This window comes from Saimiri boliviensis, chromosome Y (assembly GCF_048565385.1).
Source record: "Saimiri boliviensis isolate mSaiBol1 chromosome Y, mSaiBol1.pri, whole genome shotgun sequence".
Lineage (NCBI taxonomy): Eukaryota > Metazoa > Chordata > Mammalia > Primates > Cebidae > Saimiri > Saimiri boliviensis.
This window is the reverse complement of record NC_133471.1, coordinates 12,744,205-12,816,293: the sequence shown is the minus strand read 5'-3', so window position 1 is coordinate 12,816,293 and position 72,089 is coordinate 12,744,205. Positions and strand designations below refer to the sequence as shown.

The following is a 72,089-nucleotide window of genomic DNA, read 5'->3' as shown; positions in this document are numbered from 1 at the left end:
TTTCTCCTAGGCTTTGGCCATTTAAAATACACTCAACTGTCACTTGAGGAGGGGCTGCTTTCTGAGAAATGTGTCATTAAGTGCTTTTATCATTGTGCAAACATTATGGAGTGTACTTGCACAAACCCGGATGGTGTAGCCTACACCTAGCCACACTTAGGCTATATGATATAGCCTGTTGCTCCTAGGGTACAAACCTGGGCAACATGGTACTGTACCAAATAATATATGCAGTTTTTACTACAATGGGAAGTATTTGTGTATTTATTTAAACATATAAAACAATGATTTGAGCCATGAGGTTATGACATGATGGCTAGGCAGAAATTTTTAAGCTCCATATAATCTCATAGGACCACCACCTAACGTATGTGATATGTGACCATAACATCATAATTAATTAAAAAGATCAGCTTACATTAAGCTATGAACTCAGATGGTCCTTGGGTCTTTTCCACTGGGAGATCTTTAAGCACTGTTCGAAGCTGTTCTATGCTAATATTCATAGTTTCCTTAATTTAGAGTCCATTTTGTTAATGTGTATTTTTATTAGGAAATCATCTGTTTCTTCTAGGTTTCCAGTTTGATACAGTTGATTTCTTATTTGACCTTTGATTTCTCCTCTCTTACTAGTTTTATACAGAATTCTTGATTCTATATACTTTTGCACTCTCTTTTTATGAGCAATAATTTTTTAAAATATTTTTTTAGCTTTTCTTAATGGAAGAATTGTCCTGTTTGATAATTTCTCATGACCCAATGATGATCTTAAATAATTGTTAATTAACTTCAGCTTAATAGGCTTTTTCAGGACCCAACTGTTAAAACTCTGTCACATGACATGTGTAGGTTATGTTTATAACCACAGAAAAGAAAGTGACATAGAGAAAACAGAAGTGGAATACACAGACAGCTCCATTGGTTACAGCCTGGATTTGTCTTTATGGAACCTAATTTGAACAGTTGGCAGCCTAACATCGGCTGACACTTGGAAGCTGTGATTGGTTTGGCCTCAGCTATTTGTTAAAAAGACAAGATTTCTAAGTCAGATTCTCAGTTTGTTTATATGCTAAGTTAGGTTGTAGTTCTTTACAAAACTCTTTGGAAGGCTTCATAAGCCCAAATTTAATTTAACAAATCCCCACTTTTGGTCAGCCTTTCAATTTTGAGAAACTGACCAAAACTTTGGGCATTGATACCATGAGACTATTCTCTGTCATCATTGTAAATGGATTTACTTGGTCTCAGTATAAAGTTCAGAAGTCCTTATTTGGTCTCAGTTCTCACTGTGCAATAGCAGAATAGTGAGTTTTGTAAGATGGGAAGAAGGAAACAGAACAATGGAAAATAACAGCTGATTGGCTATGTAAACCAAAAATAAAATTCTAAGGCCCCCAACCACCTTCTCTCAGCCAAGGGGTTTCCAGAGTTAACCTGAAAATGTAGTTCAGGTCATTATGAAAGAGGGGCTGGACATGCCTCCTTATACTCCTCCATCAGTAACATCAACACAGACCTAAGTCTGTTAAGAAAGGTTTATAATCTTTTTTTCTCTGAAGCCTGCTACTTCAAGGCCTCATCTGTATAATAAAACCTATGTCCCCACAACCCTTTATCCACCCAGACATTCCTTTCTACAGATGATTACTCTTTAATTGCCAATCCCAAAATTTTTAGATCTACCTGTGACCTGGAAGCTCCCACCCCTTGAGTTTTTCCACCTTTCCAGATCAAACCAGCATAAATCTTACATGTATTGATTGATGTATTATGTCTCCTTAAAATGTATAAAGCGAGCTGTACCCTGACCAACATGAGCAAATGTTATCAGGACCTCTCGAGGCTGTGTCATGGGTGTGTCCTTAACCTTACTAAAATAAGCTTTCTAATTTGACTGAGATCGGTCTCAGATATTTTGGGTTCACAGTTAATATCAGGTTACTTCAGGTTACTTTTTGCCTAAGAGTTAAAGCAGAGGAGACTTCCTTATGCTAACTCAGGTAGACTGGAATGTAGTCTTTTTCAAGAAAAAATGACTTTTTTAGAAATTTATCTGCTTCCTTAAAGCTTCAGTTTGGTTGCATGGCATTTAGCATCACTGACTCCATTCTGGTTTGGCCTGCTCTGTTGTGGCCTACTGCAGGAGCCCAGTCCAGAACAATGGCCTGCCATAATTTGTTTAATAATTCTCCCCTTTTGGTCAGGTTCTCACCTAGGTGAGAGTGTGACCCAAACACTGGACATTAATAGTATTCTCAGTTGCCATCATTTTGGTTTCTGGTCTCAACACATCATTTCAGTGAAGTCATTAAAACTTTCTTCGATCATTCTTGCCAGCGGCAGCTATCCGAGTTACCCTGAGTTACCAACGGTGAATCCATATGTATCTGCAGCAACTTCAGTTCTTGTATCCTCAGGAGAAAAAATTGCACTGAGGGACCTAAGGTGGAAGAAGAAGCCAAGGCGAGTTTTAAAGGAGGAGTGCAAATTTATTTTTAAAAGGCTTTAGAACAGGAAAGAAAGGAACATTCTCTTGGAAGAGACCCAAGAGGGCATCTGAAGGTCAAAGACAGCATTGAACCTTGATCCTAGGACTTTATAGGCTCACTTCTCTCCCATAACTCTTCCCTTTGTGTGGGCTGCCCACATTTGCAGTGAGCACTTACAGTCTGTTTAGGAAGTTGAAAGTATGCCCATTTAGACTCTTCTCTTTTCTGATGGAGTATCCCCAGAAGGTCATACTTCACCATTTTGTCTCTTAAGCATCCTCTGTAGTTCAACAGTGTGTAGCCATTCACTAATCAGTATTATTTCTGAAGCCAGTGAGAATTCCTGGCAAACAACTTTGTATCAACCGACTCCTTGTCCTTCTTTTTCCTTTAAAAACCTGCTTGTAACAGAAGTTGAATGGAGCTTATATCTACAGATATTTAGCTCTGTGTCTTCTGGGTGGGTGTTTTTATCTTGGCTCAAGTAAATTCTGAAATTCTGTTTTGTACCTCCTTCTTCCTTTAGGTCAACAATATGAATATACTTTAACATGGAACATTTATTCCTGATGAGCTACTTCTGTTGTACAATCAAATGTAAGGAAATGTCAATGAAGAGTCAGACTCTGTAAAATATTTGAAGAGATTTAATCTGAGCCAAATATGAGTGACCATGGCTCAGACATAGCCCTCAGGAGCTCCTGAGAACATCTACCCAAGGTGGTCAGGGTGCAACTTGGTATTACACATTTTAGGGAGACATGACACTTCAATCACATACATTTAAGAAATACGTTGGTTTGATCTAGAATGGCAGGACAACTTGAAGTGGGGTGGGGGTTTCCAGTTTATGGATAGATTTAACATTTTTCTGTCTAACAATTAGTGGAGTTTATCTAGAGACCTGGGATCAATAGAAAGCAATGTCTGGATTAAGATAAAGGATTGTAGACACCCAAATTCTTATTTGCAGAGGAAGTCTTGAGGCAGTAGGCTTCACAGAGAATATGTTTTAAAATGTTTCTTATCAGACCTTAAGTCTGTGTTGATGTTAATGTCAGAGAGGTATAATGAGGCATATCCGACCCTCACTTCCCATGATGGCCTGAAACAGTCTCTCAGATTAAATTTTAAACAGCCCTGGCTGAGGAGGAAGTCCATTTAGAAGGTTGGGGGAGGGTTTAGAATTTTATTTTTGGTTTACAGAAGTGTATTTTGCTTTTGATATTATCAACTGTATTTCTAGACTAACAAGTTTTCCTAGGAGCATTAAATACTCTTTTGGGATTTTATTACGCAAATAAGGCATAGATCCCATTTTATCATTACCTTCATTGCTAGATATATTGACATCATTTCAACTGAGTTTTGAAACCTTGCAGAGTTTTGTCATACTGGAGCAGGCACAGAAAGTCAACACTGAGACAAAAGTATGCCAAATTGCAGGGTGTTTATTGCCTGCAGCCATGGAGGACTCATGTCTCTCCAACCTGTGACCCCGAAAGGAGGGTGTCAAGACCCTTTATACCCGTAAAACCACCTTGGGAGTGAGGGTGAGAGGCAAGGTGGGGGTGAGGGGCTTCAGACATTCCGACCGACCGCCAGGGGACTTTGAATATTCCGATTGTTACTTAAGTGGTTTACAGAAGTCAAGATAAATGTTAGTTTACACACTGTCTGGGTGTGGTGGAAATTACAAACCTTAGTTACTTATTATAAGTCGCAGGGGCCAAGATGGCCTGGTTTTGGACTGCTTGCCTGCCACATTAGGGTTACAGAGAGCAGTTTTAACAGAAAGCCGAGGTATGGTCTAGGTATGCAGTTTTATGGGGCTTTTACCATGTCACAGTTTGAGCTTCTAATAATTATTTGTGATCCCCTAAAAGGTATATTACATTTTTCCTCAAGACATAGCAATATCTAAAATCACTCATAGAATGTCCTGCCACTTTTGTTTATGTAGTTTCATCAATTTCTCTAAAGCATCGTTGAGGAAATTGACTTTGAATATCCCTTTAAACTCTTCTCACTCATAGATGGGTGTTGAACAGAGAACACATGGACACAGGGAGGGGAGCTTCACACACTGGGGTCTGCTGGGGGGAAATAGGGGAGGGACTGTGGGGGGTGGGGAGTTGGGAAGAGATAGCATGGGGAAAAATGCCAGATACACGTGAAGCGGAGGAAGGCAGCACATCACACAACCATGTGTGTACCTATGCAACAATCTTGCATGTTCTTCACATATACCACAAAACATAAGATAAAATAAATTAAATTAAAAAAAAAACTCTTCTATTTTAGAAAACATCACAAGAAAACATTTAATTATGTTGGTCACAAAATCTGTTCACTCATTTCCTTTCTCTGAATATTTTTTGCAGTGACAAATATTTGTTTCTGTTGTATTACTGTTAAAATGAATGTTTGAAAACAAAATAAAGACAGAGATGTATTACAATAACTGATCCAGTAACAATAAATCAATTTGCCATTTGAACCTCTTCTTTCTTCAAGACAGAGTCTTGCTCTGTTGCCCAGGCTAGAGTGCAGTGGCACCATCTGGGCTCACTGAAACCTCTGCCTCTCAGGTTTCGGCAATTCTCCTGCCTCAGCCTCCTGAGTAACTGGGATTATAGGCACCTGCTACCACATCCAGCTAATTTTTGTATTTTTAGTAGAGATGAAGTTTCACCATGTTGGCCAGGCTAGTCTCGATCTCTTGACCTTGTGATCTGCCTGCCTAGGACTCCCAAAGTGCTGGGATTAAAGGCATGATCAACTGCACTCAGCTCCCACCAACACTCGCTTTTTTTTTAAGTTGTACTTTTGAAAATGTTCAGCCAAGAATTGAAATAGTCTCAAAAATGTGAATTTTTTCCTGATCTAAGCTGACCAGATTTCTAGGGAGTGAACCCAGGACAGAAACATAACACAAACACACACACACACACACACACACACACACACAATGATTAATAAGTGTACACAAATGTGTTCTTTTAACATTAAAATGCAAAAGAGGTATTTATTTAGAATTATATATTACTCCACATTATATACTTGACAGATTCATGAATGTTCTTATTTTTTAAATATAGGACTAGTTAGTGTCAGTTACTACTACGATTATTACTACAAATAATTAGTGAACTATAGAAATGATTTCTGAAAGTAGAGTCTAATTATTAGTACAAATGAACAGATGTTTGAAAAAATATTACAATGTTTTGAATAAAGTTATTATTTTAAAGTAGTTTTAGATTCACACGAAAATTAGGAAGAAAAATATATCAGATGTCTTGTTAACATCTAACATCACTTGTTACAATTAATGACCTGATATTGATATGTTATCATTAAATAAGCCCGCATTTTATTCAGTTTCTCTTATTTCTATCTTTTTCTATTCTGGGATCTCATGTAGGATTCCTACAGGACATTTAGTTGTCATGTCAGACTCTTCTTGCTTGTGACAGTTTCTCGAAGGATGTTCCTTCTGATAGCTTTGACAGTGTAAGAAAGATTGGTCAGGTATTGTGTACAATATCTCTCATTGTGGTTTACTTTGTGTTTTTCTCATAATCAGGCTGGGGTTATGGGTTTGGGGGAAGCAGATCAGATTTGTAGTGCTATTCTAGTCTCTTCATGCTCTTAAGATGCATTGTCACCATTATAGTTAATTTTCATCACCTGGCTGAGGTAGCGTTTTTAGGTTTCTTACTGTGAAGTTACTTTTTCCCCATGTCCATACTGTATGTATTCTTTTGGAGGAAATAAACCTGCAGAGCCCGCACTTAAGGAGTGGGGAGTTAGCTCTACCTCCTTGATGCCTGCGTGTCTACATCAAGTATTTGGAATTCATCTGTATAAGATATTTCTATTTGGCATATTTATGTATTTACTTAATCATTTATTTATACCAGTATGGACAACCAGATAGTTACTTCAATCAGTTGGTTAATATCCAATCGTACAGTATTTTGTTGCTTTGATTTCCTACCTGTGACCATTGGGAGCTTTTTCCATTGGCTTCTGTTTTCCTTTGAGGCAACTGAATGTTTTGTCTTGTTTTGTTTAACAATTTCTTTCTGACACTTCAAGAGTATCCTGGCTCATATATTTACTGTCTTGGCCCGAGTTTTAGCTATTTCTTCAAAAAGCACTGTTTTCCCTCATTAGAGAATAGTTTCAAGTACTTATATCTGGCAAGTAAATATGCTCATTGCATCTTCTCCCTCACAGCTGACAATGCAAGGAAATATATATGTGTGTGTTCTAACCTACATATACACCCCTAATTATAAAGATTTCTATGTGGATCCATCTGTGTATATATTAAGCTACATGTGAGTTTATACTGCTGTCTCTAATCAATGGACTCTGATCCATTATCGTAGGAATTATTCTAGCTTCCCCAGCCCTTCTTGTCTGTAAATTCTGACTCCAACAGCAAGAAGTGGCTTCCACCATCTGCCATTTATTTAATCCCTTGTTCTAGTATAAACATTGAATTTGTTGTTGTTCATCCAAATTATAGGCTGTGATTTAATAACAAATACATGTTTGGTCTCTATTTCCTGGTGCAGAGCTCTCAAAACCCTTACAATTTCTTGAGTGATAGGGATGCTAATGGCATATTTTATTCTCATATTTGATCTTTGATCCTGGGTTCTGACACAGAGTTTCTAAATGCCTTAAAAATATCTTGGGTAATAGGAAGCCTTTTGTTCTGCTAAGGACTCTTGGTGGGCACCTGGATGGCTTCAGGATGGGGCACAGTCACCAGAAATACCAAGCCATGATTAGAAGCTTGTAACTTTCAGCTTCATATCCTGACCTCTGAGAGGAAAGAGGGCTGCAGATTGAGTTAATAATCAATCTTCAGTGATAAAGCCTCCATATAAATCCCTGAAAGAGGTGGGAGGATCACTTGAGGCCAGGAGTTTATGGCCAGACTGAATGACACAGTAAGACTTCATCTCTACAGAAAATAAGAGAGTTGGGTGTGGTAGTGTACACACATAGTCCCAGCTGCTTAGGAATCTAAGGCAGAAGGATTCCTTGAGGCCAGGAGTTCAAGGCTGCAGTAAGCTATAATTGCACCCCTGCACTCCAGGCTGGGGGACAGAGCAAGGCTTTGAATCTTAAAAAATCCTAAAAGATGGGGTTTAAAGAGCTTCTAAATTGATAAATATATCCATGTGTGGGGGTCATGGAAACATCAACTCCATGAGGATAGTTTCGACACTTGAGACCCTTCCAAACCTTGTTTTGTGTACCCCTTATCTGGCTGTTCATGTGTTTTCTTTATCATATTCTTCATAATAAACTGTGGTCTTTCAGGTTGTGGTAACAAAATATTGTAGACTGGGTAACTTTTAAACAACATGAATTTGTTGGATATAATTCTGGAGCCTGGAAAAATCTAAGATCTAGTCACTGGAAGATTCCATATCTGGTGAGGGCTCATCCCTTAGAGAAAGTACCTTCTTGCCATGTCTTCATATGTCAGAATGGAGAAACAGGCTCCTTAAACACTGTTTTATAATGGCACTTGTCCCATTCATGAGGACAGAGTCTTGACGATGAATTACCTGTAAAAACCATCCTTTTAGGTGTCAGGTTTGAATTTTGGGAGGAGCAAATACTGAGATCATATTACCCAGTAAACATAAGTGTTTTCCTGAGTTTTATGAGCCATCATAGCAAATTATCAATCCTGAGGAGGAGGTGTAGGACTGTTCAGCTTGCAGCCAAGCCATGCAGAAGTGTGAGTGAACTGGGGATTTACTCCTTGTGATTGGCATGTGAAGTGGGGAATAACCCTTAAACTATTAGGTATGTAATAACTCCAATAAACTCGTATCATAATTGAATTATAGGACACCCAGCTGGTGTCCAGAAAATTGGAGAATTGGTCAGTATGGGAAAACATCTCATACATTTGTTGTCAGAAGTGAACTATTGAGAGTATAGATGAAAAACAGCATTTTTTTTTCTTTTTACAGGTATAGTGGTTTCAAAATTGACTATTAACCCTGTGGGAAAGAACTTTATAAAATAGAGTCCACTATTTATATGCAGTCTATTCTGCTTTTAGTCTATAGGTTCTACTCACTTCCAAAGTGACTTTGGTTAGCACCTCCTGCTCAACACCTGCAGTGAGCTTTTACATAAATTTGTAATACGGTGAGATTCTTGGTCTCATTCTATATTTTATCATTGGATACTCCTATACACTAAATAATTTGATTTAATTTGTATAGCTTGTGATTTATTTCTTGGGCTGTAAAATTCTATCCTTTTTATAAAATGCATAGTGTCAGGTAGCCACCATTAAAGTACCATACAGAATACTTCAAACTCCCACACTATGTAATCACTGATTTGTTTATATGTGTAATTTTGCCATTTCCAAAATATCATATAAAATGGGGTGAAATGGTGGGTAGCCTCTTCAGACTCACTTCCTTCACTTAGCAGTGTACATGCAAAATTTACCCACGTCTTTGCATGTGTAGATAGTTTATTCCTTTCTGTTTATGAATAGTACTCCATTGTATAGATGCACCCCAATTTCATTACGTATTCAGTTAATAAAGGAAATTCTGATTACATTTTTATCGTTATGAATAGAACTACTGTCCATAATTGCATGCTGGTATATGATTGAACATAATTTTCAAAGCAATTGTCTAAATACAGGCAATTAAGGGGTGCAATTGTTAGATTATAAGATGAGAGTTGTTCAGCTTTGGAAACAAATGCAAAAGTGTGTTCCAAAGTGACTGTACCATTATGCATTCTACCAGCAATAAATGACAGTATTGTTTCTTTTTAAGAGTTCATTTTGTATTATGATTATTTTTAGAGACAAAGTGTTGTTATATTGCTCAGGCCGATCTCAAACTCCTAAATTCAAGCGATCCTCTCACCTCAGCCTCCCGATTAACTAGGATTATAGGCATAAGCCCCCCAACCCAACTTCTTTTTGTATTTTTAATACAATTGTTTTCACTAGATTTGTATTTTGCAAATACTTTCTCTCAGTCTGTGTCTTGTCTTTGTTCTCTGAAAAGGCTCTTTCACAGAGCTGAAAATGTAGGTTTTTTTTTTTTCTTTTCTTTTTTTTTTTTTTTTTTTTTTTTTGAGACAGAGTTTTGCTCTTGTTACCCAGGCTGGAGTGCAATGGCGCGATCTTGGCTAACTGCAACCTCTGCTTCCTGGGTTCAGGCAATTCTCCTCCCTCAGCCTCCTGAGTAGCTGTGATTACAGGCATGTACCACCATGCTCAGCTAATTTTTTGTATTTTTAGTAGAGATAGGGTTTCACAATGTTGACCAGGATGGTCTTGATCTCTTGACCTTGTGATCCACCTGCCTCAGCCTCCCAAAGTGCTGGAATTACAGGCTTGAGCCACCACGCCCAGCGTGAAAACTTAGTTTTATAAAGTCTCGGTTATCATTATTTGTTCTTTTGTGCTTTGGCTTTTGGTATTATGGGTTAAACGTCAGCGCCAAATCCAAGGTCATGCAGGCTTTCTTTTAGAATGTTTATAGTTTTGCATTTCAAATTTCAGCCTATGGACACTTGCGAGTGAATTTTTGTGTAAATTTTAGTTTGTATGTATATTACTTTTATTCTGTATGTATTCCAAATAATTTTTCCATCACTACTTTTTGAAAAACACACAGGATAGTGAATTTCCAAAATGATGGCACTGTGTAAACGAATACTGAATGTAATTGATTTCTCAGGAGAGCCAGGAGGGGGCGCACATCCAACGATAAACTGTGAGCAAGAGCGGCCTCTGCTGAGTCCTGACTGCCACCAGATGGCAGGAGGCGGGAGACAAGAACTTCTTCCCTCAAGGCTCCAGGAGGGAGATTTTTTAAATTTATTTATTTATTTTTTATTTTTTAAGATGGGGTTTCACTATATTGATCAGGCTGGTCTTGAACTCCTGACCTCAGGTGATCCACACACCTCAGCCTCCCAAAGTACTGGGATTACAGGTGTGAGCCACCACGCCTGGCCAGGAGGGAGATCTTAACTTGGTGCTGTTCAGTGATTAATTAAAACCTTCCTGTTCACAACTTGGAGTATAGTGGAGACAGTCTTCAGAGTGTTCTGCAGAGGAAGGGTTCATGTAGAAATATAAAACCCTAAAATTCCACTGTTGCCATTGCACCCTGAGATCATTCTTAACATCCAATATATATTCACACAATGGACTGTAGTAGTCAATATCCACTAATTGGCCCCTATTACTGATGGATTCATGTCCACACATTGGTGGCTAATGAAATTCACACTTTTTTGAGGGTGATTGGTTTCACAGCTTTGGCTGAAATGGAGCCTCTATAATGAAGTTTGATGTCATCTCTACATTCCTGGGATGGTATTGCTATATATAATTTTTCATACAGTAATTTTATTTCCAGTAAATTTATACTTAGAGGAAACTTGTAATTACAGTACAAAATACCTTTCTCCAAATACCTATTCTCTCAGATTCCCCAGTGGTTATTCCTGTACCAGATTTGCAATTTCACACAAAATACTCTGCTGTATTTTACTCAAAGTTGGGACACTCTCCCAAGTAACCACCATATAACCCCCAAATCAGGAAACAACATGGTTTCTACCTGACAATCCAATCTGCCAACCCAGTTCACTTTACCGCCTCTACCAACTGTGAGAAAAATGTCTCCTTCCCTTTGGATCCAGTTTTCTTTTCCTGGAACTCTTCCCTGTGACTACCTCTCGGTTTCACAACCTTGGCAGATCTAAAGAAAAGAGATGAATCCAAACTGCTTCTGTTATAGTTTTGCCAATGAACCACAACATAAATGTTTCTCATTTCCTGAGGTAGTACCTGGAGTTTTTAGTCTCATGACCAAGAAACTTAAGGAATGCAGAAACCAAGGGTGAGGCTGGAGTGAAAGTTTAATAAGTGAAAGAAGAAAGCTCTCCGCTATGAAGAGAGGATCCAGAAAAGCATTGTGGATTTTACAGTTGAATGCAAAGGCTTTTATAAAAAACTGATGAGGACTGGGCATCTCATTTGCATAAGGTGTGAATATCTGGTGGCCACACCCCAACTTGCTAGTGCACCTGCTGGCCATTAGCCTGAGTTACTCCACATTGCTTTGTTCCCCTTACTGTGCATGTGTTGGGGGATGGAATTTTCCATTGCAGGGATGTCTAGCCAAGTCACCTGTGTAGGCTTTCTTATCTGTGTGGCTGTGTGCATGTCTTAGGCAAACCCCCTTGTGTACCTTCCCGTATCTGTGCCTGGAGGCTGTTCTTTTGTTTGAAAGGATTCGTACACCATGGAATATTATGCAGCCATCAAAAATGATGAGTTTGTGTCATATATCCAGGAACATGGATGAGCCTGGAAACCATCATTCTCAGCAAACTGACACCAGAGCAGACCATCAACCACTGCATGTTCTCACTCAAAGGTGGGTGTTGAACAATGAGAACACATGGACACAGTGAGGGGAGCACTACACACTGGGGTCTGTTGGGGGAAATAGGGGAGGGATGGGGGGGTGGGGATTTGGGAAGAGATAGCATGGGGAGAAATGCCAGATGTAGGTGAAGGGTAGGAAGACAGGAAATCATGCTGCAAGGTGCATACCTATGCAACAATCCTGCATGTTCTTCACATGTACCCCAAAACCTAAAATGTAATTTAAAATATGTATATACAATCATATAAATATCTTCAAGTTAGTGATTTTTGGTAGAACTTTGTAATAAATTCATCTTCTTAAAGTTAAAAAGAAAAAAAAAAAAAGGATTCATCTGAAGACCCACCCTAACTGCCTGCCTGCCAGAGTTTTTTTTTTTTTTTTCTTTCTCATTTCTCACTTCTGCCCCATTTCCTCCTGAGCAGTTGCAAACACTGCACTCCTCAGTGCAGCCCACCAGGAGGAACTCAGATCTACCCACTCAACACAGGTGATCTCAACTTGATAATGGCAAAATACTCATTTAGAAACAAAAATCTCATCTCATTACTCTCCTGATTTAATGTTGCCAATGGATTTCCACTGGCCTTAGAACAAGGTCCATATGGCTTTCCATGGTCTCCTGGCCCATGAGTGCTCCTCCCTGCTGCCGTCTCCCATTCAGTAAGCCCCAGTTACCTGCAGTCCAGTTTGCTTTCAACTACAGGGACACAGCAGGCTCATGGGTGTCTCAGGAATTTTATGCATGTTCTCGTCACCCATGCACCCAGTGCCCAATCTTATGAAAATTTTTAAGACTTGGTCCAGCTAATTCTGTAAAGTCACAGCAGTAGAAAAGTTGATCATGTGTTTTCTCTAAAAATAAAAAATTTCATTATTTGTTAGATCATCTGTGAGAAATATCCTTAATTTATAAATCAGGGAAATAGTTAAATGAAATCAAAGTCCATGTTAGGGGTGATTTATAAAGGAAAATAAAACTTCAGTGCTGAAGGGAACACCAATGGAACAACTGATTATTACAACTTTATAAGAATTTACAGGACAGACTATTACCTTGTATTCCCTAGCCCCGTGCTAGCAGTTGTAAGGGATTTCAGGTTGAAACACTTATGTTTTTGTAATCAATAGATACAGTTAACTGACAAAAGTCCTAGTCTGTGTCTCGAAAACCTATAGAAATATTTGCAAACATCTTTGTCTATACGATGGGTAATTAGTAAAGTGAGCTTAGATATTTAAGCAGATAAATTATTAATATTTAAATATTGAAATGCAATGAACTAGTGTAATTATGTCAGAGCTCATGTATGGGACTTGAGGCAAGCATATATTCATGTACCCCATGAACCCAATTGCTCCCTCCATCACTTCCTGCTGGATGGCAAATTCTTAACCAATGGAGACAGGAACAAACTGAGTCACTTTTATCCAAAACTCCAGTCTGGCAAGGAAACCCTCATATGAGAATATCATTTCTTAACAGGCATTTCCTTTTCTTATCCAAGGAAACCTGCTCCTCGGCAGTACTGTCAGCCTGGCCATACCTCAGGTGGAGTTAGACAGGAATAAGTGACTAGCTGAAACCCTTGGCAAATTAAATTTGTGTATTAAAAATGTTCAAACATATATGTACATGGGAATATATATAAATGTGAACTGAAATGTCAGCCTCACCTTGAAACTTGAATTCAAGAGTCCCTAATTCATGTTCTACAAATGTGATGGGAACTCAGCAGTATCTTAGTTCAGATCCCAGCTACTCCTGCAATCACTCTGTGCTCTTGGGTCATGGCCTCACCTAGTGTTATGTTATTTTTCTCTAACGCAGGGTAAACTGTCCAAGGGCCTTATGAATAAGTGAGATGAACTCTGCAAACCTGAAAATACAGAGGCTATAACATGCATGTATTTTTTTGAGGGAAGAGCATTAGGGACCAAAACCTATCGCACATCTGGTGATTATCTCTGAGGTGAAGTTCAAGGTTCCATTTTGTGCTTTTCTGTTGAAATGTGAAAGCCTCTGGTTTATAAGAAACAGCTATTTCTCTAATGACCTTGGGCTTTGGTCCCAGATATAAGTGGATTAACCAGGGCTCATGAAAGCTGCAATTTGGCTCCATGTTCTTTGAGGGACAAGTCCAAGGCACTGGGAATTTAAAAAACACAAGTTTGTTACTGAGGTAAATTTATTTGATAAAAAGTTATGATTATAACCATTTGTAAGTATATAATTCAGTGGGATTCAGTGTATTTGAAGTGTTGTGCAACCATCTAGCTAGCGCCAGAGCATTTTCATTACCTCAAAAGAAAACTCAGTTCCCATTAAGAAGGCACTCCACATTCCCCCATGCTTGGCAGTCACTCATTAACGTTCTGTGTCTATGGATTTGCCAGTTTGGGGTATTATAGATAAATCGAGTTATACAATATGTGATCTTTTGTGTCCAGCTTCTTTCCCTAAGCATGCTGTTTTCAAAGTCCACTCAAGGTGTAACATACATCAGTACTTGTATTATTTTTTTCTTTGTGATTAAATATAAATATACATAACATAATATTCCATTGTATGGATGGACCATCTTGTGTTTGTTTATTCTTCTGTTGATGGACACTTGTATGGCTTTCCCCTTTTGGCTATTGTGAATCATGCTGCTATGAACATGGATCTACAAACATTTGTTCGAATACCTATTTTGAATTCCTTTGAGTAGATACCCAGAAGTGAAATTGCTGGGTCAAATGTTAACTCCATGTTTAATTTACACATTGGCTGCACCATTTTACTTTCCTCTTTTCGGATGAATGATATCTCAATTTATTTTTTTTATTTTATTTTGAGACACAGACTTGCTCTGTTGCCCAGGCTGGAGTGCAGTGGCACAATCTCGGCTCACTGCAGCCTCTGCCTCCTGGATTCAAGCAATTCTTCTGGCTAAGCTGGTTTTGAACTCCTGTCATCAGGCGATCCACCTGCCTTGGCCTCCCTAAGTACTGGAATATAGGCATGAGCCACAATGCCCAGCTGTCAATTTGATATATCACATTCTGTTTATCCATTCATCTCTTGATGGAAACTTGGGTTGCTACCAGTTTTTGGCTATAGTGAATAATGGTGCTGTGACAATTTTTGTACAAAATTTTGTATAGACACCCATTTTTAACTTTTTCGGAATACAGTAAGTCTCCACTTAACATTGTCAATAGGTCCTTGGAAACTTACTTAAAGTGAAATGACAGAATAAAACCAATTTTACCATAGGATAATTGATATAAGCAAGAGTTAAGTTCTCTGCATATTTCTGGACAAAGAAATATCACCAAATTGCTAAATAAAGATTGAAACAGTTTTAATGTTAAACATTGATATTCTTTTTTTCCTTTTCTTTCTTTCTTTCTTTCTTTCTTTCTTTTCTTTTCTTTTCTTTCTTTCTTTCTTTCTTTCTTTCTTTCTTTCTTTCTTTCTTTCTTTCTTTCTTTCTTTCTTTTTCTTTCTTTCTTTCTTTTTTTTTTTAAAGACATAGTGTCACCATGTTGGTCAGGCTGGTCTTGAACTCCCATCCTCAAGTGATCCACCTGCTTTGGCCTCCAAAATGCTTAGGTTACAGGCCTCAGCCACTATGCCCAGCCAAAGATTAATGTTTACATACATTATACATCCATTTAAGAAAGATTAATAAAAACAAGTAATATGATTTATTTATCCAGTTTATCGTCACAGGTGACCATAACTCTGCTGAGTTCCAGCAGCTTATGGTGCAAGACAGGAACCAACCCTGGTCAGGAAGCACACACACACACACACACTCACTCAGACTGGAGCAATGTAGACACAGTACTTCACCTCATATGCATGTCTTCGGGGTTTGGGAGGAAACCAGAGTACCTAGAGAAAATTCACATAGATGTGGGGAGAACATGCAAACTCCACACAAACAGTGGTCCTGGCCACAAATTGAGTGTCTCCCCTCATCAGTGTTGTCATGAAATGACACTGAATGAAACAAATTGTCATCATATGGTAATTTTATTTTTAACATTTTGAAGCATCTTCAAATATGTTGCAAATAGCCTGTACCATTTCATATTCCACATACAGTATTTAAGGGCTATAATTTCTCTCAGTCCTTGCCAACGATTGTTACTTTACATTTATTTAGGGTTTCTTGAATTTATGTCAGCAATATTTTGTAATTTTCCATGTCTAACTCTTGCACTTTGGTTAAATTTATTCATAAAAAACACAATGAATTTTTGTTGTTGTTGCTGTTTGAGACAGGGCCTTATTCTGCTGCCCAGGTAGCAGTGTGTCTCCAGCAATCCTCCCGCCTTTGTCTCTCCCAATACTGAGATTACAGGTGTAAGCTACGACACCCAGTTTGGTTTTTTTGTTTGTTTGTTTTGTTTGTTTGTTTGTTTGTTTTGCTTTCTGTTTCAGAAATTGCAAAGGATGCTTTATAGTCAACGAAAAGATAGACCTTTGAATTGCCCAAAAGAGGCATAATGCACAAGAACTCTAAGTTGTATGGGTAACTTATTTACCATCTGGCTATAGTTCAGTTACTTTTTTCAAAAGTTGTACCTAAAAACTTTCCAAAATTGTTTTTAAATAAACTTCTTAAAATGTGGCAATAAAAATGACAGGACACATTTAAACAATACTGAAGTTTATCAAAGGATGTAAGAAATTTCAAGATGGAAATAGTTTTCTGAAAAAAAAAAAAAAAAGGATAAATACATAAAACACTTACCTCCATTATTTACTTGTAGAACATGTTCATATATACCTAATTTTCCGCATATACTATGTCATCATTGCTCTGATTTTAAAAATCATATCCAAAAGATAAGGCAAAACCAGCTATGAATTGGCATATTTGTTTATTTCTTGGTTTGTGAAAATTTCCTTATTCTGTTGATGTTGCAAACAAGTATCAACACTGTCATGAAAAAACAAAAGTCAATCTTCTTTGCAATGAAATAGTTCCACTCCATACAGGGAATGTGCTATTCATGAATAAAAAAAATAAAGTAACTCAAGTACAGGTCTTAAAGACTGAAAGAGTTAACAGTTTATTATAATTTATTTTATTAAAAATCTAGGAAGTTCACAGCCTCAGCAGTTCTAGTGGCATTTCAGGTGAAATGGGAATGTAGGAATCTCTATGGCACTGTAGGTATAGTGAAACTCGTCAAAATGCATACACGCTCTCTCTAAATAACCTCATTGGTTTCAATCTCGGCAAAATGACCTGGGCCACTAAACATGGGTTTCATTGTTCCTGATGTTTGGACATGTTCTCTTTTTACAACATATTTATGACTCAGAAGATATATATTTGACATTGTTGCATCAGGACTTTCACAGCCACCATAAGTTTTCTTCTCTTTATCCATTGTGTTCTTAAGGAATTCTACTTTGATTCTCCAGGAACTTTAACTGTTTCTTGTTAGCCCCACAACCACTGCTGTGAAGAAGTCCCCATGGAACACCACAGCCACTACTCCAAGGCCATCTCCCACACACCAACTGTGTGTGCCTGCCCCTATGGGTTCCAGGGCAGTTGGAGGTATTCCAGCCTTTTATTTTTCAGAAATGAAATTGTAGTCTTAATTTTCTTTTCATATCATTTATTGCTAGTGTACAGAAATATCAGTGCTCTGTTCCTGATCTTACATAGTCTTGGTGAATTTTTGATGCAAGGATGATGAAAACATCAATTAATATTTAGGAAGAAAAACTAATCACAATATTATTAATAGAAATCTTAGGTTAAAAACCATGTATTTTCAAATAAAATACTTTAAATTTTATTTGACATAATTAAGGATCTTTTTGCATCTTATAAAAACTCTGAGTTTTCTCACATTAAAAAAAAATCTTAAAAAAGATCTAAGTAATAATCAACAATGTAATTATTTTTCCAAATTATATTTTTAAGGACAGTTTTAAAATCTGAGAACTTTACCCAAAAGAAAAATAATATTCTTAATTAGCCTCCTCTTTTGATTATATATAAATGGAGATACATTTATTTTTAATAGAAAGTCAATAGGTTAAAATCACATTGTCTTGCTTGAATTATGAAACAGAATTAAAATAATTCATATAAATCTAGTAAAAAAATAAAGTTTTGCAAGATGAATACTTTTATCAATTAGGAATTCAATCAAGGTCAAGTTAGGGTGGTTTACACCTCTAATCTCAGCACATTTTGAGAATAAGACAATCAGATTAGTTGAGGTCAGGGGTTTGAGACTAATCCGGCCATCATAGTGAGTCCCCATTGGCAGTGATGGTGCACAGCCAATGCACCACTCTAATCTTAGCTGATTAAGAGGCTGATGGAAATACATAACTTTAACCTGAGAGGCAAAGTGTTGCAGTGTTTCAACATTTCAGTACTGCAATCCAGCCAGAGGGACAACATGAGATTCTGTTCTAAGAGTAAAAGAAAATATATTCAGTCAACTAAAAATTGAAATATACAACTTATTTACTGTCATTCCAGTTTTTCAAAATTCTAATTCGTTGTTATATTACAATGTCTCAAATGAATTCTTGCTAAGGTGTCCAAGTTAGTATAACTTCTTCAAAAATGAATGCCTTTTATTTTTATTTAATTACATTTTATATTTTGTTTCATGATATATATGCAGGTTTATTTTATTTTTAAACTCTTTTCTCCCTTCTCCTACAGACCTTAGTGTGTGTTGTCCCTCTTTATCATCTATGTGTCTTCAGTGTTCAGTTCCAATGCATGAACTTATATACGCAGTGTTTGGTTTCTTTATGTTTATTTGTTTCTGTGTTAGTTTGCAGAGGAGAATGGCTTCCAGCTACATCCATGTCCCTTCATAATACCTTATTTTATTTTTTATTACCTCATAAAATTTCATTGTGTATATGTTCCACACTTTCTTTATCCACTCTGTTATTGATAGGCATTTGGGCCAATTCCATGTCTTTATTACTGTGAATAGTGCTATAATAGAAATACACAGGTCCGTATTCTTGTAATAAAATTACTGATTTTGGGGTGGGTGTTATACCCATTAATTAAATGGCTAACCTCCATGATATTTCTCGTTTAGATACTTGATGAATCACCACACACATTTTCACAATATGTGTACTTATTTATATACTGCATAACAGTGTAGAAGCATTCCTATTACTGCACTGCCTCACTACAATATGTAGTTTTTGAATTCTTAGCACCATTTTGACTGGATTCACATGATATCTCATGGCAATTTAGATTTACATTTCCCTAACAATTAGTGATGTGGGACTTTCTGAGATGAAGACCAACTCTTTTCTTTCCCCAATGTGGCCACTTTATCAGCTTTTCAACACCCATTTTATCTGTGTTCTTGACACTACCCTGCAAAATTTAAAGTATGAAATGCCTAAGTTATATGATAAAGATAGAAAATGACAAGATGTTAGAACACCAGAGAGTCATAGAAAAATGAATTCATATAAAATTTCTGCAAATTTAAAAAAGGGGGGGGTTCTTATTTTTTCTTCAGAACTTTTCTGGAATAGTGAATGTCATCAATATTACTTCCATAAGACATAAACATATTTAGGTATTTCTGCTGTGAAAAAAGAGGTTACTGTTGCACATAGTGGAAGAAGTCATAAATGCCGATTATTGTTCTACAATGCACGGAAGAAGCTCCTCATTAAAGAAATTATGTGAGTACACAGTGTCTTTATCCAGGGGTCTGAAATACTGTTCCATTAGGAAGCGTTATTATCTACCTTAAAAATGCTACTCTGAACCCCAATGCCATATGTTTCAGAAATATATTCTTATGGAGTGTCGGAGAGTAGGAGAGTGTATGAAAGAGACATAGAGAGGATCAATGCAAATACAAATTTTTCAAATTTAATTTTTTAAAAAATTTAAAATATAATAATTTGCAAATAAGGTTTAAAATGTCAAATTGTAAAGCACTAAATTTCCAGTATTTTGAGATCCAGGAGAAGAAAGGCATTAAACACAACTATCTGTAATTCTTTGTCATGGGATTTTGGGAAATTACCTTACCAGCTGGCAGCCTCTGTGGCCAGTGGTGCCTTTGTCTAACATTTTGTGTAGGCATGCTATCTTTTTTCTATCCATTCTGCCTGACAGAGTGCACTTAGCTTGCATTATAAGCAAGTGTGGGATCTAGCCACTACACATACGCCAGTTTTGGCAGGACAGAAAATTTTAAGTGGCAACAGTAGTTCCATCTCACTGAGTAGTAGGATCTGGACCAGAGATACTGCAAGCAGATTTCACAGTTAATACTGGTGATTGAGGTGATGTCCAAAAGCTTACAAATGCCAGAAGCTGCAAAGTCTTAAACAGAATGTCACAGGCCTGGGTATGAGAGTTTTTATACCTGTGTATCCTAAAAGGCCACAGTTCTCCTCTTATTTTTGTTTTCTACAATGTGATGAACAAGCAATATCTTTTATCATTATATGCATTACATCTCTTTTAGCTCCACCATTCAGAGGATTTCAAATAATTGTTCTGCATACAGGAAGTCAGAGGTACATGGACAAGTGAAGAGTAAGCAACATAAAGAGAAGCATTATTGAGTGAGAGGACTCAGAACACTCCCCCATTGGGTAGTTCTCCCAAGACCAGCTGTCATAATGAAAGTGCATTTCTCAGCAGAGAGAAGATTCAGAAGTGGGTATCTCCTCTCTATAGAAAAGGTGTCAATAATTAGTGTCCAGCTTTCAGTAGAAAGGAGACTCTGGAGTGAGTGGCTTTTCCCTCCTGCTGCTCATCTTATCAGGTGTTAATCTCTCCATAGAGGGAAGACCCTGTAGTGCCTAGATTCTCTTTACATCTGGTGATACCAATAGCTGCTAAACCTTCAGCAGAGAGGAAACAGTAAAATGGGTAGCTCTTTTTTTTTTTTTTTTTAGCTGGTCATTCTATGATTTCCTCAGCTCTCAGCAGAGCCTGTGGTGGGTGGCTGCATTACACTGTTCATAGTCCTCACATCACCTCAACTCTCAAAAGAGAGAAGGTACTTGAGTTTGTTGCTCTTCTCTACAACTGGTAGCCTAAAAAGTCCCAGAGTCTGGCTGAGTTCAGAAATTTAATGTGCTTAAAAAAAAAAAAAATCATCTTGTGATTAGATGGTTGGGCAGCAATGGTGAAAGAAACATGGAGTTCTACCAGGCCGAATTTATCAATTAGAGCACAGAAAGTAAGGACTTTGCATTTAATGTGTAAGCTTGGGATGCAGAGGAAGATCCAAAATCTTAGTGATATTTGGATGGTGGAATGGATTTGTCTTTAGGCATACTCATCTTACATGAGTGGGTCTAGAATACATATTCTTGACCAATGTCTTGTGAAACAGATTTGTGAGGACAGCACCTACATCTTTGAATAGCCTTCTACTCGTTTTTCTGTGTATGTCATATCTAACAGTGGGAACCACAGTTACTCAACAAAATTTAAATACGATGAAAACAGTTGGATCCTGAGTTAGCAAGGTCCAAGTAGCAGCACTCACCTATCAAAGGCAAAGTGGGTGTAGCTAAGGGAAAGTGCAAATTAGAATGTTCTGACTCCTATGGAGCTCTAACATTGGATAATTAATCACAATATTTTGGTAGTAAAATTGATAGAAAATTTACTGCATCACAACTATATTACTAACAATTTTTGCAGCGAAACTTTATTTCATCTTTTCCCAAGGACACCTGCAGCCTTTTACTGAGGTGACAGTGCATGAGAAAAATAAAATAATCATAACTTTTAAAAACTACTGGACGCTAGCTCTGAGGCAATGTAAATTTCAGGGAAAACAAAATGTCATTGTGGTCCTACACTTAAAGTAAGAGCTAATAGAGGTCAGATAATTAATAAAGTTTTAACTTAGATCATATTATAAGTCTTCATTGTTTCCAGATCATATTATAGGTCTTCATTGTTTCCCTGGATTCATCCTGTGGTCATTTTCTCATTGCCAGAATGCATAATTGGCATAGACATACTTAGCAGATAGTAGAACTCCACATTTCCTCCTTGACGTGCAGGGTGAGTACTACTATAATAGAAAAGGGGAAATGGAAGCCTAAGAGCTGCCTCTACCTAGAGAAATAGTATGTGAAAAGCAATATTACATTCCTGAGGGTACTGCAAAAATTAGTGCCACCGTAAGAAAATTCAAAGACTTAGGAGTCGTAATTAAGAGCACATTCTCATTTAAATCTCCAATTTGGTCTGTATGGAAGACAGATGGCTCTTGGAGAATGACAGTGGATTACCATAAATTAACCAAGTTGTGATTCAAATTGCAGCTGCTGTACCAGATGTAATTTTATTACTTGAGTAAATTAATACATCTCCTGTTACCCTGTTATCTGATATGCAGCCACTGACTTGGCAAATGCCTTTTTCTTTATTTCTGTCTATATATTACATATATGGGATGTTACTATTAAGGCATATGATCAAAATAGATAATATACACTATAATAAACATATCGTTTTATATATGTGGGCACTTATATGTTACATATCATATAATATGTATGATATGAGCTTTAAAAATTTGGATAACAACCATATTTCTGCTAATACAACATATATGCCAATGTCTTGATTTCACACTGTTTGCAATAATGTGTCTAAAGTGAATAGATATCCCTTAGTATATTAAGCCAAATGTCAATTTTGTCTTTCTATTTTAGGCATTGAAGAGCCACATACTAATCGTGGAAGGGAAAAAAAAAAAAAAAAAAAAAAAAAACAAGCTCTATATTGGTAGGAGATGTGCCTTTTGGAGAAGTTTCCAGTGTCAAGAACAGAGCCTACAGTCAGATACCTAAATGGGAATTATGAAACAAACTTTGATCCAAGTGTAAAAGATTTTAATGTTGTATACATTTATTTTCTTTTGGAATTTATCTTAACATTTTCATGTATTTTTCAACTACTTTACTTTCCTCATTCATTTATCTTTATTTTCTCTTACTGTCTAATATACATTTTTATGAGTGTATTTACATTTTATTATTTTAGAACAAGATAGAGCATATATAATTATAATCAAAGATGCTCAATATAAAACTTCTATAAAGTACTTTTTAAACAATACAAAATACTAGAGTATTAACCTTACTCAACAACTTTAGAAAAAGCATAAACGTAACTCTGACCATAATCCTTGAAATATTGATTTTTCTTTGGCTTGCTTATTTTAATATTTTAGCTATTTTCATGTCATAAGGAAAATATTTACGCTCATAAGGAAAATATTTACGTTCAATGTGTATGCATAACATAGTGTGCCAATGCACATATGTACATGTGTGTTATGTATGCCTTCTAGCAGTACTCAAGATTAGCTTTTTTTTCAAAGGCCATGGATTGAGTTTTCTCTCTTGGTATCTCCAAATAGAGGCTGCCTAGTTCAATTTTCTATATTAATGTTTTACAGAAATGTTGAAAAAGTAGTAAGAAAAAAAGGGAAAAAAGAGAAAATAGAGAGTTTAGATTCTAAACTTTGAGTAACTGAACTGACTTGAATTTTTTCATAGTTACCCTAGTTTGAATGAACTAAGCTTGAAATCAGGTTTTTAAATATCTTTCTGATTTACAGAAACAAAAGATTGTTAAGATATCTTCAAAATATAATATCAAAATATTCTAAATGTGTGTTTTTAAAATTATTTTCTGGAGATATATTTTGACACCGAATTTCTCAAAGATGCTTGAGATTATATTTTAGGTTATTTATCAAGATTTCTCAACCCTCAGCACTAGATGCTATTAACAAGCTTACCAATTTCACTTCGAGTCATGAACAAGGCTTAGAGTGAAATTAAGATCTGCTGACCTAAAAATTCCTAGAAAATCACGTTGACCGTCTATTACCGTGATGAACAATCTATAGCTATTCTCCTTCCATTGTCTGCTCCAGTCACAGTGACTTGGTGAATTTTTAAACAATGTAAGCATCCTTCTGCCAGGAATCATCGTACTTGTGGATCTTGCTGCATGCTTACATAAGTATTCCCTTATTATTTTATTTAGATATTTACTTGAAAATATGTAAGCAAATTATTATATATTTCTTTTACATGAATTGAAATTTACTTTATAATAGAGAATCTTACCTCTTACATTTTATACAGAATTGATTATCTCAATTTATTAAAAGCAAATCTAAAAACTTACAGCATAACCACTAAACAAAAATCTATCATCTAGAATCCTAAGTTGAAAAAGTGAAATTTAATTTAAGTATTTTAAACAACACTTTTCTGAAACAAAACAAAAATGTCATAAGTAAAAATAAACTTTGAGATGAGAAAACAATTAGTGCTTCATAGATAAAAACAAAAGCAAAACTGCAGGGCAGTTAATTTCAAACCATTAAAGAAAAAAACATTAAACCAATCAAAAATAGTCTGGAACCTGGATACCAATAGTTTATATCAACCAATTAAACATTTACAAGAGACAATGGCCTATTCTTTTTCGTGTATTTCCATACTACCTCCTAGGCACAGATTAAGTCTTTATAATTGAAATCCTTATTTTTTAATGCAGAGCTCTGATTCCTGCTTCCAGAAAAAGTAAACAAGTCCTATGTGCTAATTTATTTTGTTTTATTTTATTTTATTTTAATTTTTTTACCAGTCTCTCTTGGGGACACATGAAGAATCGATGAGAAACATATATTTCTGCTTTTCCTAATTCAGAGCTAACTCTTGGTTGAAAATACCAGAAATTGGCTATAAATAAGCTGCTGAGAGCAAAGAATGCACTTATTTTATACAATAGAGAAACTATAAGCAGGAACAAAAGTTAAAGAGGTCTTTATTTGCAAAAAGCTGAATATTTAAAGGCAGTTTAATATACTGAAAGAGTTAGAAAATTATACGCAGTCTTATGACAGAAAACATTCTCTAAAAATATGTTAAACCATGTTAATTATCCAGTTTATCTATAGCTCCAATATGAGAATGAATTGAAAGCCATTAAAAAAAAAAAAAAAAAAAATCCCCCTGAGAGTTCAAGGAGACTTTTAATACATATCCTGTATTAAAAAGTGAGTTTTATTATTTAATTTTATTATTATTATACTATAAATTCTGGGTCAGAAAATGCAGGTTTCTAATACAGTTGTACGTGTACCATCATATACATAAGTTATTCCTCCTAATGCTACCTCTCCCCTCTCCTCCACCCCCCAGTAAGACCAAGTTTGTGATGTTTTCCTCCCTGAGTCCACGTGTTCTCATTGTTTAACTTTCACAATGAGTGAGAACAGGCAGTGTTTGGTTTTCCATTCATCTGTTAGCTTGCTGAGAATGATGGTTTCAACCTTTACTCATGTTTCTTTTTTGATTTACTTTGTTAATTTACAAGCAAAAGAAAGGCAAAAATCTTCAACCAAAATTTAGTCAATGATTGCCGCATCAAGAAACATAGTCAGTTAAGAGTGAAGACAACGAAAAATGGTAAAACCAGAAAGGGATAAGTAACTTGTTATGATCAAGAGAATTCTAATTAACATTAACAGATGATTGCTCAGCAGAAACTCTAGAAGTTAGAATACAGAAGAATATCAAAATTTTAGTGGAAAAAAATGAGGTCAAACCTGCCATCTATAACTGGTAAAATGATACTCAAGCAAAAGTGTCTAGATAAAGGAAAGGTAGAATTGATGACTAACTTTTCACTAAAGAAAAAATGCTGTTATGATTAAAATCCTGACAAAGTTAAAAATTAATAGACGGTCAATTGAGAAAAATAGAAAGTACAAAAGCAGCAAATTTTTACATAGTTAAGATCACACTTTTGATTTTTCAAACAAGTTAGTATCATTCAAAGTAGGCTATTTGAAATTTACAGTAAAAATTGAGATTTCAAATATAACTCTTTAGTACAAAATTACAGATTAATATTTTAATCAAACTCCACAGCCTCTGCACAGCAAAAGAAACAGTCATGATAGTGAATCAGTCACCATAAGAATGGGGAAAAAAAAAAAAATTTGCAGTTTACCCATCTGACAAAGGACTGATATCCAGAATTTACAAAGAACAAAAACAAATTTACAAGAAAAAAACAACAGATGCTGGAGAGAATGTGGAGAAAAGAAACATTTTTACACTGTTGGTGGGAGTGTAAATTAGTTCAACTATTGTGGAAGATAAGGTGGTGATTCTCAAGGACCTAGAAATAGAAATGTCATTTGTCCAAGCACTCCTATAACTGGGTATATATCCAAAAGATTATAAATCATTCTACTATAAAAAACATGCACACAAATGTCCATTGCCACACTATTTAAAATAGCAAAGACTGGAACCAACCCAAATGCCCATCAGTGATAGACTGGACAGAAAACATGTGTCACATATACACCATGGAATATTATGCAGCCATCAAAAATGATGAGTTGGTGTCCTTAGTAGGGACATGGATGAACCTGGAAACCATCATTCTCAGCAAACTGACACAACAACAGAAAATCAAACACCACATGTTCTCACTTATAGGTAGGTGTTGAACAGTGAGGACACATGGACACAGGGAGGGAAGCATCACACACTGGGGCCTGTTTGGGGGAGATAGGTGAGGAATAGCAGGGTGTGGGGAGTTGGGGAGACAAAGCATGGAGAGAAATGACAGATATAGGTGAAGGAAAGGAAGGCAACAAATCATGCTGTCTTGTGTGTACCTATGCAACAATCTTACATGTTCTTCACATGTACCCCAAAACCTGAAATACTATTAAAAAAATAAAATAAAAGTAAATAAAAAATAAATAAAAATTAACCACATTTTCACAATGATCAAAGGAGGATTTGAAGTACAAGTAAAAGAAAATACAGAAAACAAGCAAGTAAATGTCAGAATAAGTAATATTTTAAGTGCATTTTATTTAAATGTGAGATCTTTTATAAAAAGGCACGGACTGGCACAAGCGTACTTTTAAAAGAAGAATGTATTTATATTATTTACATGCAAGTCTTACTTTAGATGCAGAGAGACAGATGCCAAAACTAAAATAATGTAAAGTTGTAGAAAATGTATGACAATGGACTGCAAAACCCTATACAGCTGTCTCTTCAACTATATGATAAGTGCAGTGGCAGAATCAGAGTGATGCAATTACTTGTAATTCCAGAGTCTATCTGAACGTTTACAGCTTTCAAAAGAAGACTTTTATACTAAACATCAATTAAATTGTTTTAAATTTATAGCACCGATTAACAGCAGCTACTTACTCTTTATTAACCACCGCTGAAGTATGCTGCCTACTACTATTAACCACCGCTGAGGTAAGCTCCTCATGATAAAAAGATGAGAACTCTGCCCCTCAAAGCTCAGGACAACTTGCAGACTGAATGCGGCTTCTAATATGAAGGTTCCAACAGAGGTGGTCATTGTTTTATTTCCCAAAGTTTTTTTTTTCAAGCTTTTTCTCCTTCTGCTCAAGCAACTTTTAGAAGATTTAAATAACAAAAAAATAATTTTTTTTCCTAATTTTTCTTTTATTTATCTTAAGAGGTTAGACATTTATGAACAAAAACATTCAAAAATAAACACATATAAATAAAAATTTTAAGTAAATTGAGATGTTAACCTTATGTGTCCCCAATCAGTGCAGACTAAAAATTAAACAAAGAAAAGAAGTTTAGTAACACTGATTTTCTGGACAGAAATAGCCTATATAATGAATTTTTAAAAGTCTAGTCAAAAATAAGGGGAGAAAATCTGACTTTCAATATTATAGCATTTAAAAATTCAAATGCCCTTTATAAATACAAACAAAATCAGAAACCAAAAAGTGAAATGTGAATCTACAGTTCATTTAAGAAAGAAAAATAAATAAATAACTACAAGAAACTTTTTCTGGACAGCCCAAATGGCAGGGTTACTAAAGAAAAATTTGGGGGCCAGGCATAGTAGCTCATGCCTATAATCTCAGCACTTTAGGAGGCTGAGACTTTCAAATCACAAGGTCAAGAGATCGAGACCACCCTGGTCACCATCGTGAAACACCATCTCTATCAATAATTAGCTATGTGGTATGCCGCTTTGTAGTTTCAGCTACTTAAGAGGATCAGGCAGGAGAAATAGAAAAAAGAAAAAAAAAAATAGCAAACATAATGAGAAAGGAATTTAAATTATTAAGTCAGGAAAAAAATGTAAAAAATATAAACACTGTCAAAGACGCATACATAAGCATTTTGGAAGTTTAAGGGCAAAAGACAAAAAGTCAGGGAGACTACTAAAAAAAATGGTGAAGTGTGCCACAAATGTGAGAAAGGGAAAAACAGCAAAGAAGCTTAAAAAATTTCAAGTAAGACAAATTCAAAGTAACACACTCAAACCTACATGATTATCACCACCAATTATACAGAAATACAAGTTATCATTAGAGAATACTACAAACACATCTATGAATATAAACCAGAAAATGTAGAAGTGGATAAATCATATTCATGAAAAAGTTGCAATTGCTGTGCTGAAGGTTTCATGGTAATTGGCTGTTAGATAAGCCTACAAAAAGAACAGCTTAACAAATGTCTACATTTGAAATTGAAATAAACTTTTATTGATTGAATACCAAGTTAAAAATGCATAATTAACTTTGTAAAACAAACAGGAAAATCTTGCAAGAAGCAAGATAAGTGATTACATGTTAATAAGGCTATCAAAAATAAACAGCGGTTTTATTTTCTAAAAACTCAGCAACCAGAAAGCAGTAGATGAATATGGTCCAGAATCTGTAAGAAAAATTCTTTCAAACAGAAATATTGTGTTAAAACAATGTTTTCATTAAAAGTGAAGGAGAAATGATTACATTTTCAAATAGAAGCTGGGGTTTATTACCAGCACACTACACTTTAAGAAATACTTTACGGGATACTTCAGGGTAAAATGAACAAATACTAAACAGTGTATAAATAAAAATTGATCAAGGTAAATATAAACACTTTGACAATTATAAAGGATAAAATATTTAAAATGTGTATTACCACACTTTGTTCTCCAGATAATTTAACACACACACACACACACACACACACACACACACACACACACACACACATATATAACTGTCACCTATTTGGTTTTTGACATACGATGCATAGAGGTATAATTTTGAGAATGGAATGAGTGAAATAATGAGAGTCAAGCTATACAGGAATAAGGGTTTTATGTGTTATTGAGCGTAAACTAGCATAACATTAAAAATATAATTTTTAAAATATAATTTTAGAAGGTTTAATGTAATTATTACAGCAACCACAATGGAGGTAGAAAAATGTGGCTACATGGAGACTCAATTGATACAAAGCTGGCACAGCAACTGCCTCCATTCTGTCTTTTTCTTCATGACTTCCCAGGATTTTAGGTTGAAACTACTCTTGATAAAAGACAAAAAAAAAAAAAAAAAAAAATTGAGACAAGAGTATTTATCTCAGTGCAAAGGGTATGACAAACAGAAGAATGACATGATATTTGGGAACCAGAGCAGAATCTTCTGAACTGTGGAATACGTATTTTTTGCTTTAACAAGTGACAGACTGAAAAACGGAACAAAAGGACACAGACTGGAACCAGTAGAATATTTTCAAATAATGCCAATAAAGGAGCTTCCAGATCTACCAGCAGCAGTTTTCTAAGAACTCTCCCAAAACATCGATTGGCAAACATAACAAATCCAAAAACAGCCAGTGTTTTTCTGCCAGCCAGAACGTTAGAAAAAACACTTCAACTGTCCGAGCTAAAAAAAAAAAAAAAAAAAAAAAAAGGAGCTGATAAATTGAACTGTCAGGACATTTGTCCCTTAGATAGTCTTTAACAGCAAGAAATAAATAAATACCTCTTATGAACCAAAGAAACTGGATTCTATTGCACCAGATAAGCAGGACAAGGTGTTCAAGGTGGCAGCAGAGAAGCTCATCAGAGTCTCATCAGATCCTGGTGCAGAACAGCCTGGAATAGAAAAGAGGACCCAGACACAACCACTAATGTATCAGATATCTAGCTTGGTTACTGCTTCATGGACGCAAACTCAACTAACACAGAAGGTGTATTGGTATTAATGGACCCCTTTACAACCAATGGAGCAGCAAATATGCATATATCTGTTTGAATAGTGAGAAGTGGGCCAAGAAATATTATTAGTGAAGGAAAAAATAACAGCCTTTTATCAAGAGGATGCATTTCACTATAAGGCCAAAAGAAATTGCCAGCAGATACAGAGGCATTGTAGTAAAGAAAGATGATAAATGACACAGATATTGCTATCTGCCTGATTGACAGTTAAAAAAAATAGTGCAATGAATACAAAAGTAATTCAGAAATCATGAATACTCTAGAAAGGGATACTGAGGATGACAGCAATCTTGTGCTCTTCAGCACAGCTGGCAATGTCTTCTGCTGTTGCCTACATTGTGAGGCCATTAAGGAAGGACAAAAACAAAACAAACATTGAAATGGAGGACAACACCAAGAACTTTGTGAACATTCCATTCAATTTTAAAAGCCTGTTGCTGCCTTAGCCAATGGCCTAAACATTGGACTAGGTGTATCCATGCTGACCCTTTGTAATTTGGTTTGAGCTAAAGAAAAGGCTTGGTTTCCACCACTTTATAAGACCTTTGAACAGAGCCCAGATATCTGTGCTAATGTTACATTTCCAAATATCGTGAGTGAAACCTCTGCCAATGAAAGACTCATTGGTGGGTGAAAGCTGACAGCATGGAGGCATGTGCCAATGTCCTTGTCTCTCATGTGTTTTTGACTTCAACTTCCACCCAAGAGGTTATGATTCAAATTAAGAAGCCTGCCTCATGTCATCCAGTTATGCTGGAGGAATATATGGCCCTTGTATACTGTAAATACTAAATGTAATTTGATCAGGCCAGTGAGAGAGTGTGAAGTACTAAAGAAAATTTGGAGCTCAGCACAAATGTCAGAGTTCATTTTAGAATATGTGCTAAAGAAATTTGATTTGTTTCAATTGTCAGTATATCTGCTCAGCACACAATAACTGAGCTGTGTGGAATACATCATTAACTGAAATTAATAACCCCAATCCATCTCTGTAGCTCCCCAAAATGTCAATTATAAATAAGGTTTTTGAGAAAGAACTGAAAATGTTTAAGCTATTTATTTAATATAGTCCAGGTATTTTTAACTACTATACATTTCAAATAAATAATAAACTGCCTACTTTCCTCAAATGTCATAATTTTATGTACATTTAAGCCCAAATATAAAAGCAGACTGTTGATCACTAGCCTGTTCATTCAAGTCCTAAACTTTATTTATGGCTGCCACTAGATAAAAGAGCAGAATTGCATTTTACTAGAATTGAGTGACAGAAAAATCTGTAATAGTGTTGATGAGTTTACTTTATAGTGACAAAAATGCTGAGAAACATAAAATTCTAAATAAAAAGACATATTTTAGAATAAAAATTTTCCACACAAAATTTACTGATGCTCTTTCTTCCAGGCTGAACATATGGTTGACTTTATCCTGAGATAACAATTGATTTTCTTTTCTTCATAAAATTCTAGCTTTTACCTAGTTAACAACTTCTTTTATAAAAAGACAAGAAATCTAAACTGCATATAACATTTAAAATTATTGATGTCTACTTTTAGGTGCACAAAATTTTCTAGAACACTCTACATGTTTAGTTATCCAGAAGCTGTCTGAATCTTGTTCTTGGGTTTTTTATGGAGGCTCCATTGCATTAATCTAACTGAATAATCCACTGGCCACTGTTGATCAATGTGACTTTTGTCACAGAACCTTTAGGGTGTTGATTCACCAGCCAAAAATCTGCTGTTAGATTTATTTTACTCATTTAATCTGGCAGGTTACCCACAACTCAAACTGCAGGCCATATACTATTCCTGCTATGGATGAGCCAGGCACAGAGTAGAGAGAGGTGCATGAATGAGTGTTGAGTCAAGCCATTGCATGTAGCTAGGCCCATATACTGCTATAAGCTGACAAGATCCACGTACCAGCACAGGTGTTAGTTTTCCACAAGTCTGTGGCTAAATTAGACATATCACTAGTTGATTCCCCTACTGGAGAATTCAATTGTATTGGCATCCAGAAGTCTAGAAATGTCAGAAACTGCAGAGCTTTCAAAATGATGTCACAGCCCTGGCTTTGAAAATGTTTAGGTCTGTGCTCTTTCAAGGGCTGAAGCCCTGCTTTCTTTGTTTTATTATTTTTATTTTTATTTTTATTTTTGGTAGCAACAATATGGCCATTTTTTGTGTTTTAGTCCTATTTGTTTGACTAATTTTTCACTTTTGCCATATATTTGTGAGTCCTTATGTCACGTTCAGTAAGAATGAGGTATGTGGACAATAGAAAAGTATCTCAGGAGAACCAAAGTGGTAGTTTTTCAAAAGAAGGACATATTTGCATCTGTGCAACACTCAATAAAGAGGAGACACAAAATGAAGAATTCCAATCTTGAAGGTAGGTTGTGCTGACATCTCTGCAGCCCTTGGTAAAGAGGAGATGCATAGTGCATGCTTTCTTTATGCAGGAAGATTGTTGAGATGTGTATTACATCCCTTAGTGGAGAGAAGACCTATCTAACCAGACTTGTAATCCCAGTAAGTGTACAACTCTTAGTGGAGAGGAAAGCCACAGTTAATAGCTCCACTTTTCAAGCAGGTTATTCCATGATCTGCCTGAGTCTGAAGTTAATATGGGCTTTATGTAGTAGCAAGAATGTGCCTCATTTTTCATGGGTGGCTATGGGTGGAACCAGAAAGAGACATTAGTTCCCCCTATAATCTCCAGAACATGCAGCCTGCTGCCGAGACTTCAGACAATCCATTACTTAAACAATCCTTTAGGAATGGTTCACTAAGGAATTCCTTTTTGCCTAGGTGCCTGTCTGTCTCCTGCTACACTTCATGGTGCCAATACTGTTTACACAGAGATACCTCACAATAATAGATTGCTACGTCATCATATATTAACGAGTCTGAAATGATTCAAGTCTGTGATTTAAACTCTGGAATGCTTCAGTCTGCTGAAATATCTGGGAAACTGGCCACACATTGATGCACATCTTTGGGGGATGTTCAAAATGTATTAGTCACCATCACAGGCTGGAAAGCATAAAGGTAGCTTCATTTTGTTGCCTTAGCTGTCCTTTCTAAGATTCTGTGGATGTCTATAACCTCTAGGACATCATTATCCATAATTGTTCCCCTTCTATAGTCTTTTCCAGCCAGTGACCTGGTTATGTTTTAAACAATTTAAGCAAGTTTCTACCAGGTATCACCATATGTGTTGGTCTTGCTGCATGCTTCCATGATTATTACCTTATTACTTTATTTAGACATCTACTTAAAAGTCACTATGTAAGAAAATAATTGTACATTTTTTTGCATAAAATCAAAATTTATAATAGAAAATTTTGCTTTATATATTTTCTATGGAATTGAGTACTTCAGTTAATATAAAGTAAACAAAATCTTGAGAACATTACCACTAAAATAAAAATCTAACGTCTAGGATTCAAAATTAAGATAATATTCAATTCAAATATTATAAACAATATATAAGAGATGAAAACATAAATCTCATATATAAAAATAAACTCAAATTATATATATATATATATATATATATATATATATATATATATATATATATATATAAAGTACTGCTTCATAGATAAAAATAAAAGCAAAACTGCAGGGCTGGCAACTTCAAACAATTCAAAAAAAATCAAAAACCGCTTCAGAATTTTTCTTTCTTCTCAATTTATAGTATTGTCTCTGATTTTCGCTGTACACATGGAAAATTTATTCATAGTTAGCTTTGCCAGGGTTGTAATTGTAATCACATTTTTATTTTAAAAAGGGATACTCTCAGTTTTATTTTAGCTTCCCTTAATCTTCTCATTTTTGCTTAAGTATCATTTTACCACTTACAGATGTCAGGTTTCATAGCATTTTTTCTGATATCCTACAACCATCTGTCTTCTGTGGTTTTTACTGAACAGTCATCTGTTAATTTTAAGGATGATGTTCCGGTACATAACAAGTTGCTTATGCCTTTCTTCTTTCACAATATTCTTTTCTTTGGCTCTTGATTGACTATAATGTTTTTTTGATGTTTCTATTACAGACTGTATTATGGTTGAAGATTTTTGCCCTTCTTCAATGGGTAGATTCAGATTTTTAATTAACTTAGACAGATTTTTGGCCATTTTGCCTTTCAGATATTCTTTTTTTTTTTAACCTCTTCTTTTCTGTTACTTAAGAGATGCCCATGTTGCATATATTGATATACCTTGTGGTGTTCTATTTACTTGTTACATTTTTTTCACATTAATTTGATTTTTAATTATCAGACTGTTATTTCAGTTTCCACTTAATCATATCGTCTGAATGTTTACCTGCTCAAATCTGATGTTAAACTTTTGTATTGTAGATTTTATTTCAGTAATTGTGCTATTTATTTTAAATTTTATATATTTTCTTTTACAATTTTTGTCACTAATACTCTCATATTGTTTTTCATCCTTTGTCTTTTTACTGTAAGCCTACTTAAAACTGTTGTTTTAAATTCTTTGCCTCTAAAACTTGGGACAGATTCAGTTTCTGTATTTACTTTACATTGGTCATAGGCTTCTTTTATATATAGATATATTTGTTGTTGTTGTTGTTGTTGTTGTTTTCAGAAAACTATAGTTGAAATATCATAGTGTGCTAACTCTAAATTATAGATTTACTTCATTTCTCCAAGGAGTTCCTTACTTATTACTTACTTTCCATTTTATTAGCATTTTCAATAAGAAAAATGTAAAAACTATCACTTTTAAAAACTGGATCTGTATTAACACTCAGTAACATTCAAGGGGATTGTTCATAATTCTGTCTTAGCCTTCAGTTTCTTGTCAGATTGGAGCTATGGATTTAATGCATACTATTTTGTTTCTTTGGCATGTTTCGTATCATAACATGTACATTGTTTTTTAAATTATTCAATATAATAAACTGTTTTAAAATATTCTAATCTTTGCAAGTATAGATCTCTTCAACTTTTTTTCCTATTTATTGTTTATATATTGTATAAAATAACTATTCTTTTTGTTCCCAACAACATATGAGACTAGAAAAAACACAGTAAGTTAAGATATCAGGGCTTCTTGACTTTTTTTGGAAGCAGGAGTCAGGTCCTCATGTTGACAATAATAGATCTCAATTTTAAAGCTTTTATCTGTCCCAGAAAGGTAGTATGGTAAGCCACACACACAAACAAGCTAACTATGTTAGAATTGTCTCTCTTTATTGTCTACTTGGTTGATATAAACTCTTGATTTTTAGTGCCCAGACTGATTTGATTGATTTGACTTTCATTTTTCAATGGTTCAAAGCTGTTTGCCCTGTAGTTTGTTTTCATTTTTATCTATGAAGCATTTTTTATTTTTAAAATTACATTTGTGCATAAGACTTATGGTTTTGTCCATTTAAAATGTTGTTTAAAATTCTTAAATTGAAAACATTTTCAATTTGGAATACTACATAACAACTTTCAGTTTTGGTGGTTATGTTATAAAGTTTCTTGGTTTGCTTTTTATTAATTGAGGTTACAAATTTTATATAAAATAATTAAAGCAAAATTTCTTATTATGAAATAGATGTTGATTTAATGTAAAAAAAAAAACAATAATTTGCTTACAAAGTGACTGCCAGCTAAATATCTAAAAAAAATATATTTGAATAATAAATATCTAAATAAAATATCTTTTTAAATAAGAATGTCTAGATAAATTAAAGCTAAAAGAAATTGTAGCTAACTCTTCTCTTGAAAAATGCCATTCCTATTAAAATGCAAAGTAAATTATTAATTAACACTCAGTCTGTACAGGTATAATCTGAGGCAGTAATATAAAATTAGAAGAATGGAGAAGTACAAGAGCACCATACTTTATATCATTCACTTTAAACTTTAGATTACTCAGACAAATTAGTATTATTCAAAGTAAATTCTTTTAAGTTTACAGCAATAACTGAAGCCCTAAATATAAGTACATACAACATTTCAAATAAAAATTTTGAAAAAAAAATATTTATAACATTTTAAGTATGATACATCTGGTGTACATTCACAGATTGTCCAGGTTTGTTGCATAATAATACACATACCATGGTGGTTGTTTGCTGCATCCATCGTCCCATCATCTGCATTAGGTAATATTTCTAGTGCTATCCTTTCCCAATCGCCCAATCCTTTCTATTCTTTTCATAGTCCCGCAAACCGGCTGGCCCTGGTGTGTGATGATTCCCCCCCTGTGTCCATGTGCTCTCATTGTTCAACACCCACCTATGAGTGAGCATATGCAGTGTTGTGTCTGTTTGCTGAGAATCATAATCATGGTTTCCAGTCCCATCCATATCCCTGCAAAAGACATGAACTCAGCATTTATGATGGTTGCATAGTATTCCATGGTGTGTATGTGTAACATTTCCTTTATCCAATCTATCACTATGGGCATTTGGGTTGGTTCCAGGTTTCTGCTATTGTAAACACTGCTATGATGAACACATATGAGCATATGTCTTTATAAGAAAATGATTTATGAACTTTTGGGTATATACCCAGTAATGGTATTGTTAGGTCAAATTGTATTTCTATTTCTGAATCCTTGAGAAATTGCAACATTTTCTTCCACAGTGATTGAACTAATTTCACTCCCACCAACAGTATAAAAGCATTTCTATGTCTCCACATTTTCTCCAGCACCTCTTGTCACTTGATTTTTTAATTATCATCATTCTAACTGGGTGAAGTGGTATCTCACTGTGGTTTTGATTTGCATTTCTCTAGTGACCAGTAATGATGAGATTTTTTACACGTTCATTGACTGCATACATGCTTTTTTTTGAAAAGTGTCTGATCATATTCTTTGTCCATTTTTGTTATGCGGCTGTTTTATACTTGTAAATTTGTTTAAGTTCTCCATAGACTCTGGATATGTTTTTTGTCAGATGGGTAGATTGCAAAACTCTTTTCACATTCTGTTGTTTGCCAGTTCATTCTATTGGTATTTTCTTTTTCTGTGAAGAAGTTCTTAGGTTTAATTAGATCTTATTTGTCTACTTTGGCTTTTTGTTGCCATTGCTTTTTGTGTTTGATCATAAAGTCCTTGCCCATGCCTGTGTACTGAATGGTATTGCCTAGGTTTCCTCCCAGAGTATTTATGGTTTTAGGCTTCATGCTTAATCTATAATCTATCTAGAGGTATTTTTCATATGTTGTGTAAAGAAGGGATCTCATTTTAGCTTTCTGGATATGGCTAACTAGTTTTTGAGACACCATTTGCTTATTTATCTTTTTTCCTTTTTTTATTGTATTTTAGGTTTTGGGGTACATGTGAAGAACGTGCACGATTGTTGCGTAGGTACACACATGGCAGTGTGATTTGCTGCCTTCCTCCCCTTCACCTATATCTGGCATTTCTCCCCATGCTATCTCTCCCCACCTCCCCATCCCCCGTTCCTCCCCCAATTTTTCCCCTACAGACCCCAGTGTGTGTTGCTCCCCTCCCTGTGTCCATGTGTTCTCAGAGACACCTTTTATTAAATATGGAATTCTTTTCTCATTGCTTGTTTTTGTCTGATTTGTTAAAGATCAGATGGTTCTAGTTGCATGTCATTCTTTCTGAGGTATCTGTTCGGTTGCATATTTATAGATCTCTGTTTGGGTACCAGTACCATGTTGTGTTACATACATAAATCCTTTTTTCTTAATGAACAAAAGAGAAATTGATGATCAAATAAGGTAATAAAGATGGAAAACAAGAAAGTAAATATTAGCATAATTACTTTTATACTTGTAATAATGTTATACTCGTAATAACCTTAAATGTGTTCTTGCTCTAAATGGCACAGACTGGTGTAAATGCATTATTAAATGAATGATTCATTTATATAGTTTCTATGCTAGACTTACTTCAGGTGGAAATACTCTGGGGCCAAAACTTGTGTTAAAATAATACAAGTTTCTGGAAAAGGCATGACAGTGGACTACAGAGTACTGTATGTGTCTCTCTTCAACTAAACAATAGATCCAGTGGCAAAATTAATCTAATGCAATTATTTTGGAATTCCAGAGGTTAACTGTCAGTTTATAGCACGAAAAACAAAATTTCCATAGAAATTGCAAATACTTTGGAAGCAGCTTGGAAGAAAAACAGAAATGATTCAGACTTAAAACTCTCAGGAGGATTTGTGCACTGAATGCTGCTCTTAATTACAGAGGTCCCAACAATTGTGAATAGTCATTGTTTCATACTTTTTCTCCTCCTGTTCAAGCAACTTTCAGAATATAATTTAAATAGCCAGGACACATTTATTTTCTCTCTCTCTCTCTCTCTCTCTCTCTCTCTCTCTCTCTCTCTCTCTCTTTTCTCTCTTTTTTCCTTCTTAGGAAATTAGAAATTGTTAGACAAAAAAAATCAAAAATAAATACATATATATGAAAGTATAAATAAATTATATGATAATGTCATGTACCCCATTATTTTGCAGGCTCAAAAAAGACCCAAAAATAAATTTTGGTAGGACTGATTTCCAGTACAGAAAGAGCCTACACTATGAATAAACAAACACCTTTTCAACCACAAAGAAAAATAAAATCTGATTTTTAAAGTAACAGCATTTTAAAATTTAAATGCACTTGTTCACCATTTATCAAATCATGAAACATAAAATGAAAAAAATTAAAAAAAACTACATCTCATTCTAAGAAAAAAATAATAATAATATCAAACTCAACATTTTCCTAGACAACCCAAATGACAGGTTTACTAAAAAATGATTTTTAAAATTAATGTTCATAGGAAGATAATAGAATAAATGAAAAAAAAAACACAGAAAAATCATGGAAAAATAATTATTAATAAAGGGCATAAAATTATTTTAATCACAAAATTATACAGATAAAAGTAAAGCAACTGAAATAAATATTCACTATAGAATATTAAAACTAGGCTTGAATAGAGGAAAGAAAAAAAATATCAGCAAACCTAAAGAACAATTAATTAAAATTATTATGTAAGAAAAAAAAAAAGAAGAAAAGCAAATAAGAAATGTGAACACAGGCTAGAAACATCTTGGAAACCATCAAGCGGCCATAGTTACACATTTTGGCAGCTCAAAGGAAGAGAGAAGAAATCAGGAAATTTATTTAAAAGGCAGTGGTCAAAAATGACACAAATTTCAGGAAGTAAATAAACACCAAAATGCTCAACAAAACTCAAGTGAGATAAACTCAAAGAAACACACTTAAACTTAATGATAATTTAGCCATCTAAAACAAAAACAGAGATTCTTGAAAACAGCAAAAGAAATGAACATTTATGTAAAACAACTCTCAAAAATAATCAATATATATATATTTTTTTACCTGAAATCTCAGAGACCACAAAGCAGTAGACTATCACATTTCAAGTGATGTAAAAAAAAACTTTCAAACATAAAACTTACGTGCAAAGAAATTGTTCATCAATAGTGAGGACAAATCATGACATTCCTGAATGAAATCTGGGGACTTTTTTTAGTAGATGATCCTTGAAGAAATGCTTTATGGGGTTACTTTAGGGTAAAGTGAACAGACACTACTTAGCAATATAAATAAATAAAAATTAAAATAAAGAGAAATAGATAAACAATTATACAACAAAAAAAATTAACAATGTGTAGCTCCACAATCTGTTCTACATATAATTTGAAACACTAATATAGTTAATATAAAGTTATCACCACTAAAATTTACATGTATTTTTGACATACAATAATTACAGTATAATTTTGAGAACTGAATAAGTAAAATAAAGGGGACCAACATATAGAGAAGTATGTGTTTTCATGTTGTCACAGGTAAGCTAGTATAACTTTAAAAATGTTATAACTTCAGAATGTTCAATACAATTGTCATGGCAACGACAAAAGAGAGTAACAGGCAGGTAGAAAGCTTTGAGCACTCTGTAAGAGTAGGAGCTGTGGATTTAGCTAATCTTACCTGAAGCTACCTAGCAAGCTATCTTGGCATCATAAGACCAAGTCCAATCTGTCCCACCACAGAGTAAATGTAAGAAGGTAAGGCTCTCTGACTGCTTCTTCACACAACTTTGGCCACGAAGTGGAAGAGACTCATCCATACCTAGCACCTGGTGAAGCATGGAAGGCAGAAAGATGTGGCTATGATGAGACCCAACTGAAAAAATGTTGGCACAGCAACTGCCCAATTCTGTCTGTTTCTTCATGGCTTCCCAGGAGTTTGAGGTGGAAGCTATTGTTGACAAAAGACAAAACCAAAAAGGGAAGACAGAGTATTTGGTTCGGTGGAAAGGTTATGACAAACAGAATGACACTTGGGAACCAGAGCAGAACCTCACAAACTGTAGAGAATGTATTTGTGACTTTATCAGACGACAGACTGAAAAACAGACAAAATGGACATGGACCAGAACAAGTAGAATTTCTTCAAACAATGTAAGGAAACCAGCTTCCAGAACTTCCACATCCAGCTTTTCTAAGAACTCTCCTAAAATGCCATTGACTGGCAAGCACCACAAATCCAAAAACAAGTTGTTTGCTGCCAGAGAGAACATTAGAGAAAACACAGCTTAACTTCTCCCTGACTCCAAAAATTCGAAACAGAAAAATTCAACTATCAAGACACTTATACCTCATAGCCCAGTTAACGACCAGGACACAGTGAGGTCTTTTCTGAAACCTGAGAAACTAGATCCTGTTGCACCAGTTCAGGAGTACAAGATGGCGTTCAAGGTGGCAGCAGAGAAACCGATCAGAATTTCATCAGATTCTGACACACAAGAGGCTAGAATAGAAAACAGGACCCAGACACAACCACTCATGTCTCAGATGTCTGACTCAGTTAATGCTTCCATGGCCACAGAGTCAGATAACAAAGAAGGTATAGTGGTATTAATGGACCCTTCAGCAGCCAATGGAACAACAAACATGCATACGTCTGTTTCAAGAGTGAGAGGTGGAAAAAGAGAGATTATTGATGATAGAAAAGACCAGCCTTTTATCAAGAGGATGTATTTCACCATCAGGTTAAAAGAAAGTGCCAACAGATACTGAGACATTGTTGTCAAGAAAGACCATGGATTCACCCAGATATTGCTATCTGCTATATCAACAGAGAAAAATGCACTCAATACAGAAGTCATTAAAGAAATCATAAATGCTCTGGAAAGGGCTGCTGTGAATGACAGCAAGCTTGTGTTGTTCAGTGCAGCTGGCAGTGTCTTCTGCTGTGGTCTTGATTTTGGGTACATTGCAAAGCATTTACAGAATGACAGAAATAGAATGAGCACTGAAATTGTGGACACAATTAAAAACTTTGTGAACAATTTTATTCCTTTTAAAAAACTTATTGTTGTATCAGTCAATGGTCCAGCCATTGGACTAGGTGCATCCATACTACCTCTTTGTGACTTGGTTTGGGCTAACGAAAAGGCTTGGTTTCAAACCCTTATATGACCTTTGGACAGAGTCCAGATGGCTGTGCTACTGTTACATTTCCAAGGCTCATGGGTGAAGCATCTGCCAATGAAATGTTGATTGGTGGGCGAAAGCTGACAGCACGGGAGGCATGTGCCAAAGGTCTGGTCTCTCAGGTGTTCTTGACTGCAACTTTCACCCAAGAGGTTATGATTCATATTAAGAGGCTTGCTTCCTGTAATCCTATTATACTGGAGAAGTGTAAGACCCTTGTTTGCTGTAATATTAAGAAGGAGTTGGAACAGGCCAATGAGAGAGAGTGTGAAATGCTGAAAAAAATCTGGAGCTCAGCAGATGGGATAGAATCCATGTTAAAGTATGTTCAAACAAAAATTGATGAATTTTAATTATCAGTCTGTCTGCTTAGGACACAAGAACTGAACTTAGCAGAATATATAATTAGCTGAAGATGTCCTAATTCATTTTCATAGCCCCAAATAATTTCAATGATAGCTAAGTCTTGTAGAGAGAATTGAAAACATCTAAACTTTTTATTTAATATTATCAAGAAATTGTTAAACACTGTAAATTTAAAATAAATAATAAAACAAATGATTTGCTCAAATGTCCTTATTTTATGTACACAGAAGCCCAAATTTAAAAGCAGACTAGTGAGCACTAAATTGTTCTTTCAAGCTCTAATTTTTATCAATGACTACTATAAATCAGATGAGAATGGTGTTCTATTAGATTCAAGTAACAGAAAAATTTTTGATAATGTTTGTTTTCCTTATTTTTACATTCTAGAATGCAGAGTCAATTGAGGTAAGTGTCAGTCTCTGCTTCCCTACCCTAGATAACCTGAGTTGGTGCCTCTGACTTTATAGTGGCACAAACACCTCAGAGACACACAATTCTAAATTAAAAGAACTTGTATTTCAGAATAATGATTTCCAATATATATTTCACTCATGATTATTCTTCCAAACTGAACATATGGTTAAAATTTATGCTGAAATAATTAATTTTTATACATGTTCATTGTTACCCACTTAACATAAATAAACCTTTATTTCTCTAAAGTAAAATTTGCTGCATACTATTAGTGAATCATGAATTCATTAGGTAGAAATATTCAAGTTTTATGATGTGTAGTTTTAACTTAATTTAGAGTATGTTTCACATAGTAGATTAAAATTCTGGAATATATATATATATATATATATATATATATATATATAATTGCATTTTGGGTTTTGGGGTACATGTGATGAACATGCAAGATTGTTGCATAGGTACACACATGGCAGTGTGCTTTGCTTCCTTCCGTCCCCTCACCTGTATCTGTCATTTCTCCCCATGCTATCTCTTCCCACCTCCCCACCCCCCACCTCCCCCATTTCCCCTCAACAGACCACAGTGTGTAATGCTCCCCTCCCTGTGTCCATGTGTTCTCATTGTTCAACACCCGCCTATGAGCGAGAATATACGGTGTTTGATTTTCTGCTCTTGTGTCAGTTTGCTGAGAATAATGGTTTCCAGGTTCACCCTTGTCCCTACAAAGGACGTGAACTCCTCGTTTTTGATGGCTGCATAATATTCCATGGTGTATATGTACCACATTTTCCCTATCCAGTCTATCATCGTTGGGCATTTGGGTTGGTTCCAGATCTTTGCTATTGTAAACAGTGCTGCAATGAACATTCGTGTGCATGTGTCCTTGTAGTAGAATGATTTATAATCCTTTGGATATATACCCAGTAATGGGATTGCTGGGTCAAATGGGATTTCTGTTTTTAGGTCCTTGAGGAATCACCACACTCTCTTCCACAATGGTTGAATTAATTTACATTCCCACCAACAGTGTAAAAGTGTTCCTATTTCTCCACATCCTCTCCAGCATCTGTTGTTTCCCGATTTTTTAATGATCGCCATTCTAACTGGTGTGAGATGGTATCTCAATGTGGTTTTGATTTGCATTTCTCTGATGACCAGTGATGATGAGCATTTTTTCATATGTTTGTTGGCCTCCCGTATGTCTTCTTTTGTAAAGTATCTGTTCATATCCTTTGCCCATTTTTGAATGGGCTTGTTTGTTTTTTTCTTGTAGATCTGCTTTAGTTCTTTGTAAATTCTGGATATCAGCCCCGTGTCAGATGGGTAGGCTGCAAAAAATTTTTCCCATTTCGTTGGTTGCCGATTCACTCTACTGACTGTTTCTTTTGCCGTGCAGAAGCTGTGGAGTTTGATTAGGTCCCATTTGTCTATTTTGGCTTTTGTTGTCATTGCTTTGGCGTTTTGGTCATGAAGTTCTTGCCTACACCTACGTCCTGAATGGTTTTGCCTAGATTTTCTTGTAAGGTTTTTATGGTATTAGGTCTGATGTTTAAGTCTTTAATCCATCTGGAGTTAATTTTGGTGTAAGGTGTCAGGAAGGGGTCCTGTTTCTGCTTTCTGGACATGGCTAGCCAGTTTTCCCAACACCATTTATTCAACAGGGAATCCTTTCCCCATTGCTTGTTTTTGTCAGGTTTGCTGAAGATCAGATGGTTGTGGGTATGTTGTATTTCCTGTGATGCCTCTGTTCTGTTCCCTTGGTCTATATCTCTGTTTTGGTAGCAGTACCATGCTGTTTTGATTACTGTAGCCTTGTAGTATAGTTTGAAGTCCGGTAGTGTGATGCCTCCTGCTTTGTTCTTTTTGCTTAGAATTGACTTGGCTATGCGGGCTCTCTTTTGGTTCCATATGAAGTTGAAGGTATTTTTTTCCAGTTCTGTGAAGAAGGTCATTGGTAGCTTGATGGGAATAGCATTGAATCTGTAAATTACTTTGGGCAGTATGGCCATTTTCACGATGTTGATTCTTCCTAACCATGAACATGGAATGTTTCTCCATCTGTTTGTGTCCTCTCTTATTTCGTTGAGCAATGGCTTGTAGTTCTCCTTGAAGAGGTCCTTTACGTTCCTTGTTAGTTGTATTCCTATGTACTTTATTCTCTTTGTAGCAATTGTGAATGGCAGTTCGTTCTTGATTTGGCTCTCTTGAAGTCTATTACTGGTGTATAGGAATGCTTGTGATTTTTGCACGTTGATTTTTGTATCCTGAGACTTTGCTGAAGTTGTTTATCAGTTTCAGGAGATTTTGGGCTGAGATGATGGGGTCTTCCAGATATACAATCATGTCATCTGCAAATAGAGACAATTTGATTTCCTCCTTTCCAATTTGGATACCCTTTATTTCTTTTTCTTGCCTGATTGCTCTGGCTAGAACTTCCAGTACTATATTGAATAGGAGTGGTGAGAGAGGGCATCCTTGTCTAATGCCAGATTTCAAAGGGAATGCTTCCAGTTTTTGCCCATTCAGTATGATATTGGCTGTTGGTTTGTCGTAAATAGCTTTTATTGTTTTGAGATACGTTCCGTCAATACCTAGTTTATTGAGGGTTTTTAGCATAAAGTGTTGTTGAATTTTGTCAAAAGCCTTCTCTGCATCAATTGAGATAATCATGTGGTTTTTGTCCTTGGTTCTGTTTATGTGGTGGATTACGTTTATGGACTTGCGTATTTTGAACCAGCCTTGCATCCCCGGGATGAATCGTACTTGATCATGGTGGATGAGCTTTTTGATATGCTGTTGCAATCTGTTTGCCAGTATTTTATTGAAGATTTTTGCATCTATGTTCATCATGGATATTGGCCTGAAATTTTCTTTTCTTGTTGAGTCTCTGCCGGGTTTTGGTATCAGTATGATGTTTGTCTCGTAAAATGATTTGGGAAGGATTCCCTCTTTTTGGATTGTCTGTAATAGTTTCAGAATGAATGGTACCAGCTCCTCCTTGTATGTCTGGTAGAATTCAGCTGTGAACCCATCTGGACCTGGGCTTTTTTTGGGTGGTAGGCTCTTTATTGCTGCCTCGACTTCAGACCATGTTATTGGTCTATTCAGGGTTTTGGCTTCTTCCAGGTTTAGGCTTGTGAGGATTCAGGTATCCAGGAATTTATCCATTTCTTCCAGGTTTACTAGTTTATGTGCATAGAGTTGTTTGTAATAATCTCTGATGATGGTTTGGATTTCTGTGGAATCTGTGGTGATATCCCCTTTATCGTTTTTTATTGCATCAATTTGGTTATTCTCTCTTTTCTTTTTTATTAATCTGGCTAGTGGTCTGTCTGTTTTGTTGATCTTTTCAAACAACCAGCTCCTGGATTTATTGATTTTTTGAAGAGTTTTTTTGTGTCTCTATTTCCTTCAGTTCTGCTCTGATCTTAGATATTTCCTGTCTTCTGCTAGGTTTTGAGTTTTTTTGATCTTGCTCCTCTAGCTCTTTCAATTTTGATGATAGGGTGTCAATTTTAGATATCTCCTTTCTTCTCATGTGGGCACTCATTGCTATATATTTTCCTCTAGAGACTGCTTTAAATGTGTCCCAGAGATTCTGGTATGTTGTGTCTTCGTTCTCATTGGTTTCGAAGAACATCTTTATTTCTGCCTTCATTTCATTGTTTATCCAGTCAACATTCAAGAGCAAGTTGTTCAGTTTCCATGAAGCTGTGCGGTTCTGAGTTAGTTTCTGCATTCTGAGTTCTAACTTGATTGCACTGTGGTCTAAGAGACTGTTTGTTATGATTTCTGGTCTTTTGCATTTGCTGAGGAGTGATTTATTGCCAATTATGTGGTCAATTTTAGAGTAGGTGTGATGTGGTGCTGAGAAGAATGTATATTCTGTGGATTTGGGGTGGAGAGTTCTGTAAATGTCTATTAGGTTTGCTTGTTCCAGGTCTGTATTCAGGTCCTGGATATCCTTGTTGATTTTCTGTCTGGTTGATCTGTCTAATATTGACAATGGGGTGTTAAAGTCTCCCACTATTATTAATGGGAGTCTAAGTCTCTTTGTAAGTCATTAAGAATTTGCCTTATGTATCTGGGTGCTCCTGTATTGGGTGCGTATATATTTAGGATCGTTAGCTCTTCTTGTTGCAGTGATCCTTTTACCATTATGTAATGTCCTTCTTTGTCTCTTTTGATCTTTGTTGCTTTAAAGTCTATTTTATCAGAGATAAGAATTGCTACTCCTGCCTTTTTTTGCTCTCCATTTGCTTGGTAGATCTTCCTCCATCCCTTTATTTTGAGCCTTTGTGTATCCTTGCATGTAAGATGGGTTTCCTGGATACAGCACACTGATGGGTTTTGGCTTTTTATCCAATTTGCCAGTCTGTGTCTTTTGATTGGGGCATTTAGTCCATTGACATTTAGGGATAGTATTGTTATGTGTGAATTTCATGCTGTCATTTTGATGCTACCTGGCTGTTTTTTTGGTTAGTTGATGCAGATTCTTAATTGTGTTGATACTTTTTTACCATTTGGTGTGTTTTTGGAGTGGCTGGTACTGGTTGTTCCTTTACATGTTTAGAACCTCTTTCAGGAGTTCTTGTAGAGCAGGTTTGGTGGTCAGGAAATCTCTGAGTGCTTGCTTGTTCACAAAGGATTTTATTTTTCCTTCACTTATGAAGCTTAGTTTGGCTGGATAGGAGATTCTGGGTTGAAATTTCTTTTCTTTAAGGATGTTGAATATTGGCCCCCAATCTCTTCTGTCTTGTAGGGTTTCTGCTGAGAGATCTGCTGCGAGTCTAATGGGCTTCCCTTTGTGGGTAACCCGACCTTTCTCTCTGGCTGCCCTTAGCATTTTCTCTTTCATTTCAACCCTGGTGAATCTGACTATTATGTGCCTTGGGGTTGCTCTTCTTGAGGAATATCTTTGTGGTGTTCTCTGTATTTCCTGGATTTGAATATTGGTCTGCCTTGCTAGGTTAGGGAAGTTTTCCTGGATAATATCCTGAAGAGTATTTTCCAGCTTGGATTCATTCTCTTCATCACATTCAGGTACACCTATCAGACGTAGATTAGGTCTTTTCACATAGTCCCACATTTCTTGGAGATTTTGTTCATTCCTTTTTGCGTTTTTTTCTCTGTTCTTGCCTTCTCTTTTTATTTCATTGAGTTGATCTTCGACCTCTGATATCCTTTCTTCTGCTTGGTCAATTCGGCTGTTGAAGCTTGTGCATGCTTCACGAAGTTCTCGTGTTGCGTTTTTCAGCTCCATCAATTCATTTATACTCCTCTCTATGCTGTCCATTCTCGTCAGCAGTTCGTCCAATCTTTTTTCAAGGTTCCTATTTTCTGTGCGATAGATTAGAACATGTTCTTTTAGCTCATTGTAGTTTCTTACTACCCACCTTCTGAAGTCTGATTCTGTCATTTCATCACCCTCCTTCTCCATCCGGTTTGGTTCCCTTGCTGGTGAGGAGTTATGGTCCCTTTTAGGAGGAGAGGTGTTCTGGTTTCGGGAGTTTTCATCCTTTTTGAGCTGGGTTCTTCTTATTTTTGTGGGTTTATCCACCTGTTGTCTGTCTCTGTCCCAGGGAGTTGGAGCTTTATGAGTTTCCCTTGCACTACTGCCTTTTTTGATTTTTCTTTCAGGTCCGACCCGCCCAGCTAGCAGCAAGCCTAGCCACTGCCTTCCCACAGGGGCTTTGCTGAGCTGCTGTGGGCTCCACCCAGCTGCCCTGAGCTCTTCCCTGTAGTCCTTTTTATAAGGGCGTAGTTAGAACTGTCTCGGCAATGGTGGCCCCGCCTCTGTTATTGTGGACTCTCTCCGTTGTGGCAGGTTGCCTTGGCAACGGCAGCCTGCCTCCTTAGCGGTGGAGAGTCTCAGTAATGGTGGAAGCCCCTCCCCCACGGAGCCGGACCATCCCGGTTCAGCTGTGCTTGGTTTGAAGGGCTCAACCCAGAGGGTTTCCAATTACTGTTTTTGTTTTCGTTGTTGTTGGGGGTGGAGGGGTGGGACCAATGGAGCCTGATCACCTGGCTCCCTGACTCAGAGTCTTTTCTTTTAAGTTGAAGACCCCGCATTCTGGTTGCTTGTTGAAAAGGCGCTGGGATCTCCCGTGCTGCGACTCATGGAGTCGGCCCGAACTGCGGCGCCGGCTCCTGGCGGATTTTCTGCCTAGGAATCTCCTGACCTGACTCGCTATTTCAGCTGACTGGGCAACTCTGCCATCTCAGGGCTCTGCTCGCCAGCTAAGAGGGCTCCCAGACCAGTGGCTTTTGTACGAGAACCACAGCAACAGGGAGTGGTCACAGCAGCCGCGTGGGCGGAATCAGCCCCACGGGGGCCAAAACAGCCGCACCGGCTGGGACTGCGACGCTGGCGACCCCTCTGCCTGGGTATCTCCTGGTCTGTGGGCAATAAGAGTTTGTCTGGAAATGTGGCGTCCACTCACCCTGTGCACTTTCACTGGGAGCTGAAGTCCTGAGCTGTTCTTAGGTGGCCATCTTCCCAGCATTGCTTTTTTTTTTTTTTTTTTTTTTTTTTTGACACAGAGTCTCATGTTGTCATCTGGACTGGATTGCAGTGGTAATCTTAGCTCACCACAACTTTTGCCTCCCAGATTTAGCAATTCTTCTCCTTCAGCCTCCTGAGTAACTAGGATAACAGGGCCTGCCACTACTCTAAATTTAGCTTTTTTTTTTTTTTTTTTTTTTTTTTTTTTTTTTTTTTTTAGTAGAGAGAGGGTTTCATTATATTGGCCAGGCTTGCCTTGAACTACTGACCTTGTGATTTGCTTGTGTTGGCCCACCAAAGTGCTGGTATTACAGGCATGAGCTGCCTCACCTGGAATGGACACAATTTTAAAGGCAGAAACTTCTTTCCAAACAAAGAAAAGACACCTACACTATATCTGAAATTTAAAATTATTGGTGTCTGCTTTTATCTGCACATAATTTTCTAGAACATGCTACATGCTAAGCTATCCAGAAGCTCTCTAATTCCTGTCCTAATGGGTTTTTATGGAGACTCCATTACATAGGCATCAGTAAGTAATTCACTGGCCACTGATAACATGACTTTTGTCACAGTGTATCTACAGTGTTGATTCACCAGCCAAAAATATCTGTAGATAATGTCACATTTTCTGTTGAGCCTACTGGACTAATTTTGCCCACCCATCTTCTAGCCTGCACTAAGCTGAAACTAAGTACTCAAATTGCATTTCTGCTATGGATAAGCCTGCCACAGAATAAAGAGAGATGCATGAGTGAGTGACAATTGTGTCCAGCCACTGCACATAGCTAGTTACACTTGCTCGGATGAGGTGATCAGGTCAAGGTGCCAGCACAGGTGACAACTTGCTGCAAGTTTTTGGTTGAATGAGGTATTTCACAAGCTATTTCCTCTGCAGGCACTGAACAATGCAGTAGCAACCAGAAACTGCACAGCCACAAAAATGGCGTTACATCCCTGGCTTGAGAAAGATTTACGTCTGGTCTCTTTTAGAAACCAAACCTCTTCTGTCTTTTTTTTTTTTTTTTTTTTTTTTTCTTGGTAAGCGGCAATCTGGCAAATGGGGGATTATGTGTTCCAGCCTTTTGTGTTACTAAACTTTCACTGCTGTTTTTCAGTGAATCCTGTTTCTTATCCCATTTACAAAAAAAAAAAAAAAAAAAAAAATCAGTTAAGTGAAAAACTGTAGAATAATTAATAAAATAAATAAATAGGTGCCTTATTGAGTGACAGTACAGTTTCAGGACTCCCAAAGTTGGAAGAGCCTTTTCACAAGCAAGTCATAGTTGTCTCTGTGCCACACTTGGTGAAATGGAAACCCTGAATGAAGAGTTCTAATGTGCAGACAGGTTGTGCTGACATCTCTGCAGTTCTGAGCAAAGAGGACATGCAGAGCGGGTAGCTTCTTTCTGCAGGAATTTTGCTAAGATGATTCTGCAGACACTACTGGAGAGAACAGCTATCCAATTATAGGCAAGTAACCCCAATAAGTGTGTAACTCTTAGTGGAGAGGAGACTCACAGTTGGTAGCTTCACTTTGCAGGCATATATAATTCCATAATTAGTCTTAGACTGGAGCTCATATGGACTTCAAAGGGCAGAAGGAATATGCTGATTGCTACATGAGTGGTCATGATTGGGCCAAGAAAGAGACAAAAGTTTTCACCAGGGTCTCCAGTGACTTCTGCTACAGTTCACAATGTGAAGGCTTTATTTTTCTTTTCTTTTATTTTCCTTTTCTTTTTCTTGGTGCAGAGGTCATTGTGTCAATACCACCTTAAGAGTAAGCACACATGGCCAGGCCATGATAGCTGGGCTCAGCCAAAAACTTGTTTTATTTTCACAGAGGTGCCATGAGAGCTGATGGGATTCAGGCTAATGGAAGCAGATACTTCAGAGCTTTTTAGGGAAGGATAGCTTCCCAGGCTCTGGAAAGCAAAGGGATGCCTGAGTCTGCACCTGTGGCTAGGCAGCTGCAACTGCTTCTTAGTAGATGAGGTTTCTTCTAATTTAACTTGAATGTGGGTGTGACTTCTACCTATTCTTAGTTCCCATCAGCTTCACAGAATGCACAGTCCTGGCTGCACCTTTCTCAGTCACCTGGAATCTTTACAGCAGCCTCTTAAAATGGACTGCAGCTACCATTACCTGCAGCACATTTTATATTCCAGAATAATGCAGAGTGAAGCTGAGAATCCCTACACTTTACTTTATGCCTTTGTCTTCTCATTGAAAAGCCTCAACCTAAAGCTGTCCAGCACCTTTAGCATATCAAAGAAAATACTTTAGAGATTCCAAAGATTTTAGGAATTCTATGCCAGAAAACAGAGACAAACAGTAAACATATTTAGCAAACTCACAGCACTAAAAAGAAAACCTAGAACCAGAGTGTTCAATGGTTGAATTATAACAATTAGTCTAAGAATTCAAACAATTTATTTTCTTTTAAAAAATTACTTATTTTAAAAGAAAAAGGTACAGATCAAACATTGCTAATAGAAAAATTGTACTTACTCTAATGTAAAACTTGGTTGATGTTGTGATACAAGTACAAGACTCCACAGAAAATTTTCTAATGCAAACTTTGTTACATGTACAAAATACATAAAATTACCTCCATGAAGGTGAAGGAGAAAAATTACCTTCATGAAGGTGAGGGGAAAAAACAAGAAGTTGGACGGATTTCTGGTACAATTATTTTAAGCAGAGGAACAATCTGAAAAATTAGGCTGCAGACATTGATAAAGGAAGTAGTAGAGGAGGACAGACTAAAGACATGTTCACAGCTGCAGTAATAAAACAAGAACAAAGTAAAAATGCCTTTGTCATTTTGGCTAAAGCATATCCACAGGTACACAGATCCTGGCTCAATGTCACAGACAAAGCTTTTACTTCAACCCATGAAGTAGGCCACATCTTGAATAGTGCTTTCTTTAAGAGAGCTAACAGACAACTCAGGATATTCTTTTTGCCAGTTTGTAGACACAGCAGCCCCAGCCTTAGAGTTAAATCTCTCATGAGCTCCGTATTTTCACTGAAGAGCTTTCTCTTTATTTTTGGTTATTAAACTTATTTTCTTACTTGAATTTTGCATCCAATCTCCTTAATTATCCTGAACATGATCCATCTCTTCAGCCTGTGATTGGTCCCAGACCAAGCTTTCACTTCAGTTCGTGCTTGGTCCAGGACCAAGGCCTAAGGCTAAGTTAAGTCACATGAATGAATTATCACTTCAGTTCCTGGTGAATACCAGTTCAAGGTTCAGGGTCAAGTTGAGTAATACTTGATCCAAGACCACTAACAATATTTCTTTTCTCCCCTGACTTTAGAAACTCTGAAGCCCAACTTCATAGTAAGCAAACTACTCACATCCCATCTAAAAAGTATAGAGCTTTTTACTTATAAAACTTTTGTTTAATCATATTTGCATTCATCCTCTCTAATTTTTCTGGCCATGAGACAAAGAACTCTGTGTGATATCTCACAATGAGAGATTGCTACACTGTGCTGCATTAATGAGACAGCAATAATTGAAGTCTAGGAATTGAGCTCTGGAATCTATTGGTCTTGTGGTCATCTGGGAAACTGGCCCCATGTTGTGATGCACACTACTGGGGGCTGTCCACCACGTAGTGGTCACCAACATAGGTTTAGAAAAGTCAACATGGCTTCCTTTTTTGGCCTTAGCCATTCTTCCTAAGGTGCTTTGATTTATCTCACTGGTAGAAATTCACACACGCATCTCAAACATATTGCGTAATTGGGTCACTAGTGTCTTTGCCTTTCTTTTGTTTCTCTCTTTTTGCCTAGGCTCTTCCTGGGTCCTATAATTAAAGACAAAGAAGGCTATCCCCAGGAGGTTTTCCAAGGTACTGTGCAATTCTAGAGTCTGCTTTTGTAGTTATCTTCTGGTATCAGGAGCTGCCTGAGTATTAAATAGTCTTTTAAGATTATCCATGTATTAATTGAATAAGGATATACAACTATGTGTTTTATGAATGTCTCTTTTTGCCTTATCAAAAGGCCCAGAATTTTTTCTCTGCTGTCTTATTCAATAGGAGTAGTTTAGCGTCATTAAGAGGTTTGTGCTTCTGGTTCTTCATCAACCTTTTAATATGCACATCAAAAATTTCTTTTCTTGTTTCTAATCTATGGAATTACTAATGCTCAAATATGATTTTTAAAAGTCTCTTTCTTGCTACTGGAATTCAGAATCTTGTCTGTTCTTTGCTCATTTTATTGAGTGCTTTAACACTTTTATAAATATCTATAGAAGACTTGTAGTTTGTTCCTGAATCTCTGTTGCCTGTGGGGTTGTTTCTCAGAAGCAGGTAGAATTTACCTTAGGAGTAACACTGGATCTTCCCATGTAAGACCAAACACTTTGCGAGGCTGAGGCAGGTAAAACATAAGGTCAGGAGTCCAAGACAAGTCTGGCCAACATAGTGAAACCTTTTGTTTACTAAAAATTTTAAAATTAGCTGGATGTGGTGATGTGTGCTTCTAATCCCAGCTACTTATGAGATGAGACAGGTGAACTGTGTGAACTAGGGAAGGGAAAGTTGCAATGAACCAAGATGGCACCATTGCACTCCAACATGGACAATACGGCAAATGCCTTATCTATAAGAAAGGTTCCATATATTTATTGAGGGTATTTGAAAATTTGACTGGGTGTTTTTTTGTTTAAGCTACTGTAATGAAAAAGAAACCTGCACTTCACTGGCACCTTATTCATTGGATATTTCCTATAGCAAGTGACAGTGGACTTCTGGGGTTGGGTATTAAAACTGAAAAAGTTGATACTGATGTGACTAGAAAATTGTCTAAATAAAGAAAATGAGAAAAGCTGAGACAGCAACAACAACAAAAAAAATATTTTTTCAGAGTTTCCAGGGGAATCTTTTTTGCACTTTGGAGAATTTTTTTTTTTTTTTTTTTTTTTTTTTCCTTTGGGCTTTTCTGTTATGAGTGCTTTGAAGACATGCACAATTTTACAATATTTACACAAGTTGGGGATGTTTCACAGAACAAAGAAATCTTGCAAATAGGGCACCACAACCAATTTGTCCTTCTAACAACAGAAAATATCTGTTTAATAGTATTGAAAGACCAAACTACATGGTTATGGTATATCCTTGGTAAAATTCGTCTAAGCAGAGAAAGCCTGAAAAATCAAGTTGTATGCACAAATGGAACCAGTCTACAGTAACTTCTGGTACACTCAGACAAAGAAACAGTCCCCAACATTTTTTGCATGTCTAAGACATGGTCACAGCTATGAAAAACAAAAACAAAAACAAAAAACAGGTTTTCCCTTAAGATGCAATGTCCTTTGAATAACTGATGGGCTTTCAGGAAATAGCATCTCCTGTTTCTTTTAAATGTACATATGTTACAGGAATATTTTATGTTACTGAACGTGCTTTAAACTTTGAGCTGAGCTTTTATAAATGATCACATTAACCTCTAGTCTCAGACCAAGGTTCTTAGTTATACTTTCTTTGAGCTATTGATTAGTTTAAGGCCATGTTCCTAAGCAAAGCTGAGTCATTTATGAGTCATCATTTTAGTTCCTATTTGGTTCTGGGAAAAGTTGAGTGGTCCTGTCTTCAAAATTAGTTAATATGTTTGCTCTGTTTCCAGTCCACAGAAACATCAAATTCTTCCTCACAGTGGGCAACTCATTCATCCACCCTTGCAGTTTATGCATAAAAAGTTAGTTACAATCTCACCTTTGGCATTCATGACTTTTAATGTTCTTGGTCTTTAGATTTAATAGAAATCTGTGTGACACTACACAGTGAGAGACTGATATACTGTGGTGCATTGGGAGGTGGCAACACATGTTTTGGTGCACGGACTAGAAAATAGTTTAAAAAAAAAAAGCTGAGTAGAAGTACACTTCAAATTATTAACATTCATTTCTGAGACTTCTTGCATCAAAGTTTTATTTTTCCTTTTCTTTAATTTTTAAAACCCAATAAAGTGGCTGCCATTCTCACCAGACTCAGAAGAAAGACATACCAGGAAACACTTTGGCAATTTTCCTTTGCCTGCAGGCAATATGTTGTTGCCTCTGTTCCAATCCTGTCCCCCCCCAACCCCCACCCCTTGCAGAGAAGCTAGTCATCACATCAAAACCAAAGAAATTTAGGAAAGCTTTTATGGAGATGAGTCAATGAATGTTTCTGACTACTTTCTGTTTGAGAGGGTGTTATGTAGGCTACAGCAGCTAGGATTCTACCCAGGGTTGATTTAAGTATCCTTAGAAGAAAAGCAAGTTAATGCATGATTTAATTTGCATTACACTTTGAAGATAGACAGTCTTTAGGCAATAAGAAACAATTTGGATTTTTATAGATTAGGTATTATAAGCAGACAAGAAAGTAAGAGCAGCAGCTGCCGACATAGCCTGGATAGCTGTAGCTATATTTATGTCTGTTATATCTGGCTACATGAGACTCAGTTTTAGTTTTTTGTTAGTTTGCTTGTTTTATCCTTTTAAACCAAAATTATGTTATAAACACTCTAATATATATGTAATATTATATTATATTTATAACATATATGTATATATATGTTATATATATACATATATACACAAATATGTATAGTAGGCATTTTATATATATATATATATATATTTTTTTTTTTTTTTTTTTTTTTTTAATATATTTCTGGGGGAATTCTGGGAAGATGGCCACCTAAGAACAGCTCAGGACTTCAGCTCCCAGTGAAAGTGCAGAGGGTGAGTGGACGCTGCATTTCCAGATTAATTTTTATTGCCCACAGACCAGGAGATACCCAGGCAGAGGGGTCGCCAGCACTGCTGTTCTGGCTGGTGTGGCTGTTTTGGCCCCCATGGGGCTGATTCGGCCTGCGTGGCTGCTGTGACGATGCCCTGTTGCGGTCGTCCTCCAAACAAAAGCCACTGGTCTGGGCAGCCTCTTAGTTGGTGATTGGTGCCCTGAGATGGCAGAGTTGCCCATTCATCTGAAATAGTGAGACAGGCCAGGAGATTCCTAGGAAAAAGTCCACCAGGAGCCGGTGCCGCTGTTTGAGCTGACTCAATGAGTCGCAGCATGGGAGATACCAGCAACTTTTCAACAAGCAACTGGAAGGCTGGGTCGTTCAACTTAAAAAATAAAAGAAAATACTCTGAGTCAGGGAACCAGGTGATCAAGCTCGGTTTGTCCTACCCCCCATCCCCAACAACGACGAAAACAAAAACAGTAATTGGAAACCCTCTGGGTTGTGCCCATCACAGCAAGCACAGCTGAATCTGGGACGGTCTGGCTCAATGGGGGAGGGGTGTCCACCATTACTGAGACTCTCCACAACTACAGACACAGGCTGCCATCGCTGAGGCAACCTGCTGTTGCTGAGGCTACCTGCCACAACAGAGAGAGTCTGGCATAACAGAGGCAGGGCCACCATTCCTGAGGCAGTTCTAACTATGCCCATATAAACAGGACTGCAGGGAAGAGCACAGGGCAGCTGGTCAGAGCCTACAGCAGCCCAGCAAAGCCTCTACAGGCAGAGAGTGGCCAGGTGGGATGATAGCTGGGCGGGGGAGCCCTGAAAGAAAAAGCAAGGGCAGCAGCACAACAGAAAGTCATAAAGCCCTAACTCCAGACAGAGCACCTGGGAACAAAAAGTGGTTTATGCGTTCAGCTGCAACAGACCTAGAGGTACCTGCCAGCAGCTCTGAATGAACAACGGAGCTCAGAGCTCAGGACTTAAGCCCTAATGAAAGATAGACTGTCTCCTCAAGTAGCACCATAACCCCCATAGATCCTAATACTCACCTCATAAAGGAGAAAATGGACTGCCAGTTGGTGAGAATCTTTCTGGGACAAAGATAGCAGAAGAGGAAACTGGTAGCAACCTTTACTGTTCTGCAGTTGCTGCAGGTGATCCCCAGGCAAGCAGGGCCCAGAGAGGACCTCAGCAGTCCTATAGCAGTCCTACAGTCCTCAGCAGTCCTACAGTCCTACAGCAGTTAGAAGTAAAGCAAAAAAAAAAAAAAAAAAAAAAAAAAAAAAAAAAAAAAAGTAACTTCAGCATCCATGAACTAGAAGTTCACACAGAACTAATCTGTAAGACAGTAACTGCAAAGACAACAGGCGAATAAACACACAAAAAATGGGAAGAAACCAGCACAAAAAGGATGAAAACTCCTGAAACCAGAACACCTCTCTTCCTAAAAAGGATCACAACTCCTCACCAGCAAAGCAAGGGAACCAGACCGGATGGAGAAGGAGGGTGATGAAATGACAGAATCAGACTTGAGAAGGTGGGTAGTAAGAAACTACAGTGAGCTAAAAGAACATGTTCTAACCCAACGCTAAGAAACTAGGAACGTTGAAAAAAGATTGGATGAAATGCCAACCAGAATTGACAGCATAGTAGAGGAATATAAGCGAATTGATGGAGCTGAAAAACACAACACGAGAACTTCGTGAAGCATACACAAGCTTCAACAGCCGAATTGATGAAGCAGAAGAAAGGATATCAGCGGTCAAAGATCAACTCAATGAAATAAAAAGAAAAGGCAAGAACAGAGAAAAAAAAGTTCAAAAATGAATGAACAAAATCTTCAAGGAATGTGGGACTCTGAAAAGACCTAATCTACTTTTGATAGGTGTACTTGAATGTGATAAAGAGAATGAATCCAAGCTGGAAAATACTCTTCAAGATATTATCCAGGAAAACTTCCCCAACCTAGCAAGGAAGGCCAATATTCAAATCCAGGAAATACAGAGAACACCACAAAGATATTCCTCAAGAAGAGCAACCCCAAGGCACATAATCGTCAGATTCCTCAGGATTGAAATGAAAGAGAAAATGCTGAGGACAGCCAGAGAGAAAGGTCGGGTTACCCACAAAGGGAAGCCCATTAGACTCACAGCAGATCTCTCAGCAGAAACCCTGCAAGACAGAAGAGATTGGGAGCCAATATTCAACATCCTTAAAGAAAAGAACTTTCAATCCAGAATCTCCTATCCAGCCAAACTAAGCTTCATAAATGAAGGAAAAATAAAACCGTTTGTGAACAAGCAAGTACTCAGAGATTTCATCACCACCAAACCTGCTCTACGAGAATTCCTGAAAAAGGTTCTACACATATAAAGGAACAACCAGTACTAGCCACTCCAAAAACACACCAAATGGTAAAAGAGCATCAACACAATCAAGAATCTGCATCAACTAACCAACACAACAGCCAGGTAGCATCAAAATGACAGTATCAAATTCACATATAATAATACTATCCCTAAATGTCAATGGACTAAATGCCTCCAATCAAAAGACACAGACTGGCAAATTGGATAAAAAGCCAAAACTCATCAAAGTGCTGTATCCAGGAAACCCATCTTACATGCAAGGATACACAAAGGCTCAAAATAAAGGGATGGAGAAAGATCTACAAAGCAAATGGAGAGCAAAAAAAAGCTGGAGTTGCAATTCTCATCTCTGATAAAATAGACTTTAAAGCAATAAAGATTAAAAGAGACAAAGAAGGACATTATGTAATGGTAAAAGGATCACTGCAACAAGAGGAGCTAACAATCCTAAACATATACGTACCCAATACAGGAGAACCCAGATACATAAGGCAAGTACTTAATGACTTACAGAGACTTAGACTCCCACACAATAATAATGAGAGACTTTAACATCTGATTGTCAATATTAGACAGATCAACCAGACAGAAAATCAACAAGGATATCCAGGACCTGGAACAAGCAAACCTAATAGACATTTACAGAACTCTCCACCCCAAAATTCACAGAATATACGTTCTTCTCAGCACTATATCACACCTACTCTAAAATTGACCACATAATTGGCAATAAATCACTCCTCAGCAAATGCAAAAGAACAGAAATCATAGCAAACAGTCTCTCAGACCATAGTGCAATTGAGTTAGAACTCAGAATGCAGAAACTAACTCAGAACCGCACAGCTTCATGGAAACTGAAAAACTTGCTCTTGAATGTTGACTGGATAAACAATGAAATGAAGGCAGAAATAATGATGTTCTTCAAAACTAATGAGAACGAAGAGACAACATACCAGAATCTCTGGGACACATTTAAAGCAGTCTCTAGAGGAGGAGGAGCAAGATCAAAAAAACTCAAAATCTAGCAGAAGACAGGAAATAACTAAGATCAGAGCATATCTGAAGGAACTAGAGACACAAAAACTGTTCAAAAAATCAATAAATCCAGGAGCTGGTTTTTTGAAAACATCAACAAAATAGACCACTAGCCAGATTAATAAAAAGAAAAGAGAGAATAACCAAATTGATGAAATAAAAAACGATAAAGAGGATATCACCACAGATTCCACAGAAATCCAAACCATCATCAGAGATTATTACAAACAATTCAATGCACATAAACTAGTAAACCTGGAAGAAATGGATAAATTCCTGGACACCTGCATCCCCCCAAGCCTAAACCCAGAAGAAGCCAAAACCCTGAATAGACCAATAACAAGGTCTGAAGTCAAGGCAGCAATAAAGAGCCTACCTCCCAAAAAAAGCCCAGGTCCTGATGGTTTCACAGCTGAATTCTACCAGACATACGAAGAGGAGCTGATACCATTACTTCTGAAATATTCCAGACAATCAAAAAAATGGGAATGCTTCCCAAATCATTTTATGAGACAAACATCATCCTAATACCAAAACCCGGCAGAGACTCAACAAGAAAAGAAAATTTCAGGACAAAATCCATGATGAACATAGTTGCAAAAATCTTCAATAAAATACTGGCAAACGGATTGCAACAGCATATCAAAAAGATCATCCACCATGATAAAGTAGGATTCAACCTGGGGATGCAAGGCTGATTCAACGTACGCAAGTCCATAAACGTAATTCACCACATAAACAGAACCAAAGACAAAAACAACATGATTATCTCAATTGAGGCAGAGAAGGCCTTTGACAAGATTCAATAGCCCTTTATGATAAAAACCATAAATAAACTAGGTATTGACGGAATGTAGCTCAAAACAATAAAAGCTAATTACAACAAATCAACAGCCAGTATCATACTGAATGGGCAAAAATTGGAAGCATTCTCTTTGAAATCTGGCACTAGACAAGGATGCCCTCTCTCACCACTTCTATTCAATATAGTACTAGGAATATTCAATACAGTACTAGTATTGAATACTAATATTCAATATAGTACTAGTATTCATTACACTCCCATTCAAAGAAGTTCTAGCCAGAGCTATCAGGCAAGAAACAGAAATAAAGGATATTCAAATAGGAATGAAGGAAATCGAATTGTGTCTATTTGCAGATGACATAATTGTATATCTAGAAGACTCCATCATCTCAGCCCAAAATCTCCTGAAACTCTTAAGAACTTCAGCAAAGTCTCAGTATACAAAATCGGTGTGCAAAAATCACAAGCATTTCTATACACCAATAACAGACTTAAAAAGAGCCAAATCAAGAACGAACTGTCATTCACAATTGCCAAAAAGAGAATAGAAAACATAGGAATACAACTAAGAAGGAATATAAAAGGTCTCTTCAAGGAGAACTACAAGCCACTGCTCAACGAAAAAAGAGAGGACACAAACAGTTTGAGAAACATTCCATGTACATGGCTAGGAAGAATTAATATTGTGAAAATGGCCATACCGCCCAGAGAAATTTATAGATTCAATGCTATTCCCATCAAGCTACTAATAACCTTCTTCACAGAACTGGAAAAAAACACCTTAACTTCATATGGAACCAAAAGAGAGCCCGCATAGCCAAGACAATTCTAAGCAAAAAGAACAAAGTGGGAGTCATCAGACTACCGGACTTCAAACTATACTACAAGGCTACAGTAATCAAAACAACATGGTACTGGTATCAAAACAGAGATATAGACCAATGGAACAGAACAGAGGCCTTGGAGGCAACACAACATATCTACAACCATCCGATCTTTGACAAACCTGACAAAAACAAGCAATGCGGAAAGATTCCCTGTTTAATAAACAGTCTTAGGACAACTGGCTAGCCAGGTGCAGAAGGCAGAGACTGGACCCCTTCCTGACACCTTACACTAAAATTAACTCCAGATGGATTAAAGACTTAAACATAAGATTTAACACCATAAAAACCCTAGATGAAAATCTAGGCAAAATCATTCAGGACATAGGCATAGGCAAGGACTTCATGATCAAAACACCAAAAGCATTGGAAGCAAAAGCCAAAATAGACAAATGGGACCTAATCAAACTCCACAGCTTCTGCATGGCAAAAGAAACAGTCATTAGAGTCAATCGGCAACTAATAGAATGGGAAAACATTTTTGCAGCCTACCCATCTGACAAGGAGCTGATATTCAGAATTTGCAAAGAAATAAAACAGATCTACAAGGAAAAAAAAAAAAAAAAAAAAAAGCCCCTTCAAAAGTGGGCAAAGGATATGAACAGATACTTTACAAAATAAGACATACAGGAGGCCAACACACATATGAAAAAATGCTCATCATCACTGGTCATTAGAGAAATGCAAATCAAAACCACATTGAGATACCATCTCACACCAGTTAGAATGGCGATCATTAAAACTCTAGAGACAACAGATGCTGGAGAGGTTGTGGAGGAATAGGAACACTTTTACACTGTTGGTGGGAGTGTAATTTAGTTCTACCATTGTGGAAGACGATTCCTTAAGGACCTAGAAATAGAAATTCCACGTGACCCAGCAATCCCATTACTGGGTATATATCCAAAGGATTATAAATCGTTCTACTATAAGAACACATGCACATGAATGTTCATTGCAGCACTGTTTACAATCTCAAAGACGGGGAAACAACCCAAATGCCCATCAATGATAGACTGGACAGAGAAAATGTGGTACATATACAACATGGAATATTATGCAGCCATCAAAAACAATGAGTTTATGTCCTTTGTAGGGACATGGATGAACATGGAAACATCATTTTCAGCAAACCGACACAAGAGCAGAAAATCAAACACCATATGTTCTCACTCATTAGGTGGGTGTTGAACAATGAGAACACATGGACATGGGGAGGGGAGCACTGCAAACTGGGGTCTGTTGGGGAGAATAGGGTGAGAAGATGTCGGGGGTGGTGGGGAGAGGTAGCATGGGGAGAAATGCCAGATATAGGTGAAGGGGAGGAAGGCAGCAAATCACACTGCCATGTGTGTACTTATGCAACAATCTTGCATGTTCTTCACATGTACCCCAAAACGTAAAATGCAATAAAAATAAATAAATAAATAAAATAAAATAAAATAAAAAATAAAAATTGGGGATGGTCAGAGGTGACAAAGTGTAGGATTAACAACCTTATATAAAGGCTCAACAACACCAATTAGTGCCTTTTGCCCTTCCATCATTTGAGGTCACTGTATTAGTCTTCTCTGGAGAACACAGCAATAGTTGCCATCATGTAAGCAGACTCCAGGCTTTCTTCATTGAAAACAAAAGGTGAAAAGCAGAAAAAAAATCAGAATTATAGATTAAACCTTAAGTGTAATAATTGTAGCTTTTTGTTTAAGATACAGAGTCTGTCAATGTCTTGATCTTGACCTCCAGCCTGTAAAACTCTAAGAAATACATTTCTGGCTTTCATAAGCTATGAAGTCTAAGGTATTTTGTTACAGCAGCAGAAACTTACTGAGATTGCATCTTTATTGTGAGGCTTTAGTTCCTCATACTTCATAAATAGGATTAAAATGTTTCATTGGTTTTTAAGTACAGGTTTTTTCCTCTATACTCATTTTATGTTTATCTCTTAAAAAATAATATTTTACAAGACAGAACTGAAAAAAATATCCACTGTGTTTTCATTGTTGTTGTTATTGTTGTTGTGGTTCTTGTGGTTCTGGTGGTAGTGGAGGTGGTGGCTGGTTTTATTTTTATTTTTATTTTTTTATTTTTATTTTTTCTTGAGACGGGGTTTCGCTCTTGTTACCCAGGCTGGAGTGCAATGGCGTGATCTCGGCTCACCGAAACCTCCGCCTCCTGGGTTCAGGCAATTCTCCTGCCTCAGCCTCCTGAGTAGCTGAGATTACAGGCACGAGCCATCATGCCCAGCTAATGTTTTGTATTTTTAGTAGAGACGGGGTTTCACCATGTTGACCAGGATGGTCTCGATCTCTCGACTTTGTGATACACCCGCCTTGGCCTCCCAAAGTACTAGGATAACAGGCTTGAGCCACCGCGCCTGGCCTGTTTTTTATCATTCTATGTGGTACTGTAATTTACTAACAACAAAAAACAAACAAACAAACAAACAAACAAACAAACAAACAGTCAAATGAAACTCTTCTCCAGTCATAAAATTTCTTTGATTACACTAAAGTAGCTTCTTATTTAACTATAGAGGGCCCTAAGTTATGTGACAGAATCACTATGAAAAATTTAGAGGGTGCTTGGGATCTTATCTATCCATTATGTGCAGATTCCTCTGTTGACTTATGTGACTTACATAATTGCAAAAAAATACTTCTCAATCAGAAAATACTAAGTATTGTGACTAATACACTAATCAAGCTGCTGACTATTCTCCTGCCATGCATGAATGAAGGGTGATGATCCAGAGTCAGCACCTCATTGAGGAATGGCCATGTGTCAGTAATGACAAAGGCTAGGCCTCACTGGGAAAGGTCAGGTGCAGAGAATCTAAATGTAGAATTATGTTGGCAGATAAATAGTTTAAACAGATGATAGAATGAAATCCTAAGTAACATATTTAGCTCTGCCACTCTAGAGGTAACTGTTAGAACTAGGTTTTATTTCGGTATGTCTGAGTACATATTTCAATAGACTTTTGTACCTCAGATTTGAAAAATAACCAGTTACAAAAGGGCCCTTTTTTCTATCTTGCCCAAGTTTAAGCCTTGTTTATCTCATAGTTCTATGGCTTTTATTTGTTGCAAATTTAGTCAGAAAATTATCATATTATGCGGACAACTACAGAAGTGCTAGTGGCTGAAAAGACTTTTGCCAGCAGAGATTTTTGTCAGAAATGAAACAAATAGTAGTTGCAGATTTGATTTCCATACCAATGTGAAATCTTGATTCTGCACATTTTTCAAAAGTCACACCATACTGAGGACATATAAATATAGAAGGTATATGTGGTAAAAAGATAAGGGAATTAGCTATAATATTATTTTATTACTCTTAGGACATCCACAACTATTTACACCTAAGTATATCTTTAAAATAAATATACACAAGTGCTGACTAATTTCTAGAAATATTTATTGCAACACTTGTATAGAATTACAGAAAACCTTTCACAATGATTCAAAATACTGATTCACCATTAGGTTACAAAAAACTATACATCGCAAAATTTAATTGCCCCTTACCTTAAAAAATTAGACTACTTATGCAAAATATACAGAAATTTCTGTTAATAGCCACCAGAATTAGAAAAGCGAAATTAGGATTTAGACACCTTTTCTTCCAGAACACTAGCCTCTGACAGCATCATCACTGCCATCAGAAATAATAGTTAAATCTGCCATGCAACAAGAAAGCCATGCACTAAGCTGTCTTGGAATACCTATTCTACACAGAGGAGAGCTTTTTCAGTTTTTTCAAAAAATCGCAATAGGTATTTTTGGAAATTACTTTAAAAATCAACTGATGTGTGATACTTGATTGATAAATTTAATAGCATGTTGATAGTGTTGTGCCTCTTTCCTTTTATTTGAATACATTTCTGCACATGTATCTTATACAAACCAGGAAACAGCCAAATCACAAGTGAATTCTTAATGTGCATAAAAATAGTTAATCCAATAGTAAGTGGTCCATTTAGAAAGCACTGAGGCACTCAACAGTTATATAGATTATTTCATAAAGAGAAACAGAATTTACCATCACTAGTAACCATTACTTATAGTCACTTACTGCCTGGCACACCAAAATATAGCAGCAATATTTGTTTAGAAAATGTCTTAAACTCAGGAAATTTTTTTTTTTTTATAAAACCAAACTCCATTGTTTCAGGAAGCTAATATTTAGATGAGAAAAAATAAAATATCAATCAGAGTTTAAATCACTTACATCTTCAAGTCTATAAAAATAGTACTGTGGAGATCTGTTGTCAATTTGTAATTAGGTTTTAGATGATTGGTATAAAAATTGGATAAACAGACAATTAAAAATGGCTTAAAATAATAACTGTTTTAATAAGATAACACCTCTTAAGAAACACACTTATAAAACAATATTTTGTGAAAGATACTTGGGTCTCTAGTTATGATATAAATTCTTAGAATCTTAAAACAAATGCCTCTTAAGGCAGAGCTGAGAGTTATTTCCCAAGAATAATGAGAACTGCATCAGTAGTTTGTCGAAATTAAATCTTCTTTTTTCTTTCTTTTTTTTTTCCTAGTGCTTTTTTTTTTTTTTTTAATTGCATTTTAGGTTTTGCGGTACATGTGATGAACATGCAAGATTGTTGAATAGGTACACACATGGCAGTGTGGTTTGCTGCCTTCCGTTCCCTCACCTGTATCTGTCATTTCTCCCCATGCTATCTCTTCCCAGCTCCCCACGTGCCCGCCCCTCCCCCATTTCCCCCCAACGGACCACAGAGTGTAGTGCTCCCCTCCCTGTGTCCATGTGTTCTCATTGTTCAACACCCGCCTATGAGTGAGAATATACTGTGTTTGATTTTCTGCTCTTGTGTCAGTTTGCTGAGAATGATGGTTTCCAGGTTCATCCATGCCCCACAAAGGACGTGAACTCATGGTTTTTGATGGCTGCGTAATATTCCATGGTGTATATGTACCACATTTTCCCTATCCAGTCTATCATCGTTGGGCATTTGGGTTGGTTCCAGGTCTTTGCTATTGTAAACAGTGCTGCAATGAACATTCATGTGCACGTGTCCTTGTAGTAGAATGATTTATAATCCTTTGGATATATACCCAGTAATGGGATTGCTGGGTCTAATGGGATTTCTATTTTTAGGTCCTAGAGGAATCGCCACACTGTCTTCCACAATGGTTGAATTAATTTACAACCCACCAACAGTGTATAAATGTTCCTATTTCTCCACATCCTCTCCAGCATCTGTTGTTTCCCAAATTTTTAATGATTGCCATTCTAACTGGTGTGAGATGGTATCTCAATGTGGTTTTGATTTGCATTTCTCTGATGACCAGGGATGATGAGCATTTTTTCATATGTTTGTTGGCCTCCTGTATGTCTTCTTTTGTAAAGTATCTGTTCATATCCTTTGCCCATTTTTGAATGGGTTTGTTTGTTTTTTTCTTGTAGATCTGCTTTAGTTCTTTGTAAATTCTGGATATCAGCCCCTTGTCAGATGGGTAGGCTGCAAAAATTTTTTCCCATTCTGTTGGTTGCCAATTCACTCTACTGACTGTTTCTTTTGCCGTGCAGAAGCTGTGGAGTTTGATTAGGTCCCATTTGTCTATTTTGGCTTTTGTTGCCATTGCTTTTGGCGTTTTGGTCATGAAGTCCTTGCCTACACCTATATCCTGAATGGTTTTGCCTAGATTTTCTTCTAGGGTTTTTATGGTGTTAGGTCTGATGTTTAAGTCTTTAATCCATCTGGAGGTAATTTTGGTGTAAGGTGTCAGGAAGGGGTCCTGTTTCTGCTTTCTGCACATAGCTAGCCAGTTTCCCCAACACCATTTTATTAAACAGGGTGTCCTTTCCACATTGCTCGTTTTTGTCAGGTTTGTCGAAGATCAGATGGTTGTGGGAATGTTGTATTTCCTGTGACGCCTCGGTTCTGTTCCATTGGTCTATATCTCTGTTTTGGTACCAGTACCATGCTGTTTTGATTAGTGTAGCCTTGTAGTACAGTTTGAAGTCCGGTAGTGTGATGCCTCCTGCTTTGTTCTTTTTGCTTAGAATTGACTTGGCTATGCGGGCTCTCTTTTGGTTCCATATGAAGTTGAAGGTGTTTTTTTCCAGTTCTGTGAAGAAGGTCATTGGTAGCTTGATGGAAATAGCATTGAATCTGTAAATTACTTTGGGCAGTATGGCCATTTTCACGATGTTGACTCTTCCTAACCATGAACATGGAATATTTCTCCATCTGTTTGTATCCTCTCTTATTTCATTGAGCAATGGTTTGCAGTTCTCCTTGAAGAGGTCCTTTACGTTCCTTGTTAGTTGTATTCCTAGGTACTTTATTCTCTTTGTAGCAATTGTGAATGGCAGTTTTTTCCTGATTTGGCTCTCTTGAAGTCTATTACTGGTGTATAGGAATGCTTGTGATTTTTGCACGTTGATTTTGTATCCTGAGACTTTGCTGAAGTTGTTTATCAGTATCAGGAGACTTTGGGCTGAGATGATGGGGTCTTCCAGATATACAATCATGTCATCTACAAATAGAGACAATTTGATTTCCTCCTTTCCAATTTGGATACCCTTTATTTCTTTTTCTTGCCGGATTACTCTGGCTAGAACTTCCAGTACTATATTGAATAGGAGTGGTGAGAGAGGGCATCCTTGTCTAGTGCCACATTTCAAAGGGAATGCTTCCACTTTTTGCCCATTCAATATGATATTGGCTGTTGGTTTGTTGTAAATAGCTTTTATTGTTTTGAGATACGTTCTGTCAATACCTAGTTTATTGAGGGTTTTTAGCATAAAGCTTTGTTGAATTTTGTCGAAAGCCTTCTCTGCATCAATTGAGATAATCATGTGCTTTTTGTCTTTGGTTCTGTTTATGTGGTGAATTACGTTTATGGACTTGCGTATGTTGAATCAGCCTTGCATCCCCGGGATGAATCCTACTTGATCATGGTGGATGAGCTTTTTCACATGCTGTTGCAATCGGTTTGCCAGTATTTTATTGAAGATTTTTGCATCTATGTTCATCGTGGATATTGGCCTGAAATTTTCTTTTCTTGTTGAGTCTCTGCCGGGTTTTGGTATCAGGATGATGTTTGTCTCGTAAAATGATTTGGGAAGGATTCTCTCTTTTTGGATTGTCTGGAATAGTTTCAAAAGGAATGGTATCAGCTCCTCTTTGTATGTCTGGTAGAATTCAGCTGTGAACTCATCTGGACCTGGGCTTTTTTTGGGTGGTAGGCTCTTTATTGCTGCCTCGACCTCAGACCATGTTATTGGTCTATTCAGGGTTTCGGCTTCTTCCAGGTTTAGGCTTGGGAGGATGCAGGTGTCCAGGAATTTATCCATTTCTTCCAGGTTTACTAGTTTATGTGCATAGAGTTGTTTGTAATAATCTCTGATGATGGTTTGGATTTCTGTGGAATCTGTGGTGATATCCCCTTTATCGTTTTTTATTGCATCAATTTGGTTATTCTCTCTTTTCTTTTTTATTATTCTGGCTAGTGGTCTGTCTATTTTGTTGATCTTTTCAAAAAACTAGCTCCTGGATTTATTGATTTTTTGAAGAGTTTTTTGTGTCTCTATTTCCTTCAGTTCTGCTCTGAACTTAGTTATTTCCTGTCTTCTGCTACGTTTTCAGTTTTTTTCATCTTGCTCCTCTAGCTCTTTCAATTTTGATGATAGGGTGTCAATATTAGATCTCTCCTTTCTTCTCATGTGGGCACTCATTGCTATATATTTTCCTCTAGAGACTGCTTTAAATGTGTCCCAGAGATTCTGGTATGTTGTCTCTTCGTTCTCATTGGTTTCAAAGAACATCTTTATTTCTGCCTTCATTTCATTGTTTATCCAGTCAACATTCAAGAGCAAGTTGTTCAGTTTCCATGAAGCTGTGCGGTTCTGAGTTAGTTTCTGCATTCTGAGTTCTAACTCGACTGCACTGTGGTCTGAGAGACTGTTTGTTTTGATTTATGTTCTTTTGCATTTGCTGAGGAGTGATTTTTTGCCAATTACGTGGTCAATTTAGAGTAGGTGTGATGTGGTGCTGAGAAGAATGTATATTCTGTGGATTTGGGGTGGAGAGTTCTGTAAATGTCTATTAGGTTTGCTTGTTCCAGGTCTGTATTCAGGTCCTGGATATCCTTGTTGATTTTCTGTCTGGTTGATCTGTCTAATATTGACAATGGGGTGTTAAAGTCTCCCACTATTATTGTGTGGGAGTCTATGTCTCTTTGTAAGTCATTAAGAACTTGCCTTATGTATCTGGGTGCTCCTGTATTGGGTGCGTATATATTTAGGATCGTTAGCTCTTCTTGTTGCAGTGATCCTTTTACCATTATGTAATGTCCTTCTTTGTCTCTTTTGATCTTTGTTGCTTTAAAGTCTATTTTATCAGAGATGAGAATTGCTACTTCTGCCTTTTTTTGCTCTCCATTTGCTTGGTAGATCTTCCTCCATCCCTTTATTTTGAGCCTTTGTGTATCCTTGCATGTAAGATGGGTTTCCTGGATACAGCACATTGATGGGTTTTGGCTTTTTATCCAATTTGCCAGTCTGTGTCTTTTGATTGGGGCATTTAGTCCATTGACATTTAGGGATAGTATTGTTATGTGTGAATTTGATGCTGTCATTTTGATGCTACCTGGCTGTTTTTTTGGTTAGTTGATGCAGATTCTTAATTGTGTTGATGCTCTTTTACCACTTGGTGTGTTTTTGGAGTGGCTGGACTGGTTGTTCCTTTATATGTGTAGAGCCTCTTTCAGGAGTTCTTGTAGAGCAGGTTTGGTGGTGAGGAAATCTCTGAGTGCTTGCTTGTTCACAAAGGATTTTATTTTTCCTTCACTTATGAAGCTTAATTTGGCTGGATAGGAGATTCTGGGTTGAAATTTCTTTTCTTTAAGGATGTTGAATATTGTCTCCCAATCTCTTCTGTCTTGTAGTGTTTCTGCTGAGAGATCTGCTGTGAGTCTAATCTGCTTCCCTTTGTGGGTAACCAGACCTTTCTGTCTGGCTGCCCTTAGCATTTTCTCTTTCATTTCAACCCTGGTGAATCTGACGATTATGTGCCTTGGGGTTGCTCTGCTTGAGGAATATCTTTGTGGTGTTCTCTGTATTTCCTGGATTTGAATATTGGCCTGCCTTGCTAGGTTGGGGAAGTTTTCCTGGATAATAACCTGAAGAGTATTTTTCAGCTTGGATTCATTCTCTTCATCACATTCAGGTACACCTATCAGACGTAGATTAGGTCTTTTCACATAGTCCCACATTTCTTGAAGATTTTGTTCATTCCTTTTTGCACCTTTTTCCTGTTCTAGCCTTCTCTTTTTATTTCACTGAGTTGATCTTCGACCTCTGATATCCTTTCTTCTGCTTGGTCAATTCGGTTGTTGAAGCTTGTGTATGCTTCACGAAGTTCTCGTGTTGCGTTTTTCAGCTCCATCAATTCACTTATACTCCTCTCTATGCTGTCCATTCTCGTCAGCAGTTCGTCCAATCTTTTTTCAAGGTTCCTATTTTCTTTGCGTTCAATTAGAACATGTTCTTTTAGCTCACTGTAGTTTCTTATTACCTACCTTCTGAAGTCTGATTCTGTCATTTCATCACCCTCCTTCTCCATCCAGTCTGGTTCCCTTGCTGGTGAGGAGTTGTGATCCCTTTTAGGAGGAGAGGTGTTCTGGTTTCGGGAGTTTTCATCCTTTTTGCGCTGGTTTCTTCCCATTTTTGTGGGTTTATCCACCTGTTGTCTGTCTCTGTCCCAGGGAGTTGGAGCTTTATGAGTTTCCCTTGCACTACTGCCTTTTTTTAGTTTTCTTTCAGGTCTGACCTGCCCAGCTAGCAGCATGCCTAGCCACTGCCTGCCCGCAGGGGCTTTGCTGAGCTGCTGTGGGCTCCGCCCAGCTCCCTTGAGCTCTTCCCTGTAGTCCTTTTTATATGGGCGTAGTTAGAACTGTCTTGGCAATGGTGGCCCCACCTCTGTTATGGCGGACTCTCTCTGTTGTGGCCGGTTGCCTCGGCAATGGTGGGTTGCCTCGGCAATGGTAGCCTGCCTTCGTAGTGGTGGAGAGTCTCAGTAATGGCAGAAGCCCCTCCCCCACCGAGCCGGACTGTCCCGGTTCACCTGTGCTTGGTTTGAAGGGCTCAACCCAGAGGGTTTCCAATTACTTTTTTTGTTTTTGTTGTTTTTGGTGGTGGAGGGGTGGGACCAACTGAGCCTGATCACCTGGCTCCCTGACTCAGAGTCTTTTCTTTTAAGTTGAAGTACCCCGCGTTCTGGTTGCTTGTTGAAAAGGCGCTGGGATCTCCCGTGCTGCGACTCACTGAGTCGGCTCGAACTGTGGCGCTGGCTCCTGGCGGATTTTTTGCCTCGGAATCTCCTGCCCTGACTCGCTATTTCAGATGAATAGGCAACTCTGCCATCTCAGGGCTCTGCTCGCCAGCTAAGAGGGCTCCCAGACCAGTGGCTTTTTTATGGAGAACCGCAGCAACAGGGAGTGGTCACAGCAGCCGCGCGGGCGGAATCAGCCCCACGGGGGCCAAAACAGCTGCACTGGCTGGGACTGCGACGCTGGCGACCCCTCTGCCTGGGTATCTCCTGGTCTGTGGGCAATAAGAGTTCGTCTGGAAATGCGGCGTCCACTCACCCTCTGCACTTTCACTGGGAGCTGAAGTCCTGAGCTGTTCTTAGGCGGCCATCTTCCCAGCATTCGAAATTAAATCTTTTATAAAATTGCTTTTGGAAAGCATGTCAATGAGTCAGAATCCAGATTATTTAGTAGTAGGGTCAGCAGAATTCTAGCTAATTTTAGCATCGTCTAATAAATGTCAGTGGTCAGAATTGGAACTTACAAAAATTTCATTTTATTTTCTATATAGATAATGCATACTTGAGGACAGATAGCAGATATGTGAATTTTTAGTCTCATCCCTTGATGTTGGCCTGCCACAGGACCCTACCAAAAAGTGTGACATTTTTGCTAACATAAAACCTCCTATATTTGTTCTAAAGAAAAAACTTTCCCCTTTAGAAGGTTTTTCTGGAGATATATCCCAGCAACTTGAGACAGTGTTGTATTTATATGCTACCTTAATTTTGTGAGACATGCAACTGTACTGCAGAGCAGTTGGGAATGATTTGTCAGAGCTGTGAACGCATTAACCAAAACACTCTGGAAAACATTTATGTGTAAGAATTGAGTAACTGCTTTCTTGAGACTAGATGTCATGTACTTCCTGTTCTTTATTTGCTTTGATATCTTAGTAAGCCTTCGTATTACTAACATCCAAGTAAGACTAGTTAGAAGACAGTATCAAAAGAAATTGGATCTGAAAGAGAATGCTGAGCCTGATGGCTAGTGAGCATGTTAAAAAGGAAAAGGG

General features: G+C 37.0%; 1 pseudogene; it reads left to right on the top strand.

The window, feature by feature from the left end:
* Positions 1 to 40,182: 40,182 nt before the first annotated feature.
* Positions 40,183 to 41,920, top strand: LOC141582987 (testis-specific chromodomain protein Y 1-like; annotated as a pseudogene).
* The last annotated feature ends 30,169 nt before the right edge of the window (positions 41,921 to 72,089 follow it).